Here is a 72,089-nt window from a genome sequence, read left to right as displayed (position 1 = left end):
CCTCTTTCTGCCCCCCCAGTTTTGTACACCTAGAAACGCCACTGCCTACCCCACCTTTAATACGCCAAAAATAGAAAATACAATGATTGTTCACGAGTCCCAAAACACGAGTCCAAGTCGAGTCCGAAGTCTTTTGAGCAGGAGTCCAAGTCAAGTCTGAAGTCTCTGTGTGTGCGACTTAAGTGCGACTCGAGTCCGAGTCACAGACTCGAGTCCCCATCTCTGGATAGTAGTATTTTAAAGTGTCAACAATATAATAATCAGACCCTATAGAATAGAATAAATCAAGTTTCACTTTAGTTTTTCAAGTAACTCAACTCAAACTCACTAAGTCACTCACTCAGCATCATCAGACAGGTTTTTAGGAATATGAGCATGTTCACATTTCCAGGTAGAAGCTGGGATGTTTGGGCGTTTACAATATCCCCTGCTGTGGAAAAAACTCTCGCTTGGTACTGATGTTGCTAGTTCAGACCCAACGGATAATAATGGATTATGACAGATATTTTACGATCCTGTCTGTCAAAATGACGAAAAAGTCTAACGCCACCTCAGTGGGACGGAGAGATATGCTTTGGCCATGGGTGACAGCAGTGGGTAAAACTGTGCATTGTCTCTCCACCACTTCAAAAACAATACAGTTTTTGCCAAGAAGGTGAGGCTTATTGACAGGGCGAGATATAAATATACTGTTGGTACTTGTCAATGTCTCTAGATATGTACATGTAGCCCTGTATATACGATGTCCTTTTGTGTTATCTGTTGTTTTATGTTCATGTTGTAACCTACTTTCTGCCATGTTGGACAGGTCTGCCTTGAAAAAGAGATTGATGATCTCAATGGGACCACCTGGTTAAATAAAGGTTTAAAAAAAATAAAAATGTTGCCGGCGCAACAGCCACTTTGCCCTGTGGTTCTCCATGGCTCTGATCGACGACCCGCCCTTAGGGGTGCACATGCCTACGGACAGGCGGGGAGAGCCTGCCCCGAGGGGGTCCGTGCACACTCTACACAGGCTGTGGCTGCGTCAACAGGCTTATTCAACGGTGTGAGTGTGGAGGATATATGCACGGCGGCGTCTTGGTCAACGCCAGGCCCCTTCATAAAGTTTTATCTCTTGGACATGTCTGGCTCTTTCTCCTCGTCTGTGCTTGCTGGGGCAACACAGGACTGGTGAGGAGGGGGGGGCTGTGGGTCAGTGGGTCCCTGGGCGTAATGCGCTTACGTTTTTTACGGGCCCCCGGAAGGGTCCCGGAGGACGTGGTGCGCACTGGGCCCTTACGGGGCTGGAGGGCTCTCCTTGCCTGCCTGCGGGCAGGAGGGGAGAGCCCTCCACATTATAGTCCACGCACACTCTGCACGGGGTCAATGTCTGAGTGTGGGGGACATGGGGCACTTGCGCTCTCCCCGGGCTCCTTACGGACTCGGGAGAGGTGGTGCATAGTGAGCCCATACGGGGCTGGGGACTCTCTCCGTCTGCCTATGGGCGGACGGGGAGGAGCCCTCAGCACTGTTTTCCGAGTACACTTTTCGCGAGGTAAGCGCGGCAGAGTGTGCAGAGTGTACATTAGCATAATTACTAGCTAGCTGCTAACTGCCGCCTCGTTAATATCAAATCCATCATAATAACAAATCATTACCATGCTGTCATGAACGTGCGGTGCTGTTACGTGTACGCAAATTGACGTGCTTGATGTGAACGAGCATTTTGGTTAAAGTTGCGCATGCGCTATGAGCGCACATACGGGTACTTCTCAGGCATGCCGGGTAATCTGTGACGTTTCACTCTCTCAAAAGTTGGGCCATTTTATCATGTGCTAATGAGCAACTCTCATAGGAATGAATGAGGCCCCGCCTCCCACGCTGTATCCAGTTCTTATTATACATCCATGGTCCTATACCGCTCACTGAAGAGAGGTGTAGGATGACAGTCAGGAGGCGAGGCCTCCTTTTATACGGTGAGATGCTTGCGCATTCAGGTAGGCCCGCCCCGGGGCCGCCTACGTCTATAGATGTCTCAGTAGGTGAATGCTTGCATTAAAAGGTAGTACCCATAGAGTCCAGTAGAGGGCTCCGCCTAAGCTTATATAACAAGGGTTACCATACGTAACCCCTCGTTTCATCCTATCATCATGTATCTACTCTGCTTCAGCTCCGGTCATCTCCTCCATTTCCTTTGTGCTTTACATTGTTTGACAGCAGTGTTATTCAACCGCACAAAAAAGCATGTGGTTTTTTATTTGTATTTCATACTGACTCATTTGATTCAAGCGTGAACACACATTAGTATGATATTCATATGCAGACATTTCACAACTATAGGAGGCCAGTTTCTCTGACAGGATGGCACATGGTTTGGAATAATCCAAAATGTTTGCAAAGGACGATAAGACTACTGATCAGTTTCGGTTTCATTCTGTATAGTATTCTGTTCTTTTCTCTGGTTCCACTGGTAAGTCTGTTTTTATGATATTTTATGATGCACTCCAGATTTTAAGAGCAACCTCAGGCCAATGCCATGTGCATATTCATGGTCTCACTAATGAGGGATTACGTGGTTGAAATTCACCCCGTTTTTGCATGACTATTTAGGTAAAACAGCCTAAATATGCTGGGAAACTATGTTTTTCCTTCTTAAATTGTGGAAATAATTCATATTTCATTGTGGGGAGGCTTATTGTGTAAAGCTTTAAAGAAAGCAGTGTAATTGTTTAATGTAATCTTCCTCTAAATGCAGATTTTTTCTTTTTTCTAAATGTTTCTATTTCTATTGAGGGATGAAAAAAAGGTTTATTCATTAAAAAACAATAAGTAATTTTTTTTAGTGCTGTCAATGGATTAAAACATTTTTTATTACATACAATCAGAGATGGGGTCGTTACTAAAAAAAAGTAATATATTACATATTACTTTTTAAAAAAGTAATATATTACACTACTTCGTTACTCTCTACATAAAGTAACTCGTTACTTTACTCGTTAGTTTACTCGCAGGGCCGGCCCGCCCCTCCCTACAGGCAGATCACGCAGACTGCGGCGCACCTACAGTGTGCGCGCCACAGTTTTGCCTCTGCGAGACTCCACTTGCACCCCCAATTACTATTGCTTTAAGGAAGACATAACACAAGTCTTTCTTTTTATATGCTCTAAAATAGGCTACCAGCTACATAACAAGCTAACAGTCTGTGAAACGTCAAGACACTAATTAATGAAACCAGTTCAAGACGCATTATTCTTATCATTCTTTATGAGCGCAGTAACGGTAAAGTATCTAATTACTTATGTATTTAGTATTCCATAACTTAGTAACAGAGATGGTCAAACTAAAGTGGTAGAGACAGAATTCCTACAATGAAGCGGGACACTGAACTGTTCACCCGTGAGAGGGCGATCAACAAAAGAGAGCGAGCGGCCCCGTTGAGGGAGTTTACAGATGAAAAGACTCATCCATGTTTATGCAGCACTGCACGTGGAGATGTGGTCTCGCAAATCGCGCAGATTACATAGGCCTACATGTATATAAACCTGTGGCGGAAACCCCTCTAGTCTGTCAGTGAGTGTGATTATTTTATAAAAGTAACGAAGTAACGCCTGTCGGGGCAATGTTAGTTAGATTACTAAATTATAAAAGTAACGCGTTACACTACTCCGTTACCGACAAACATAATATTATTACAGTAACGCGTTACACCCAACTCTGCATACAATACAGTCTGACATTTCCAGACATCAAGCTCAAGCATCAACAGAGATTCATGGTAAACGTCCGTGTGGAATTACAGGAAGAACTTTGGGTCAAGCTTGGTAATGTGATTATATTTGTTCATTATTTTTAATGCATTAAGGTTCCCAAATAACGCATAGACGTATTAACGTTAACTGCCCTTATATTGTTATATATATATTTCTTTTACATTTCTGTAAAAATTAATGAACTGAAATATTTACTGAGATCAATAAAATAATATATATTTTCAATGCTGTTAAAATAATTAATTAAACATATTGTAATATTGCATCCCTAACATCTGCAGCACCACTGCTAGCATTTGCTAATTTCTGTTGAATCACTGCCTATAGCAGCATTTTTATTTGACTCTGATGGTATCACGCAGGCCTTTTAATCACACATTGCACAAACAATAAATGCTGACTTAAGAAAACTGCAAGTTTTATTCCAACTACATAAATCAATTGATAAACAAAAAAGTTACTGCAGATCCAGCAGGGGTGTATTTCATCTGCTGTAACGTTCATGGAGTAATAGTATATATTGGTCCATGGCCATGGTTAAAATCACAAACGTTCTCCTGGTAGCAGCTGACTCTGGGCTCTTATCCATACTCATCCTCCTTGACATGACTGCAGCCTTTGACACCATCTCACAACAAATCCTCCTTGACAGATTATCTTCCATTGGTATCACTGGCACATCCCACAACTGGTTTAGATCTTTCCTCTCCGGCCGTACTCACTTTGTCCAACTCAAACACTTCAAATCACAGTCCCATCCAGTCTTCACTGGTGTTCCTCAGGGTTCTGTCTTGGGCCCCCTCCTATTTATCATATACCTTGTACCTCTCGGCCATATCTTCAGAAAATACGCAATCCAATTTCACTGCTACGCGGATGACACCCAGCTCTATTTCTCCACCAAACCCACTTCCACTCTCCCCCCACTGCCCTTTCCGACTGCTTACTGGAAATCAAATCCTGGTTCTCATCCAACTTTTTAAAACTAAACAGTGATAAAACTAATTTTCTCTTAGTTGGCTCCAAGTCCACTTTGGCCAAAACTGACAAATTCTTCCTCACTATTGACAATTCCACAGTCCCACCCTCCCCCCAAGTTAAGAGTCTGGGTGTCATCCTCGACAGCACCTTATCATTTGAAGCTCACATCAACAACATCACTCGATCTGCCTACTTCCACCTCAGCAATATTAACCGCCTCCGCCCGTCACTTACACCCAACAGCACCGCCATCCTCATCCACGCCCTCGTTACATCCCGTATTGATTATTGCAACTCCATCCTCTCTGGTCTTCCTCACAAATCCCTGCGTAAGCTCCAACTGGTCCAAAACTCAGCCGCCCGTATCATTACCAGAACTCCTTCCGTTAATCATATCACTCCGGTTCTCCAACAACTCCATTGGCTCCCCGTTAAATACCGCATAGATTTTAAAGTGTTGCTCCTCACCTTCAAGGCCCTTCACACTCTTGCACCTCCATATCTCTCTGAGCTCCTTCACATCTACACTCCCTCTCGTGCTCTCCGATCCTCCTCTGCCTTCCAACTCACTGTACCTTCTGCCCGCCTGACCACCATGGGGTCAAGAGCCTTCTGCCACTCTGCCCCCCGTCTCTGGAACTCTCTCCCACAAGACATCCGCAATATGGACTCACTCTCAACCTTCAAATCCAGCCTGAAAACACACCTTTTTAAACTGGCGTATTCAATACCTTAATTCTGCTAAACTGATTGTTGTTTTTAAGTCTTGTATTACTGTGTGATCTTCTTTGTTGCTTGTTTTTAATTATGCTCTGTAAGGTGTCCTTGAGAGCTTTGAAAGGCGCCCATAAATAAAATGCATTATTATTATTAGTATTATTATATTGTTGTTGAAAAAAAAGTAAATTGTTAGTGGACAGATGATGAAATTGTATTTCTCCTTATGTTACCAAATTGAATTTATCTGAAAAAACACTACATGATTGGCAAGATACCTATTTCAGCCATTTTTCATAAATAGAATCCAGGAATGAGTCCTAAAACCAAGATATAAGTTAACATTTTACCAGTTCCGGTTCATTTGCCTTAAAGTCAATGGTTTGGTGAGTTGGTTTTTAGTTGGATGAATACAATTAAATAAGTGAAGTCAACAATCGCTGAAGAGATCTTTATGTTTTGTGCTATGACATAAAACACGTCAGTAAATCCCACTGGTGAATGTCTGAGGCAGATGCTAACAAGTTGCTAACAACACGTCAAACACAAGTCCGCCATAGTTTAGCAGTGCTAATGGGCAGCCATGGACCGTGAAGTAGTTAGTGTTAGTTGTAAAATGTTAGCCATGTTCTTCTTCCGATTGCATTTACGCTTCAAAAATCATAAAAGTATTGTAAGGACTGTAAATGTTCTTTTGCCAAAGATTTGTATTGCAATAATCAAAATCCAATGGAAAGTGTTCATTGTTTTTTGTCGAGGGAGCCATTGCATTGCTAACTTCTGGGTAGTCCTACAAAAATATGTCATCACTGCACCACTATTGTTTGGCAAGTGGGTGTCAGTGTATGGGTTTTTTCTCACTTTAGTTGACTATATGTGAAAAATAAGTCCATACATTTTTGCATGTGTTAACTTATTCATCATGTCCTGTTTCTCTCTTGTCAGAACACAGTTCCTGTTTTGTTTTTTTAAATACACACATCCAAGGCCTACCTCCTGCTGTCTATCATTGGCTTTTGTTTATGAGCACAGTCATCTCTTATTTCCTCTAATGTGCCACACAAACGGCTGAAACAATGGTAAACGCTTCACTCTCTGCTTTCATGGCCCTCACTTGAATGAAGGATGCAGCAATAAACTGTGCCAAAACTTTGAAGGAGGGGAATTAGTGGGCCCCATACGGAGTTAGAACTGGGTCATGTTGCCTTGTCAGATTGTTTTACACGTCACCTTGTAAACAGAAGATGAAAAAGACTACCACCCAGGCATTAGTCATCTCCTTAAGCTGCTGTGTTGTGCATTTTCATTGTGTACAGATGAGGTTGACAAGGCAGGAAGTCTTCGTAAGTCTACGTGGGTGTGTTTTCATACCACTATATAAATGTTCCTAATGCACACGTGGACGTTTTGTGGTCAAAGACTGGGAACAATCAGGCCGTTATTAATTAAATGCCAAGATGCCTCAATATGTCCATAAGCAGTTCCAAATTAATGTCAGCAAGTACCCATCTAGACAAACTAACACTTTGTGTAGAAAGCCATACAGAACAACCATTAAATCACACAGCTTATCCATATTAGGTGCACAACTATGGAATGGTCTTAACCAAACTCTCTCAAGTCTTAACTGTCATCAACAATTAAAATCAAAGGTTCAGAAATATTGTATTAGAAGACTACTCTAACTAACCAACAATTGATATACCTAGTTGCTGTTTTGTTTTTTGGTCATTGTGCTTTTGGTTTAACTTTCAAAAATGATATGGATGTATGATAATAATAATAATAATAATAATAATAATAATAATAATAATAATAATAATAATAACTATTATCATCACTATCCTAATTATCAAAGTTTATACAAAAATAGGATGAGAAATGAATCTGTCTTATTATCTGAACATGGACTTGTAGGAATTTATTTGTTACCTTATTATTTTCTTTTCACCCTAGATATGGGTGTATGTGTGTACATACATGTATGTGTATGTATGTATGTATGTGTATTTATGTGTATGTGTATGTATATATACAATTTGGTTTATGTGTGCATATTTAATTACTGATTTATCTTTTTTTCTTTATCCTGCAACTGGATGACTAATGGGAGGGCTACCTCTGTATAAGCTATGCTTTCTGCAGTTGTTATTAATATCACTGCGTAGAGAAGGGCTGTCACTGTGTATGCAAAATTCAAACCTTTTTTCAAAATAGAGAAAAGCTAATGGGACATTTGTGAGGTTTTTCCTTCCACATATACATTTGTTACGGTTTTTTTTCCTGTAATGCCAACAGATAAGACGTAAACCTCGGCAGAGGAATAGAAGCCATGATGACAGCGGGACATATAAGCTGTTAAAATAAACAAATAAAAAGTAAATTGAATTTTGAATACATCATGACTCACGGGTGACAGATCTGCCTCCAAGTTGTCTTCAGTGTTTCATGTGTTTGTTCATTATCTGTTTGCATATAGTATCACATTATATATATAGTGTGGCCTTGGACATCCTTACATGTCCCTGCAGAGGGAAACGTCCCACACACATAACCTTGGAGCAAAAACAGCCTGCCTACCTACCTTTCCAAACTGCATATTTACCAGGAGCATTTGCCCAGGGCAGTGTGATTCGACCAATGTTCATGCATACATACATAATGCACATAAAACCAGGATATTATTCATTCCTCAGTGCAAATGCGAAACAAGGCTCCTGCTTTAGGAGGGTAGTTTGAGTAAAGGCCACAGCTTTAATACGTAATCACACCATGTAATCACAAAGGGCAGCGAATGCAGGCCAGTGTGAGCGAAAAGGCAATAAGTAGGTTATTATAGTCTGCTTGTTTTATTTTAGAGTAGGTTTCTTGGTAAACTTAATATAACTATAGACACTGCCATTGGTTGGGCACATATTTTTACCGATTTAATAACTGTTCTGTTAATCATTTAAATAAGCCCTCTGTAGAAATAGGGTCAAATGATTTTACTGTGAAAGGTCTTGGTCTACGATTAGCATTTGCCATTTAATGATGAGGAGTTATACAAATATGTTATTAACCACCTCCCACTGGTGGCAATTATCCAACCTAGATGGAGCTCAGGATGACTAGTCAGGTCAGAAATGGAAGCCTAAAAATAGAGCAGAATATGGGCAGAGGGTTGCTTCGGTGAGTGAGGGCACTATAGGACTGGCTCAATTGGAGAATGGCCGACATTAGCCGAATAAAGAGAAAAATAAAGGATTTATGTTTTTTTGTTAGAAGTCTGGTAAGTTCTTGGTGCGTTTAACTGCCAATATGGTGATTAATTGGGCTAAAACACTAACCTCAAGTGCCAGTGTCCATGTAGAGCCTTTCTCTGAGCTCCAGCGCCTTTTTTAAATTGTGTTTAAAGCTGCATGATACACAGTGCTGGAATTGGGCCGGTACTCACCGGTACGCAGTACCGGCACTTCTGGTTCTGACCCATGGAGTACCGGCACTTCTTGCTCAGTGCCGGCATGCTGGCGGTACTCCGGTACTCATGCACCGTGCCAGTACTCAACACTCTCCCGCCGTTCTTATTATACATCCATATATATATATACAGCCGCCCGGTACTCAGTAGATGCGTCATGAGGTGCCGAACGGACATTCTCATCGCTCTAACCGCTGGAGTTTCACAGCGGCTGTCAGCTGTTTACTCCTGTCATTCAAACAGAACGTGCTGGAGAGGGGGCGGGGCTTATCTTCTCCATGTAAATACTGTGGTGGAAACGACTATGTCAAAATTAACCTATTTGACCGTGATTTAATAGTAATACACGTTTCAAAATAATAATAATAATAATAATAATGCCGAAGTAACAACATACTGAAAACTGTTAGTAAAACCATGTTTTAATGCTTTATAATTTACATACCTAGATGCACGTGTGTTGTGTTTATGCAGTGCAACTCCCACCCAGTGGGTGGCTATGTAGAGTGATAGAACAGAGCAGGCACGCCCCCGAGAGAAGGAAAGCAAGTCACGTCACAAATTAGCATTTCTAAAATGTTAGCATGGATTAATAAAAGTGCAAAAAGACAGCGGTTGTCGCCGGAAGAAACTTCAAATACAGAGAATGCTGTGCCTGTGTTGGAAATTGTGTCTGATGGGGAGCTTTCTTTGGTTGATCCTCCTGCTCCAAGTTCTAGTGCATTAGCATTAGCACTAGCTCCGCCGCCTCCTCCAGAGCCTCTAACGTTAGCTGCTGCTGGCGCGACTGCCACCACCAACACCGGGCAAAGCGATGCACCTGACTGCTGGACAACGGACCAGGTGCAATATTTTTGCAAGACCAATGCATGGCTCCTTCTTAAAGATAAGAAGCTAGGATGTCGGATATGCAGAGATGTCAAATATTTGGGAATACACACTGGACAAGGACTGAAACTGTCAACTGAATGGGGTGAGTGTCTCATTTCGGTGTTGACAAGGGCAAACAACAAGCTAGCCTGAGAAAAAAAATCAAAGAACATAAAGAATCACAAGCCCATGTAAAAGCTGCTGACATCCTTACATCTGCTTCACGTGAAACTATTCAACATCAAGTGCAGTCTATGCATAAATCTGAATTAGACACCACTATCAGAGTTTTTCGAACGGCATATACAATTGGCAAACATAGCCGGCCATTCACAGACATGCCAATTGATTTGAATGTACAGAAACTGAATGGGCTGAACGTGGGCAGGGTTTTGCACTCCAATAAAACCTGTGGCTAAATCATCGACCACATAGCTCATGAGCTGAAGAAAAAAATGGCAAAAGACATTACAGAAAACCAAAGAAAACTCTGTGTTTTGGTCGATGAATCTACCACTATTAGTGGTGAAACGGTGCTTGTTGTGTGTCTACGCTCAGCATTAGCTGATGCTGAGCCCGAAACGTTTTTTTGGGAGCTGATCGAGTTGGATGGAACAACGGCTGATGACATCACAAAGGCGTTAATGGAGTGTCTTGGAAGAGATTTTAACGAGGACTTTTTAGGTCAGTGTTTCGTTTCTTTTGCATGTGATGGGGCTTCAGTCATGCTAGGGAAGAGAACAGGCGTTGCTACCCAGTTGTGTAGTAAATTCCCAAGCCTGTTTGTGTGGCACTGCTCCAATCATCGTCTAGAGCTGGCAGTTGGGGATGTGGTCAAGGAGGTCTCAGGGCTCAATCATTTCCAGATCTTTTTTGACAAACTCTATTCCTTGTTCCATGCCTCCCCCAAAAATCAGAGGCAGTTAGCGCAGTGTGCGCAAGCAGTCGGACAGCGTCTCCTGGTGATAGGGCGTGTTTTGTCCATCCGCTGGGTGGCTTCAAGTGAAAGGAGCATCAGAGCAGTCTGGGAAAACTACCGAGTGCTTCATGATCACTTCACAAATGCTGCAAACGACACGAGCAGGGATTCCAGAGACAGAGCAAAGTACAAGGGCCTGGATGATGTGCTCACATCTGCAACGTTTGTCAGCAATCTGGGACTGATGTACGATGCGCTCACAGAGCTCAGCGACCTCTCTCGGCAACTCCAAAAAAGAGAGATGACACTGCCTACAGCAGATAGGCTCTTAACTCGAGAAATACGAGTTTTTGAATCCATGGTCACCATGCCTGGCCCACACATGACTACAGTTCATACAGCTCTAGCTGAGAAGTCCTTCAAGGGTGTTGCCCTGCGTGAGAATGGCAGGCTTGTACAGATTCATGCAGGTCAGTTTTTCCGCAGTATGGTAGAGAATCTGAGACACAGAATGACTTCCACAACCTCCTCTCATGTCAGCACAAGAGAAATCCCATTACATGGCCGGGAGGCCCGGGACAATCAGCTAATCCAGGACATGAAAGTTATCCATCCTGGAAGTTGGCCTGAAGAGGAGTTAGACGTACAGTATGGGGACGTAGAGGTGCTACGTTTGTGCGAAGTGCTGAAAGTGGACAGAAGAGAGACTGTTCAGGGCTTTCGCGAATACAAGGAAACCAGGGCATCCCGTACACCTGCTGCCATGGAGCCTCTACTGAAAGCAGTCCGAACCATCGCTGTCTCCACTAGTGAGTGTGAGCGGGCATTCAGCTGCATGAACGATATCCTTACTGCAAAAAGGAATGCTCTCTCTGTCAGCCGACTGTCCAGCCTGGTTTTCATTAAATGTAATGGACCATCACTAGGACAGTTCAATCCGGAACAGTATGTGAGGTCCTGGCTGGCAAAGGGAAGGAGAAGTGCTGATGAAAGAGCCTGTCCAGCTCCAGCCCCTGATACTGATGTCCCCAAGGCCTTCTGGAGCCTTTTCTAACAATGTGAAGTATATTGCAAAGCAGCTCACCCAGTGAGAAGACTTTTGGCATAATGTGCCGATTTGTACAGATCCTGGAGATAGAAGGACTTCAGACCAACCAGGGAGTTATCTGATCAGCTTGGTGTTCAATGTAACTCTTTACCATGGCTCAGACTTTGTTACTTGCAGTTACAGTTTCTCATTTTAGATTGTGCAAATTTTGCATTTGTTTTTACATGTTCTTTGTTCATGCTCTTTATCATTTTTCTGAGTTGGAAAGTTAGATTGCATCATAGTTTACTTTATACATATTTGTATTCTTCAGTGGTGAAGTATATTGCAAAGCAGCTCAGCCATGTGAGAAGACTTTTGGCACTTTTTCGTTTTTCGTTTTCTGAGTTGGAAAGTTAGATTGCATTCAAAATGTACAGAAATACTTAATTTTGTTAAAGCTTTTTATAAAAAATGCTTCTGACCAGAGCTTTGTTTCCTTGTCATTAATGTTGAACACCACCAGAGGGGCTCTCACCTGAAAGGTCTCTGCTTCATGTGTCTTCAGCAGAAGATCTAGACTTTGATTGCTATATTTTCAGTTAATATTGACCTTACTGAGCTTTAGCCATATCCGCTGCCTATCATAAAAAATGTTAAGTACAGTGAACCTTTCTAAAATATACAGTAGTAAAGAGACAAACCCACCAGCATTATAGTAGCCAAATTCTTGTTTGTGGGCTGTATATATAAAATTGACTTGAAAAAGTTGCTGATTTTAGAGTACTGGCACCTTTTTCATTCCAATTCAAGCACTGATGATACATGATTTGCTGTTCGCCCAACGTGAGGTTGGGTACAGAGCTTTGTGGTGAAAAAGCTTTGTGTCTGAACGCTTTGAGCCAAAACGTTTTCTGAACTCTCCAGAAAAGCATCGGGGCGTTTCTATAGAAATTAGAGGAGAAGTTTGTTTTTGGTTGTGTCTTTCAGACGGCCACTATCATACAAACTGACACAAAATCTCGATGTTTGAGCAGATCAGTCAGGCGTATACCGCCTGTTCCTGCCGGTCCAATGGGACAATGCTAGTTTGTTAATTAAACAAGAGCAGTTACAGGAGCGGCTAAGTTATATACAGGTTTAACCAAGTTTATAACTGATCCAAACTCCCTTACAAATACTAGTTGCATTCAAGTTCATGACTACTGTATACCTAAAATGGGCATGATGAAAGCCTCTTCATCATATTCTGCAGATTTTGGTTGTGGAAAAAAAAGAATTTCATCTGAAGGTAAATAAAGTCTCTCTTTTTTCCTAGAATGTGTATTTCCTGTTATCCTTCAGGCTTCCACACATCCTTTCTAGATCATTAAATATTGTTTACCAACTCAGGTAATTGACAAGTCAAGCTACTGTGAAGCGTGCATGTCATTTCACTTTGAATATTCACCCTAAATCAGTAATTTACGTGCATGCAGATGTGCCAACACAACAGGAGCACACTTCCAAAGCTTTAAACAGGGACTTTTTCAGAAAAAGAAAAACAGGAAACACCCACACTAACAAGACACTAATTCATGTGATGAAACACAATCAGGAGTTAGTAAAAAAAGAAGAAAAAGAGCAGGTCCACTCCAGTGTCATACTTTGGAAATGTTGCAAAGGAGCAATAAGATACATGAAACTATTACGTTTTACTAAATGCGGTTAATGGTGTTCAACGGCTTGGACAACAGTGATTGGACTCTTTGAGATTCCCAGACAAACAGACGGATGGGGGAACAGATTGAGGCTGAGCGCTCGCTCCGCTCCTGCAAGATAAATAGAAAGCCCTAACAGCTCTGCTTCAGAGCACAGTTTAGATGAACAATTCATAATTGAATTGCTTATTATTTACTTCTTTCAGCTTTTTAATCTTTTTCTCTGTTTTGTACCAACGTGAATGTAATATCTTTCAGTTTTGGACTATGAAGCGATTCTCCGCATATATAAAGTTTTGAGGATGATGATGTTCGTGTGTGGGTTTCCAAAGCAAAACACAATAGCAAATAAGTAAGGAAAGATTCAAACATAATTATTTCTTTTTTTTCTAACCTAAATGTCAAGTTGTTATATTAAAAGTTGTAAAGTGAAAAGTTAAATTGTCTTTCTCTGGCAGAGTACAAATAATTATAATCTGGCTACACTGACATTGCCAACGTTTTTTTTTTACTTTTGCTCATTTCAATAAAGATTAGGACTAAATAAATTATTAGATTCATTGCTTTGTTGATTTATGTGTAAAATGTAGCTTCTCTACAATGAAACAAGCAAAAGGACCATGTTTAAATCTTATGTTTATCAGAGACATGCTCATACGTTTCTTGGATATAAGACTGCGTTAAAACACGACTAAAAGTTTAAGTATGCCCACTGCAATGTAGTTGCTTACAGCTGCTGGTAGGATTGATTTGTCCCTGAGTTAATTAAATACACTACAAAAATGGTGAAATCTTGCCAAGTATATTTGTCTAATATCTAGTCAGAATATTTCTTTACACCTGATATAAGACATAATAACTTCAGATGTAACACTGCAGAGAGATATCGGGTCTTGTTTTTAGACAATGCATCATCTTGTTAAATCAAATAATCTTATTTTGAGTTGTATCTCAGATTAAACACATATTTTTTACACATTTATTATCACCAGCTAACATCAGAAAACGTTTTAGCGCGGCTTATGTTTGTAGCACAACGTTCTGGTAAAAATATATTTCAAAATTAGTTCTCCCAGCTAATTACAATATCTGATTCATCTAAATATCCCTTCTTATTTCAATAAATCTTACCAAGCAAATGTTCACTTGTTCTATTGGCAGATCTTTGTACTTATTTCAAGTAAAAAACACCTTGTTTTCATTATTCTTTTGTTATGGAGCAGCATTTTTTCCAGTGTATGTTAATATCAAGCGGCAAACTCTGGGGAACAGCCGGGACGCCAATACGGAAGTGCCACACACTGCAGTTCATACATGGGCCGCTAGGGACTGGCTGCAGAAAGGAGCAATTTCCATAGACCCCCATGTTAAAATGCCCAACTTTACAGCAGAAAAAAACATGTTTCTACCCATGGATGCAATAAATATTATTATCAATATAGTTAGATTCCACCTTCATGATTATGAATCTGTGAGTGAATTGTTTTCTAACAGGACCCTTTTATTTATTTATTAAAGTTTTTGCATAAATTAGGGCGTGGTCACTTTGATGGACACGTACATGCCTCACTGTCAGCTAACAGCAACTTGTCCACTCTGCTAGGCTACAACCATAGAGGCTACAACGTTAGTTAGTCATAGTACTGTACTTGACGCTTTAGCCGTGTTCGTGGTGATTGTGCCTTTTAGGGAATATTGTTACAAATACCAGACAATTAAAATGTCGTGCTGTGCGCTTGAATGTACTAACAGAACTTCCAAGAAGTCTAAAATGATAATATTATACATGTTAACCCCGTTCGCAGGTGTGTGTGTGTGTGTGCTTGGTAGCTTAGCTTGTTACTTATTAGCCAGCTAAGGACGTAACCCTTTATGCATACATATACATTTTAGTTTATGATTCAGCCTTGGGTAAGACTTTTATAGGCTATGGCTATGACGCCCATAATGCTAAACGGGAGCAAATGTTAATAGTGGACCAATTTATCCCAGTGGTGGCCGCCGGAGCTAACGGAGCCGCAGGGGGCTAGCTCCAGCCGGCGTCCCGGAGCTAGCCCACTGCGGCTCCGTTCGGTCCGGGCGGTGGAGTCCGTCGTTATAACTGGAGATCAAGGAATGCAGCGAAACGCAGACTTGGTTCGCCTGCTGTAGTATTAGCTAAATAAATTATGTTGAACAAGGTTTATTAAGCTGAACATCGCCACAATTGTTCTGCTATGTATCGGTACTTATTTTCTTAACGTGTGAATGACAAGCATTAAGAATAACAAAATATAGCGAATTCTCTTGCAGATTGTCTCATTTGATTATGAATGTAACGTTTATATAGGGGAACTACACTGTTAGCAGTAACTTGGTATGCATGTATTGCATGTTAGCTTAGCTTCTTAGCCTGAGCTAGCTCTGTAAGTGCAGCCTTTACATGTTCATAATTTAACTGTAATGTGTATTTTCTAAGTGTACTAATTATTATTGTTGTAATGTTTCATGCGTGCAATATTTAGTCTTTTATTTTGAAGTCCAAGCTCACGTCTCGTTATGCTGTTCTCGCGTGAGTTAGAGAGCGAGAACATGAGAAGCACCCTCAGAGTAAAATGCACGGATACTTACAGCTCCGTTAGTTTTGTATTCTTATACATATAAGTTGTGAAGAGAACTGAAGAATACTTCCCTCTGTTTACAGAGCATGCAGCCCAACGAGGTATGTTGTTATGCTTGTATCACTTTTATGTTTATTACCTTGCTAGTTATCTCACATGCTGTGCATGTTATTGTGTGTCTAACACGAAACTATGTTTGTCATTTATACTGTTTGTTTGTGTAGTTTTCACGGTGGATTCGGAGGAATCAACCCGTAATGAGAAAGCCACTTGTGTCTGCCTGTGCTTCGAGGGAATTACAGCCCCTACACACGGCGGCGTGCGTTGCCGCTTCAACGCTTCTGCCCATTCACTTTGAATGGGGTGACGTCACGATTCGCCGAACTGCATTGTGGGAGCAAAGCGGAGCTTCTCTCGCGGTGCTCGCTGCAAAAGTAGAGCAATGTTCTACTTTTGCCGCCTCGACGGAGGCGTCAGCCAATCAAATCCTGCGTATGCAAATCTGACATTACAAGCGCTAGCCAATCAAACTGCGTGTATGTTGGGAGAGCCAGACCGCAGTTATTTCCCATATGTCAAAAAATGGAGGAGAAAATTATCGTGGCGGTACTATATGACCACCAGTCCCTCTTTACATACAGGGATACAAACCGGAGGAGCCAGGCATGGGGGGAGGTGGCAGAGACAGTGGGTGAAACTGGTCGGTTTTCGCCTGTTTGGGGAGTTTATATCCAGTGTACTTCATTTGAATGGACAGCTAGCAAGCATAGACAGTATATTTAGCCAGCATGGATGTAGCATGAATGCTTTGCTTTGTATGTCCGGGGCGGGACATTCATGTGATTGGTTGTTGGTCGCGTTGTTCGTAAAAAATCCCCAAGCTTCAGACACGCCCACCGCTAAGCGGTAACGCACGCCGCCGTGTGTAGGGGCCGTTACAAGCTCTGTTTACTTCCAGTTCGGAGGCAGCAGGTCCCGCCTCGGCTCCGCCTCTTTGCCCTTATTTGGAGCAGGCGGGATTAGACTCTGACGTTGCTGTCAAGCCGTTAGTGGCCGACTCCGCCTACTAAGGGCTTCTCGGCAACTCTGCAGAATCCTATGGGTGACGTCACGGACACGACGTCCATTTATATATACAGTCTATGGTTAATATGTGTTTCTCCAAACGCCTTAGAGGTGCTGTAACCTAAAACAATGTAGATCTTAAAGCAATAGGTAGCTAGAAAGCTGAAAAGATCTCATACTTAAGCTACCATAAGCCAGCATGTATTTTTAGACATGAAAAGCGACTGCCCAGTGGAATATTAATCCTTCCTGTGAGTCCCTGTTTGTACTAAAACCTGATCCCCCAACAGGGGATGACGCTCACTAATTATTTATAAGTAATATCATGGATAAGCTTCCCGTGAATCATCCTCACATAACACCCATCTCTATCTCACTGGGTCTGCAGCGCAAAAACCATCTGCCGTGACTAACAGCCAGGCCCGGACTGGCCATCGGGAGGACCGGGAGGTTTCCCGATGGCCTGGCCTGCTAAGTGGCCTGCTGGCTTGAGGATTTGTTATGTATGTATTGTGAACGCAACGCTGCGCAAATGTGGGTCTGACTCTGCCTCACAGAGGGTGACTGGCTGTCCACATACATAATGTGGCCTGCCGACATAGCCACTTTCATACAGATCATACTAATGCCCTTGATTGGTCTGTGTGTCATTCAAGCTCGGGAGGGTGTGTGTTAGTGTATGTGTGGCGCGAGCGAGTGAGAAAAAGCGCGCGCACCGGTTACGTGTATTGTTGTTGTTAGCGTCTGGTGCTAGCTAGCTGCGCTAACGTATATAAGGAGCTGTTTCAACAACAAGGTGGAGGGAGAGTCCTCTCCTGTCAGACTGATAATTACAGCTCAGGTGAGGTAAAGGACTCTTTGAGTGTTTAGATAGTTAACTTAGTCTAACCCCTAGTTTCCACCGGGTCCGTCTGCGGCGTGTTACGGGCGCGTTGCGGCTGCGCCGCGGCGTCCGCAAGAATCGCGGCCACTCTAGTCAATGGGTGCTATTCCACCAGACGCGCCGCGTTACGGCTCAGAAGCGTCCCAGAAGCGTCTCGCTGCTGGGCTCCGCTCGAAATAGGATTGAAGTCTATTTTTCGACGCGACGCAGCCGTAAGGTAATGTCGGGCAGGAAGTGGAACGGTGACAGCATCCGGCCCATCCCCCAAATAAACAAATTTGCAGACCCCCCTTCACATCACTACATCGTCTCCACAACGACACGCACAATGGACGACGAAGTTTTTATATTGGAAGTGGAAAAACACTTGATTTTATATGACACAACGAATCTTTTTACAAGGACAACACCAGCGTTCTCCTTCGGTTTACAGGCACTGTGTGTAAATTATATAGAATAATTATGATGATGAATGCATTTTTTTTACCACTAAAATACAGCAAGCCATCTTTGATTCATGTTGTTTTTAACTGGACTATTACAATTATTATTAATTATGTCTGTAGTCTACAACACAACAAAATAGGAAATAACAACAATAAACACAATTTAAACAGACACAAAAATAAACCATTTAACTACGTAGCTACTTACTTTCTTGTAGAAGTACAAATGTCCAGGAAATGTGCCCAATTCAACAAGAACTGCGAGCCGGCATGCACGACGCTCCGCTTCCGTAATGCTTCTGAAACGCTTGTGAAACGCGCCCGGTAGGGTATGACGCCGGAGGAGGCCGGACCAAAACCGCGGCGCAGCCGTAACGCGCCGCAGACGGTCCCGGTGGAAACTAGGGGTTAGTTATCTCAGTGGGTCTCAAACGGTTTGGTCACCATTTATGTAAACACATATTTCCATTTGAGGGGGGAGTGATTAGTAAAATATGCATGAATAATAATTAAAAAAACGTTAACTAGGTGAAAAAGGGTAAGATAAACTATTAAAACTTGTTGAGAGCTAAAACGAGTCTTTGCTGCTGCCTCAAAGAGGAGAAGGGAGGAGAGGAGGGAGACAGGTGAGGCTGGTTCAGGAGCACAGACACACTCACAACTATAAATGAACCAAAAACAAATAAATAAACAAGTTTCAATGTTTTTTCATATTGGATATGGTATTTTATTGGTTATGGCCATGTTCTTATGATTTTATGATTATTTAAATGTATACAGTTATGTTTCATATGGGTGTAGTCTCTTTATTTCCCCCTTAAAATGCACCAGATTGATGCATTTAAGTCCAACATTTAAAAAAAAATCTTACCGGGGACATGCCCCCGGACCCCCCTATAGGATTTGAGGGGTCCACCCCCACTTAAAATATGTTCACATAGGTTCCTAAATAAATTTGCAAATTTTTTAAAATAGTAACCCATGTCCATATGTTTATTTTTGGGTAGTAGATTTAGAGGGCCATCACTATGGGCAGGAACGCTGTAAAAATTGACAAATAAATCCAGCAAAATGGCACAAAAAACTGGTAGTGGCCTGGCTGGGTGTATAATTCCCAGCCTGACTTATTGTCCCAGTCCGGCCCTGCTAACAGCTACACCTCTTGTGTTCAACTTTGTAATTGGACTTTTTGTCAACGTGTAAATAAATATAAATTCTCACATCTTCAAGTTGTTCAGGGTTTGATTTGGCACAAGGGGGTATGTACATGTGTGAGTGTGTTCTAGGAAGAGGATGAAGAAACAAATCCTATGAAGCCAGAATCGTACACATGATGCCAGCAGACATTCTTCTACTTGCGATAATCATAGTAACACTGACAGGGAATTATGCATGTGAGAGGATACTCAGAGGATCACAGCTTGGTGTCAGTGCTGTCTCTACATCTCAAACATCTCACCACGGACTGGGCAGAGACTCCCGGTGCCCTCAGCCCCTTCTGCTGATATTGGCACAGGGCAGCAGTCGCCAAACGGACTTCACAGGAAAGTCCAATATTTAAACTCTTCACTCTGCTGGCTGAGAGCGGAGCAGACTACCAGACAGAAGAAATACAGACACTAGACTGTCAATGTTGTACAACTGTGGGAAACAAGACTTAAAAAGTACTAAAACAACAGTGATTCTTTCCACTGTATTTGGCATCACACCTCTGGAAGAATATCTACATCAAATACTTTTCATATTGCCTTTTCAACATAGCATAAAGTAGAGGGATGAAAGGAAATAAAGGTTGGAAGGGGGTGATATGAAAACACATCTTACTAAAAAAAAAAAATACATTTTCAATAAGGTTAAAAAAAAGAATGCGAAAAACTGAATAATATAACTTTAATAAAAAATAAAATAAAAACAGTAATATTTTCAGAATAAAAAAGGTGTAATATTTTTGGACTAAAGTTGTAATATTTTCAGAATAAAAAGGTATTATATTATCAAAATAAAGTTGTAATATTTTCAGAATAAAAGCAGTCATATTATCAAAATTACATTTATTTGTTCGAATTTCAGATTAAAGTTGTAATATTTTCAGAATACAATTTTAAAACTTTCAGAAAAAAGTTGTAATATGTTCAGAATAAAGCTGCACAATACATTTCAAGAAAATAGGCCTTGTTATATTTTGAGAACCCAGTTTTAATCAATATTTCGAGAAGTAATTATACTATTTAGAGAGTAAAGTCTAAAGACTTATTCAAATTAAGTTGTGTGAGTGCTTTATATATTTTAGTTGGAAAATAGTTCTTAAACTTAACATTGGGAACAGACATCTGTTTATTGTCATTCTGTTGACAGTCTGGTGAATTTATAACGATGAGCAAATCAAATATTCTGCACAAAAACTAAAAGTGTTGAATTTACATAATGCAGGTAATTCAGTTAAGCCGTTTCATATTTCAGAAGTAAGAGTATATCTGGCTGCTCACTGTTTGAAAGACAGACCTTTACATCACTGCAGCCATCTGAAGGTAGCAGGACACAAACAGTACAATGACACATTTAACACATGAAGCTCCACTGTATTTACCTTTATTCAATCGTTTGCAAACACACCAGACTCGTCAGATATTACCGGAGGACAATACAAAATCACATAAAGAGATTCAAGGGGAATAAAGCTGCGGTGTCACATTGGATGTAACCAAACAATTCACACAAACGTTATTTTAATTTACTATTTACTTCCATCTTTGCATTGAACCTTTTTAAATCCACTTTACACAGTCTGTATCTGGCTGCAGATCTGTGGTTCTGTCAACATGATTTTATGGAACAGCTGCCTACATTTGCCCAGCTGTTTCAGAGCAAGGACACCAGCGATGTGACTGTCCAAGAGTGTATATATATTCATCACCAAACCCACTGATCACTTGATCCAGCTCGTTTGGCTATTACGGTTCAGGGAGCAAGCAGCAGGGGAAAGACCCAAAAGCCAATAAACAAGTGAGGACGCAGCAGGAAGAACTCAATGATTTATTGGACAATGGCTTACCAGCTTGGAAGACTAGTAGGTAGCAGGCAACAAGTAAATTAATAACAGAATCCAACCAGGAACACTAGGGAAAAGGCTTCCACGCTTTACACCGTGGTTCAAAGACAGACTGGCTCAGACTGAAAAAAAACACTAAATTGTGTTGAGAAGGCGAGGATATGGAGAACAAGGTGAAAACAATCATGGAAAACACAGAAAGGCAAGAAGGGAAGTGGTCTGAAACAAGAATGGTGAGGCACTCAACAGGATTGAATGACATGAAACAAAGAAAACATGACCTAAGACCAGGAAATTCCAAAGGCAGCCAATGGGGAAGTGCCATTTGAAAAATTGCCACAAGAGGGAGACTCCACTGGTTACACATTAAGTCAGTCATAGTATATAGAAGACTATGAGAAAATAACCCTACTATTCAGTTGATTTATTACTCCAGTAAACATATTCTCAATCAAATAAGTTTTAAGTTTACTTTTTGAGGCCCATTTTGTAAAATATGGTGCCATTAAGAGTAAAATAAGGCATACCTTGGGATTCATAGGTCTCTACCACACAGTGTGATCGCTTTGACGCTATCACAGTGGTTTTTCAGTTACATTTGTGTGCCTCAAACATTTGTTGGAGCTTACAAACGTACTTTGGCCTTCACTTACAAAATTAGGAAAACACCCAGATGGCGACAGCTAAAATGCATCACCTTCAAACGTTAGTTCATGAGTCAATGGCTGACCTTACTGTGGTTTTCTATGTAGCTATGGGCAGAACTGCTGCATAAAGGGCCATTGATATTCTAAGTGATCGTAAAATGATACAAGTACAAATCTGTAAAGTTCTGAAAGAACAGGCTCTTTCTTTAATCTTTTTTAGAAAAAGTAAGAATACTTTTAGAATAAAATCGTAATAAGTTTAAAAAATATATATATATACAGTATATATAATATACTAGATGCAAGAATGCAATTAGCCCATATCTGTCCAAAGGTATAAATCCCTATCAATTGTCTCATCTAACTAAAGTGTTTTAACCAAAGTGCATGTTTAAATCTTCCTTATCTTCTTAGATTTAGGTCCTATTTTCTTTTTTTTCAAGGAAAGCTAGAGAAGATTATCTACAATTTATTGTCGCCAATTAGTCTGTCCAACAAAACCCAGTGGATAATTTCACTGTATGAACAACACTGCATGTTCAGAAGCTACAAAGACTTTGGGTTAATTCGCCCTGATTTGTCTGATGAAGCGCTGTGGAGCGTTTTTGTTTAACTTTATCCCTCTTAAGCTCCGCTGATTGAGGCTCAAGAATTGTTGTTTGAGAAATTGCCCAAACAAAATGAAATGCCTTTTGATTTGCATGCTTAAATTCATTATTACCTTTGATTCAACATCAAGAGCATTTTTCATGAGACAGCTGTTACGCAACAGTGTCAGACTAATCCCTGCTTGGAGCTGCTTCCCACTGACAATCCATTTTAATCACATAATGATCATCCGTCCTCAATAACGCTAAAGGGAGAAGATGCTCTCCAAGGTATCGCCAGCTCTCTACTGCTGTGGCGAATTTCTGACTCATGTTGTCTTGTAAATGGAAATTAACCTGATTTTGGATACAGCTTGAAAAGAAACGTACACACACAGTAGAGTTTCCAATACGTTGAAGGACATTACATGACTAACAAATCATAACGGCTTCTTGCCTTAAAGGTAGGGTAGGTAATTCACTTCAGAAACACTTTTTGTTATATTCCATGGAATGCTCTTAACATCCCGATAACAATGAATATATTAAATTCTTTGACAATTGTTGCGACCTGGCTCAAAAGGCCACAACAAAAAGGAGACACAACATGTCAACGGGTAGGTAAAGGTGTTTATTTGCACCACACTGTTCAAGTCAACTCATGGTTTATACTCATCAGAGCCGGGTGCCTGCAGGAAAAAGCAGAGAGAGAGCAGACAGGAGCAGAGAAGCTTTAAAATAGCTGCAGAGCACCAGACCCAGGTGCCCTGAGTTACTGCAATCAGTGCGATCAATGCAGCCAAGACAGGACAGCCACACCCTCTCCACTGATGAACCCACAGAGGCATCACACAATAAATCCTTTTTTTTTTAAAAATCGGTGGCACTGTAAAAAGCACGACCAATCATCTGAGCCGGCCCGGCTAAAATAACTGGATGGCCTACCTGCCTGTCAGCCTTCCATCTCATGCACAAACTTATCTCGTGCCCTCATTGGTTCATGTGTGTTGGAGGAGGGGCTCTGTAAGGAAGGGGCAGATTTTTTCCGGCTGCGTACTTTCAAGCGCACTCGAGCTGGTTTCTCCATTCTTACCTACCCAACCTTTAACATAACCCTAAGCCAAGTCTTCCCCATATAATTGAATGATTTATTTGAATGGGGCCTTGCACTGTCCCCAAAAGGAAGGGGAGTTTTGAAGTAAATTATTTTGTATATTGATTGTTGTGCTTTTATTTATGTCTTTAATGTGTGCATATGTACACATGTGTCTGTTGATTGTGTATATATTAGGGATGTGCATCTCCATCACTGAGGCCGATGCGATGCGCATCTCGATACGTTGTCAACGATACGATACATTAACGATACATTTGAAGCACCGGGGATGTAATACAATACGATACACCCAAGCGGCAAACTCTGGGGAACAGCCGGGACGCCAATACGAAAGTGCCACACACTGCAGTTCATACATTGGCCAATAGGGACTGGCTGCAGAAAGGAGCAATTTCCATAGACCCCCATGTTAAAATGCCCAACTTTACAGCAGAAAAAAACATGTTTCTACCCATCGATGCAATAAATATTATTAGCGATATAGTTAGATTCCACCTTCATGATTATGAATCTGTGAGTGAATTGTTTTCTAACACGACCCTTTTATTTATATTAGGTCTTAAAGTTTTTGCATAAATTAGGGCGTGGTCACGTTGATGGACACGTACATGCCTCACTGTCAGCTAACAGCAACTTGTCCACTCTGCTAGGCTACAACCATAGAGGCTACAACGTTAGTTAGTCATAGTACTGTACTTGACGCTTTAGCCGTGTTCGTGGTGATTGTGCCTTTTAGGGAATATTGTTACAAATACCAGACAATTCAAATGTCGTGCTGTGCGTTTGAATGTACTAACAGAACTTCCAAGAAGTCTAAAATGATCATATTATACATGTTAACCCTGTTCGCAGGTGTTTGTGTGCTTGGTAGCTTAGCTTGTTACTTATTAGCCAGCTAAGGACGTAACCCTTTATGCATACATATACATTTTAGTTTATGATTCAGCCTTGGGTAAGACTTTTATAGTCTATGGCTATGACACCCATAATGCTAAACGGGAGCAAATGTTAATAGGGGACCCAATTATCCCAGTGGTGGCCGCCGGAGCTAACGGAGCCGCAGAGGGCTAGCTCCAGCCGGCGTCCCGGAGATAGCCCACTGCGGCTCCGTTAGGTCCGGGCGGTGGAGTCCGTCGTTATAACTGGAGATCAAGGAATGCAGCGAAACACAGACTTGGTTCGCCTGCTGTAGTATTAGCTAAATAAATTATGTTGAACAAGGTTTATTAAGCTGAACATCGCCACAATTGTTCTGCTATGTATCGGTACTTATTTTCTTAACGTGTGAATGACAAGCATTAAGAATAACAAAATATAGCTAATTCTCTTGCAGATTGTCTCATTTGATTATGAATGTAACGTTTATATAGGGGAACTACACTGTTAGCAGTAACTTGGTATGCATGTATTTCATGTTAGCTTAGCTTCTTAGCCTGAGCTAGCTCTGTTTACTTCCAGTTCGGAGGCAGCAGGTCCCGCCTCGGCTCCGCCTCTTTGCCCTTATTTGGAGCAGGCGGGATTAGACTCTGACGTCACAGTCGAGCCGTTAGTGGCCGACTCCGCCTACTAAGGGCTTCACGGCAACTCTGCAGAATCCTATGGGTGACGTCACGGACACTACGTCCATTTATATATACAGTCTATGGATACACCCCTGTTGCGATACAGTTCGATACAATTTGATTAAACATTAAGCGATTTGGGGCGATACGATGCGATTCAAGACAATGCAAAATAATTGATATAATTCAATATGGTGCGACAGAGGATTTAGTTGTATTCCTCTATGCAGCAAATCATAAATTAACTATTTTTAATTCAAAGTGCTTCACATATTTGGTTCTCTCTACTAGTACTGCACATCCCATTATGCTGTTTCTTTTTTACCTTAAAAAAAACAAACACTTGGACCTTTCATAAACAGGCCTTTTCACAAGTCCTTTGTAATAGTGTTCTCTGTCTCCAGAGTACAGTACAATTGTATAACTAACAAGTCCTCCAACTCATACGACCAAATAGGTAGATTGTTCAGCAGCTTATTATGACCTATAGTCACGTTTTAAAGTTTAGCACCTCTAGTGGTCATGTAAGAAACAACAATTTGCGGCAATTGCAAACGCTCCGGAGGGTCGTATATCCACAAATAACCCTCTCTGGAAAATCCTAAATTGTAGAATAGTTTGGCCATTAAAATGCTTTTTGATTTGATTTCTAGCGAGAAGTGTATATTGTACTTTTAGAATCCACGTCCAGTGGATGTGTAGGATCTATAGTTTGATAGATATTACGAAGATGATTTGAGGTCTCGCCAGGAGAACGTGTATGTCTTTCCCCCTATGTAAAGTTAGCGTCAACCCTCACCGGGTGAAAAGAGTATTTCCGGTCTCGAAGTTTTCATAATAAAACCGTATTCCCCTCACTGTCAAATGATTTCACAGTGATATCTGTCATACTCATCCACTAAAATACATCAGTTAAACCTTGTTAATTACACAACATTAATTGGTTTAAATTGTGTACATTGCTTTTGTGTTTTTCCCATAGATTTTCCCTTTCGATTCTGAGAGACACATTTCTTTTTTCAGAGGTTTTGATAGGCTAAAACATCGAACTACCCAGAATCCTCAGCTATCGTTGAAGCACGGTGATCGGATGTTTTAGCCGCAATGCACGTTTGGATATGGTGTTTATGCGATGTGAAATCCGAAAATATAAAAAAAAAATAATAATAATACTTATATTATATATTCCGAGTGTGCTTCATTTAATTTAATTTCAAGCCTTTATTTATCCAGGTGTATCCCTTGAGATCATTGATCTCTTTTTCAAGGGAGACCTGCTCAAGTAGGTTCCACATGAAACATAAAAACATAAAACAACAGCATTTTTCTCTTTGGAAGTCATCACATAACGGCATTGTAATACACGGTTCGGCTGCATTAAATATTACATATCTGCCGTAGTTTTCTATTTATAGAGCCCTGATCAGAAGACCTTTGGACAAACTGGAAGAAATGCCGCCGAAACTGAATATGTGACGTGGATCATAAATATATCAGCAATTAAACAACATCTTCAATTTCTCTTTGCACAATACGTCTCCTTGCAGTATCAATAGTAATTCGGCTGACTTTTATATTTGATCCAATTGGTAGATAGGTTATATTTACACCATAAAGGTGCACAGCTTATACAAAAGGACGTGTAGTTTACTGTGTAGATTACTGATTTTCTTTGAATTAAAGAATGTAAATACTGAGTTCAGAGAATAGTCAGGGGTTTTGGGTGATGGGAGACACATCTATGGAATCGGAATTTCAATAGCTTACCATTAAAAGATGGATATACCTCAACATACCAATACCAATTGCACGCTCCCTCAAAACTTGCGACATCTGTGGCATTGTGCCGTGTGATAAAACTGAACATTTCAGAGTGGCCTTTTATTGTGGCCAGCCTAAGGCACACCTGTGCAATAATCATGCTGTCTAATCAGCATCTTGATATGCCACACCTGTGAGGTGGGATGGATTATCTCGGCAAAGGAGAAGTGCTCACTATCACAGATCTTTTCAGATTTGTGAACAATATTTGAGATAAATGGTTATTTTGTGTATATAGAAAATGTTTTAGATCTTTGAGTTCATCTCGTGAAAAATGGGAGCAAAAACAAAAGTGTTGCATTTATATTTTTGTTCAGTGTACATACAGTTGCAAGAAAAAGTATGTGAACCCTTTGGATTCTCCACACATAGCGTTGTGTGTTCCTTCCAAACAACTCAACTTTGGTTTCATCTGTCCACAGAATATTTTGCCAGTAGTGCTGTGGAACATCCAGGTGCTCTTTTGCAAACTTCAAACGTGCAGCAATGTTTTTTCTGGACAGCAGTGGCTTCCTCCGTGGTGTCCTCCCATGAACTCCATTCTTGTTCAGTGTTTTACGTATCGTAGATTCGTCAACAGAGATGTTAGCATGTGCCAGAGATTTCTTTAAGTCTCTAGCTGACACTCTAGGATTCTTCTTCACCTCATTGAGCATTCTGCGCTGTGCTCTTGCAGTCATCTTTACAGGACGGCCACTCCTAGGGAGAGTAGCAACAGTGCTGAACTTTCTCCATTTATAGACAACTTGTCTTACTGTGGACTGATGAACATCAAGGCTTTTAGAGATACTTTTGTAACCCTTTCCAGCTTTATGCAAGTCAACAATTCTTAATCGTAGGTCTTCTGAGAGCTCTTTGGTGCGAGGCATGGTTCACATCTGGCAATGCTTCTTAAGAATAGCAAATTCGAAACTGGTGTGTATTTTTTATAGGGCAGCTTTAACCAACACCTCCAATCTCATCTCATTGATTGGACTCTAGTTTGGCTGACTCCTGACTCCAATTAGCTCTTGAAGAAGTCTTTAGCCTAGGGGTTCACATACTTTTTCCACCCTGCACTGTGAATGTTTACATGGTGTGTTCAATAAAAACATGAAAACATATAATTGTTTGTGTGGTATTAGTTTAAGCAGACTGTGTTTGTCTATTGTTGTGACTTAGATGAAGATCAGAACATATTTTATGACCAATTTATGCAGAAATCCAGGTAATTCCAAAGGGTTTTTCTTGCAACTGTATCTGTATACATATTTTTATATATATATATTTGTATTTTGTCTGTAACGGTCTCTTTTTAGGTTCACTTGGTTTTAATATCTGGAGGGTAAATTAATGTGCTTAATGAAAACATGGCTGAACCAGGATATATCTGACTACAACGTTTGAAGTGGCCAAACGGTGGAATGACAACTTCCATGTGGGTCACGTGATGCCACAAAGGCTTGTTTTCCCCTGACTTACATTGAAATTGTCATTGAGAAAAAACCTTTTAGTGCAATGTAGAATACGCTAATAGCTATATCCAGAGTTATTTGATTCATTTGACTCAGCTGAGACGTGATTTAGCGGCTGGGAGGCGGGGCTTTAGGAAATGAAGTGCACATGCACTATTGGTCCGACGGATGTGTTAAATCGCCAGAAGATCCTGATAATTTTGTACCTGAAAGTCAAGCCTTTTTGGATTCATGCGCCATAGAGTGGTGCAGTAATGACGTATTTGTGTAGGCCGACCCGGAAGTAAGGTGCGCAAGGGTTCCCTCTACTAAAAAGGAATGCGATTTCTCCATAGGATTTTGGAATATTGTAAAAAATAAGATCTGCGGAAAACAAACCTGTTCGATAAATGCACGTTTTATTCAGCCGGATAATATCCACATGTCTACCCTACTTTTATAATTTTCGAATCATAAATGTATTCGCCAGAAGCAAAATGCTAACGTTATGCTATAAACGAACTACAGCAGGGTCGCACGACTTCAACGTCACGCCAACTTAAGATCGATATTCAAAAACAGACACGTATACTCTTCAAAAATCACCAGTGGGGTCACTGCTGATGTATTTAATGTTGTAGAACAAAACGTGATCCGTCTCTTAAATTTGTGTGAACCACAGACCTTATTTCGAGCTATTCTCCAAAAACTAGTTAAAAAAACCCATTGACTCTGAGACGAGGGAACCGGAAGTGGTAAAATGCTAACTCACTTCCGGGTTTTAGGACTCGTTCCTGCACCACTCTATACCAAACAACTTTAACAGAAAGGAACAGAGACGGCCTCCAACACTGTGCCCATTACGGCTTATACAGAACTCATTCATGGATTAATATTCAACAAATCTGACACATTGACCATGTGAACAGCCAATAATACTATGCAGACTGATCCCAGGATTAATGTCCCCTGCCACCGCCTCCGCTCAAACCCTCTAACAATGTTTTGATCACGCAATCCTGTGTTGCATATTGTGTGTACAGGTTTAGAAGCCAATGTTTGCTTTTCTTTAATCCTGAAGTGGAAAAAACAGAACATTTCCTCTCTAAGTTTCCTGTCGATAGACATAGACATAGACATAGACATACTTTATTGTCATTTCAACAAGACACAGAGTGTACTATTAAAACGAAATTTCGTTGTACTGGCTTACAGGAACAGGACAATATAAAAACTTGCTAAAATTGTACATATAAATAAATAATAGTGACGTGGTGCTGATAAAATTAAAGATAAAGTGTGTGTTTAAAATATAAAGACTTACTATACATATAAATAAAATAGACATACTATATAAAAAAGATGTGCTCTTTACACAGCGTAATGTAATCTTTATGTTACTGGTCTACTTGCTGTTCAGCAGTCTGATGGCATGGGGGAAATAGCTATTGCAAAATATGTCTGTTTTGCTCTTAATGCTGCGGAACCTCTTGCCGGAGGGCAGCAGGGAGAACAGAGCATGGTGAGGATGAGTGGGGTCTTTAAAAATGTTCTGGGCTTTTGTCAGGGAGCGTTTCTGAGCGGTGTCAGTTTCAGTTCCTATATCTTTGATTAGTGAATAATGAGCCTGATTTAGTTTTCGCTGGAACTGCAGATGCTGTCTAGACGTCATTATTCAAATCATTTTATCTCATCAAAACAAGTCACAAAAATGAAACTATGACAGCAGCTCTGCCATCATGTCAAACTCAGAGTGACTGTTTCAGATCAGGATGCGTCTCTGACTTGATTAGATGTTTTCTACAGGGACGCCTCACATGCCATTGTTTCAACAATGGCATTGTTTTAGCAAAATTAAAAATGACTTACACCAGTAGAGAATTTAAATAAATATATAAAGTTCCTGCACCTGAAAAGAACACACATTTATTTAACTGGAGTGTTTCTGTCAAGATAGTATCCAATATTGTTTGTTTGAAGCACTATTGTAAGATGTAGGCATTTCACAGGGCCTAGATACATCATGCATATTCTTATATCAAGGTTCAAGGTTCAAGGCTTTTATTAGTCATACGTGCATAGCTACAGTGTAGTTGTGACGATGAAAATCTGTGCCTGTGTCTCCCATTGTCTCTAAACGTAGCACCTTAAGTATAGCACATTTGAGGAACTTGCAGTAGTTTCATGCACTATTCGAGGTTGTACTTACATGGATTGGATAAAGGTGTCAATGTAAATGTAACTCAAAAAGTGGCTTGGAGAATACAACTGTTTCCATAATATTGATTAGAGTATGAACAATGCATAATTCCATCCTAACACAGACAGAAACATATATTTTGTTGGATGAACAGATACAGATAAGGACATCTCTGTACATCTTGAGCCTTTAGCGAAAGAGCAAAAATATGTCTCGCTTGTTGTGACCAAAAATGGAGCTTAATAGACAACGAGTTCTGGACCTAAATTAAACACAAATCAAACTCTAAATAGCTTGTTTCCTGTTAATTCACTAACACACAGTCTACTCTATATTAAATAACCACATGGCCTTTGTTTTGTCTATTGGGTAATACTGAGTATTTTATCATTACGTTAAGAACTTGTGTTAACCTGTTTCGATAAAGAGTTTAGCAAATGACATACTACTTTTAATATTTTTAAGATACACCTCTTGGTCTCAATCAACCGCATGTAAGGGAAGGCCTCACTGATTATTATATAATTGGTTATACTGTATACGTGAGGTAAGCTGTTGTACTGGTTTTAGGCCTGCTTTGTGTTAGGGACATATTCTTGTACATATTCTACTATCTCTGGCATCTAGGGATTTGCATGGCTTCTCCACAGAAAGAAAATTAAATTGTTTGATGATCAGTTTTTTCTTTCTTGTTCGTCATACAAAAGAGATATTGTTCCTGCATGAGGGGCCCCAAACAAGAGATTTCTGTTAACTGTAGGCTACCTGTTTAGAATGAAGAAGAAAAAAGGTGCCTTCTACATACAGCAGATAGCCCAAACTCTAAATATGCCTGTAACGAGTTATAGTTATTTTAAATAACTATAGGCCAATCTCTAAATTATCAGTTCTGGCGAAGATGCTCGAACGCCTAGTGAGTGAACAAGTAAAGGAGTTGTTATGTAAAAATGATATCCTGTCTAAACATTAGTCAGGTTTCAGAAAGAAACACAGCACTATCACTGCGACAATGAAAGTGGTGAATGACATTACGAGTATCTTAGACAATAAGCAGAGTTGTGCAGCTCTGTTTATTGATCATTCCAAAGCGTTTGACACCGTTGATCATCGCATCAACGGTCCGCAAAGCAGAGGCTAGCCAGTATAGGCATATCCAGCCATGCAGTGGGGTGGTTTGTGAACTACCTCTCTGAAAGGTCCCAATGTGTTCACTTTGATGGGCTGTCTTGAGTGGTTGAACATTACAAATGGTGTTCCCCAAGGTTCTGTTTTAGGTCCACTTTTATTCTCTATATCAGGGCTTCTCAAACTCCGGACCAAGGTCCGGATCCGGACCGAACTGCAAATCAATCCGGACCGAACCCTGTGTTCCATTATTAAAGAAATAATAATAAATTATTAAAAAAAAATATATAAAAAATAAATAAATCTGATTCTGATGTAAATTAAAGTGGACCTATTATGCTATATTGGAAAAAATATATTGTAGGGCCATATCTATACAAATATAGGTCTGTGAAGTTTTTTGCTTAAAATACCAAACAGTTCACCCATTGTAGCCATGCCTCATACTGCTCATAGCCCTCTGTTAGCCCTGTTAGAGAAACGCGGATTTTTTCGTCCTTAGCTTGAAAAAAAAAGAGGAGGCGGAGCTAATGCCTGATCAGAATTCTACCGGAGATAAAGTTAAATTCTGTTGTAATAAAACGCCATCCTGTTCTTATCCACATCAAGGATTATTTCTGAAACAGTATGGATCTCAAATGCTTTGTCTCTTGCGGGTTTATCACAAGGTGAGTTCCTTTTTTGATTTCCTGCTTTTTAAACACATGTGCTCTCCAGTACAGGTTAGCTCTGAGTGTTAGCGAGGCTTGCTAATGTAAACAAAGATGAGATTACGTCCAAAACACGTTCAAAACGCGTCAGGCATTGTTTCTGATAGCAATTTTCTGTGGGTCCGCTGCCGATTTGACGTCAGATTGGCAGCAAATCTGTATCCGCTCGTTGTAGCCTACCCCTGTTTTTTAAAAGATTTGGGTACGGAGGAAAAGAGAGCGGGTTGTATTTTCTGACGCTGCGTGAGTTCCCAGACGCACCGGGGACACATATTTATGTATAAAAGACATCACAAAGTGCATTTTGCATGATAGGTCCCCTTTAATGTATATTGTCTTGTGTCTGACGCGTTCTGAGAATGAACGTGCATATATTTACTTGTGTGCGCGAGTGTCACACGCATTTAAGTTAACCACAAGTTTATCTTGACTTTCTAATACTTCTAATGCCATTTTTGCTGAGGTTCAAGGCATTGGCTACAGACAAACAGTGCCATTTCTCCCACTAGTTCAAGCCATGATACTGTATGTATGTATGTATGTATGTATGTATGTATGTATGTATGTATGTATGTATGTATGTATGTATGTATGTATGTATTGAATGTCTGTGCGTATACAGGGGCGCCGTTTACTGACAGGCAAGTGTTTGGACCAGAAGGGGGCCCCCAAATAAGGTAGATTAATCCTATCCAATCCAACTTTATTTACATAGCACTTTAAAACCTCCTGACCAATAGCGCGCCAAAACTGCTTCTTAATTTCAGTTTCGTTGCTCCGCTCCGGGGGTGTGGGGGGGGGACTTTACTGGCATTGATCCGGACCATTGACCTTGTATAAAATTCACAAGTGGACCTTTAACAAAAAAGTGTGAGTACCCCTGCTCTATATCAACAGTTTAGGTGAAAATGTCGATGAAGCTACTTTACATTTTTATGCGGACGATACCGTGATGTATTGTGCAGGTCCCCTTAAGGAGGCTGTTGTTAAACTGCAGGCTGTTTTTAATATTATTCAGACTCAGCTCGCTGAACTAAAGCTTCTTTTAAATGTTGATAAAACTAAGGTAATGCTCTTTTCAAAAGCTAAAAAGACACCAGAGCCTGTTTTGGATATTGTTACTGCGCAAGGAATAATACTCAAAGTGGTTGCCTGTTATAAATACCTTGGTATCTGGCTTGATGATTGTCTCACTTTTAAACTTCAGGTCAATAACCTGCTTAAAAAGCTGAGGGTTAGGCTAGGTTTCTTCTACAGAAACAAGTCCTGTTTCTCACTTGAGGCCAGGAAAAGGCTAGTCACTGTGACATTTTTACCTGTGCTGGACTATGGTGATCTGGTCTATGCAGTGTTGTAGTCAAGTCACCAATTCACGAGTCCAAGTCATTCACGAGTCCAAGTCACTCTCCAGTCCCCACTCTTCGAGTCCGAGTCCAAGTCCGAGTCACCTAGGGAGAGTCGTAATCGAGTCCGAGTCCAAGTCCGAGTCACCCAAGGAGTGTCCGAGTCGAGTCCGAGTCATCATTACCTGTGTTCGAGTCCGAGTCCAAGTCCGAGTCACCCAAGGAGTGTTCGAGTCGAGTCCGAGTCATCATTACCTGTGTTCGAGTCCGAGTCCAAGTCCGAGTCACCCAAGAAGAGTCCAAGTCAAGTCCGAGTCACAAGTCTTCATGTATTAATCTTAGTGGATATATGTGTTGAAATGTAGCTGTAGCTCCTCTACATTGCTTTTATCCTGTCATGGTATACTAATGTGTCTATTGAACTGCTGTGAAGCGAGTGTGGCTACAACGTTCATTGTAGGCTAGGGGCGGGCTAGGCTACTCATCATCTGCAGTATCACCAAGGACATGTATCAAGGGCACCGGAAGCGGGGGGGCCAGGGGGCCATTGCCCCCCCCCACTTTACGGCCCTGCCCCACATTTTCGCAGCAGCGGATGCCGCAGAACCCTGTACACATCCCGTTTCAATAATTCCCCTCTACTCTAAAGTCGCATCTAAAAAGAACGCCATCTGATCTAGCTGTGTATATTTTGTTATTGTTGATTGTTATATTCAATCTCATTAGCTACAGGCATTTTTTAAGCTTGTAAAGGGAAGAAAACAGCTCGCCTCTCACTCGCCACTCTGCTCTTCTACAGCGCCGCTTCCCCTCCCTCCGCTGACATTATGAATGTAAGGCATAGTAATCATAGATAACACCGCAGGGTCCGTTACAGTTTGTTTTCATCTGATTTCAAATAAACAAAGTCTTGGCTTTCAGAATATTAAACTTGTTTCGGCAAATTCAGATGATAAATCGTAGCAACATCGGGCCATTCGTGAGGGCATCTTAAGCCATCGTATGACCGCCGGTGGAGTTTCTCAGGCTCCGGCAGCAACTTCGTGAGCGGTGGCAAAATCTTTGGCATGCCAAAAAATTGCCGAAGGACCTTGCGAAGGTTCATTTTCGTGTTGAATTCATGTGTCAATTGTGCCCTTCGTAAGGCCATCGTTAGGGCATCTTGTTATCATCGGTGCCATCGGGCATTCGCCCCGATCAGAGTGAGGGTGAATGCACTGATGATAACACGATTTGACAAGATGCCCTCACGAGTGCCTTACGAAGTTGCCGCTCACAAAGTCGCTGCCAGAGCCTGAGAAACTCCACCGGCGGTCATACGATGGCTTAAGATGCCCTCACGAATGGCCCGATGTTGCTACGATGACAGCCGAATTTGAACATTTCCTTTATCGTGTGTCCATCGGGTTGTTTTATTGCACAACAAAATCATGTAACTATATTATGTTACTAACCCAATTTGTGTTCTGTGAAACTAAAAAGGATATAATATATTATTTTGAAGGACAGTTGACAGGAAGTTGTTGTTGTTATGGAAACAACATTACGGAGAAAACGTAATATTTTCTACATATAACGACGGATAAAGTAAAGAACAAAGTCTGAAGATATCAGTACAGTATCATAGTACTGTAACATAATTGTTTTTGGTACTTTCATTGCAGTTGTATGTCTTAAATGTAATGTAAATGTGGCCTTCGTGTGTGGTTCGGGGCCATCTTCGTGCGAAATTCACAATTCCATATTTGTGTGTCCATCGGGAGTCAATTTCGGGACAGTGTGACAGGGCCTTAAAGGATGGAGTGATTGTGATGAAGCTTTCAAGGTAATGCACCTTTTGTCCCAGCATGTGAGAAAAATACACAAAAAGAGAATAATTATAGTTTCATGATCAAATGTTGCTTATTCTACGCCTGATGATTTGTGCATATTGTCAACACATATTATTGGTTTTATTTTCTTTCAAATAATGATAGTATTCATTTTCAATTGAAAACATATATTTTGAGTTAATTTACTTAGAGTGGAATGCATTTCAATTGCTCTGAACTTAACAAATGTGTAGCTTTTATTCATTTTAATTTCTGCATAGTAAATTCAACTGATTTGATCTGATTTATACCTTAAATATAATACATACATTACATTACATTGCATTTAGCTGACGCTTTTATCCAAAGCAACTTACAATAAGTACATTCGACCAGGAAGACACAACCTTGAGGAAAACAGAATCATATAAGTACATCAGGTTTCATAGAGCCAAACATTTCAAGTGCTACTCAACTGGCTTAAGCCAATTATAAGCCAGTCCTTTATTAGTATATAAGTGCTTTGATAAGTGCTTTGTTAATAAATCTATCGCTCGAAGTACATACAAAACATTTTCCAGACTATTTCATTGCGCAGCACCAATATAAACCCCTGAATCATCATGAATAAGAGGAACGCTGAAGTAAACAAAACCACATCAGACGTCTACTCAGCCAAAGCAACCCAAAGTAATGGGACAGTTTTGTACAAAACAACTAAATATAAGTAGAGAAAATGTCGAAAGAAAAGAGCAAAAAAGCCAAATATTGTTGACAGTGAAACTTAATGTCCTGGGAAAACGGCATGCAAAAGTGCAGAATGGACAGTTTCTCTAGTCTAAAGTGAAAAAGCCAAATCTGATTTACAAGGCATATACACGATATGTCAGGAAATAAATGGAAATACAACTCAAATAAGCTGTGACAACCATTAAGATGCTTATACTGTACATGCTCTAAAATAAAAAATACAAAGAAAAAAGGTCCCAAAGCACAACAAGTTATGGTGCCAGGATTCAGCATTTTGACACTTCAGAACTAATAATTATTTCATTGAGGAATTATTTGAAGCTGCTATTTCCCAAGCGTGTTTAGAAATGACATGATGCCTTGGGCATGCATTTTTTGGACAGCTGAGAGAGAAACTACTGGTGACATGTAAATGAAGCTGAAAAGCTATTTACCCTTCTTATCCTCGAGCCTGGCTGTCACCCTCTGCTAAACATTAACGTTTTCCTTGTAAAAGAAACCAACACAAAAGAGCTGCTTGCAGAAAATTGTGGACACATTGAGCTGAAAGTATTCATCTAAACTTTAAGCCAGTGTGTCTTTCAAAATAAACTCATTTTATGCTATGATTTTTCTTTCTTCTCTTTGGTTTGCTCTTAGAAAGTCTTCTTTCACAGTCCTCATGCGATGTATGTGAAACTCTTCCTTCTGCAAACCCCAGAGGATTGCAGGAATGCAGATAGATGGTTGCCTATGAAGGCTGAATATTTAGCTAAGAGGGTATGTGTGGGAATCTGCAACAAGAACTTCCGTCTCAATAAACAAAGGCATCCAGAAAGATTCAGCAGTCTCTCCCGATTACAAAGATTACCATCTTTGAATGGTGACATACAGACTCGTGTTTTGTATAGTCAAATCACGACCATGGCCAACACCTCGTCATTGCTTAGTTAAATGTTGCCTTTCAAATAGAAACTCCATCCTGTAAAAACAATCTCATCAAAACCGTCACCTCTTATCCAGAGTGCTATTACAATTTAAGTGGATTAAAGTCCTTTTGTTTTACTGTGGATGATGGACTAAATACTCACAGTAAATCTAAATGACAATCATCAAGGTGAAGCAGCCGTCTGAACACTGATGTTAACCTCCTTCAAACAAATGAAACTTCACTTTCATAACTGTTGATGACTCACTTCTGATTATCACATGCACATCACCCTTCTACATTTTGAAAGGATGCAAATTGTTTCTAGATTTAAAGAATCTATTTAGATTTCAACAATACAAGTAATTTGATTTGATTAAATTGTACTTTTTGTAGTCTGACCATTATCATTTCAGCAATTATCCAGACAGATTTCTTTTAATCAAATCCCTAGTTGCTGGCTCGCACTGATTAATTTCGCAATGGGTCAAATAACATCTTCACTTTTTCGGTTGGATCAATACCCACCCTTTATTTATGGATGGCTCTTTTCTACTTTTGCCCTTTACCATTTGTAAAGTGCCCTCCACCAGCAGTCACTGAAGCGCAGCAGCAAGGGCAGGACTGCTGGTGGAGTCAGATACAAATCCCAAATTGCCTAATGCCCCTTCAAGGAGTCATCCTGTGTGAGAGTTCTGGTGAGGGTGGATTTAAATCCAGATTCACTTCACAATTGAGTCATCGACCTGAATTGGAGGTGATGCACGGCCAGCTTCTTTCAAAATCGATTCCAGGTTACTGCCCAAGTTGATTAAGGGTATTTGTCATTGATCTGCCCCACAGCTTAATGCTAAGTCATTATTGAGTAATTATTAATATCTCCGCCTGGTGTGTGTACTATACTTTAAAGTTGTCATGGCATTTAAACGACCGGCACACACATAGCAACATTAACATTAATCTAAAGTCATGTAAAATATTCATTGTCCCTTTAGTTCTGTTTCGGTCTCTACACCTTAAAGGTCTCCTATTATGCTATTTTTAGGCATCTATTATGGGTCTCAGATATATACAAATATTTAAAAAACAGATCATGCATGTTAGACATCCCTCATATCCCTCTATTTTAAGCTCTGTTAGAGAATGGCTGATGGGTCCTTACAGTAGCTTGAAAAACATAAAAGAGGAGGCGGAGCTAATGCCTGCTCAGAATTCTACCAGCAGATACAGCTAAATGCTGCTGGGATTAAATGCCATATCATGTTCCAAACCACATCAAGGATTATTTCTGAAACAGTATGGAGCTCAAACGCTTTTTCTCTTGCGAGTTTATCACAAGGTGAGTTCTTTTTTTAATTTCCTGCTTTTTTTAAACATACTCTCTCCAGTACAGGTTAGCTCTGAGTGTTAGTGATGCTTGCTAATGTAAACAAAGACCATATTACGTCCAAAACACGTCGTGCAATGTTTCTGATAGTGCCGTGGGTCCACATTTCCGATATCACATCATATCGGACGCAAATCTGGATCAGCTCCGATGTACCCCCAGAGAGGGTTTTGTATTCTGACACTTTGTGAGTCTCCTTAAACACTGGGGACACATTTATGTATAAAGGACAGTAATAAGTGAATTTTGCATGATAGGTCCCCTTTAAATAAAATCTCCCTTTAGCTGCTAGTTGCTCCAATATGTCACATTTTAAATCTGCCATTTGGTGGTGGACTGATTTTGTAGGGTTGTACAGTTGCATTGAACTGCTGAAAGGACGTAAATGGGAGCCGCGCTAATAATAATAATGAATAAATGTTACGGTGTGCAGGAAGCAGGACCCAAATGCAGATTTAGGTGACAAAATAATTCCTTTATTTCAAGGCTACAATATTCAGAGACAGAACAGAACACTCACCGCAGTTTACTCGTAACACAAGACGAACCGACACTGAACACAGGAAGAGACAAGACTAAATACAGGAAGGGGTAATCACAAGACGAGCCACAGCCGGGCAGGGGAGGAGAAACACAAGGGCCACAGGTGAAAACAATCAGACAACTAGACACACCAGGGAAACTAACGACGGGAGGAAAAACACAGGAAGAAGGACCAGACAATATACAAGGATGAAAATATCCATAACCAGACATACAAAACTACAACACAGACAGATCCTAACAGTACCCCCCCTGTGAAGCTGACCGTTGAGCGGCCCAGACCAAGCAAGGAGGCAGAACGTCCACAAATATAACCCGACGTGGGCATTTATTAAAATCTTGAGCACAGGACACAGCCTCAATCTTGCTGTTCCTGTGCACACAGCCACCAGCCTCAAGGATCTCACACACCCTACCAGCCTCCCAACAGATAGGGAAACAGAGCCTAAATACACACACTAATCAGCACAACAAGACACAGGTGCGGGGGGGAGGAGACAACACAGGACACCAGGTGCACACAATTACCCGGCCTGAAGCAGTCAGTCCATAGTGACGAAGTTACCTTCGTCACATTTCCTTCCCCCTCTCCCCAGGAAGCACAGTGTCTTTTGCAACCTTCTTTTCGCTCCAATCCTTGGGTTTCTCCTCGGCTGGGACCCGTTTCTCTTCGTCACGATGGCGTTCCCGCTCCTCGATCTCCTGTTGACGAGCGCGCTGCTTTCGTTCCTGCTCCTCGAGTTTGCGCAGACGCTCCTGGTACTCCAGATCCTCCTCCTCTCGCTGCTCATGTTCCATGCGTTCATCCCTCTCAAAGTAGTCCATCTTTTTCTCCTGGTTCTTCAGGCGCTCCTGGAGTTCCCTCTTCTCCAGCTGCTCCACCTGCTTGTCTCTCGTCTCCTGCTGCCTCAACAGCCGTGGCCCCCTGGTCCGTTCCAGGCATAGCCACCCCCAGCCGCGGTTCCTCTCTTTAGTCCCTCTTCTTTCCTCTCATAATTTTCACTTCCTTACTTGGTCAAATCCCACTTCTGACACCAATTGTGAAGCTGACCGTTGAGCGGCCCAGACCAAGCAAGGAGGCAGAGGCAGAACGTCCAAAAATATAACCCGACGTGGGCATTTATTAAAATCTTGAGCACAGGACACAGCCTCAATCTTGCTGTTCCTGTGCACACAGCCACCAGCCTCAAGGATCTCACACACCCTACCAGCAGACAGGGAAACAGAGCCTAAATACACACACTAATCAGCACAACAAGACACAGGTGAGGGGGGGAGGAGACAACACAGGACACCAGGTGCACACAATTACCCGGCCTGAAGCAGTCAGTCCATAGTGACGAAGTTACCTTCGTCACACCCCCCCTCAAGGGACGGATCCCAGCCGTCCCAAAACAAAACCACAAAAAGTCCAAAACCACAAGCAGGGTGGGTGGTGGGGGTCCGGAGGAGGGACACAAAACTAGGGCCAACAGGGTGGGTGGAGGGGGTCTAGAGGACGGGCTTGGGCTGACAGCCCAGGGGCAAGGCAGAGCTTGTCGGGACAGGACACAGGATTGGCAGGACCCCCGGCAGGAGAGCAGTCGGCGGAACCTCCAACAGGACAGGACACAGGGTTGACAGGACCCCCGGCAGAAGGGCAGTCGGCGGGACCCCCAACGGGACAGTACACAGGGTTGGCAGGACCCCCGGCAAAAGGGCAGTTCGCGGGACCCCCAACGGGACAGTACACAGGGTTGGCAGGATCCCCGGCAGAAGGGCAGTTCGCGGGACCTCCAACAGGACAGGACACAGGGTTGGCAGGACCCCCGGCAGAAGGGCAGTCGGCGGGACCCCCAACGGGACAGCACACAGGGCTGGCAGGACCCCCGGCAGGAGAGTAGTTCGCGGGACCTCCAACGGGACTGGACATGGAGCCGGAAGGACCCCCAGCGGAACCTCCATCGGCATAGGACATGGGATTGGCAGGACCCCCGGCAGGAGAGTAGACGGCGGGACCCCCAACGGGACAGGACATGGGATTGGCAGGACCCCCGGCAGGAGAGTAGACGGCGGGACCTCCAACGAGACAGACATGGAGTTGGCAGGACCCCCAGCGGAACCTCCAACGGACCATGACATAGGGTAGGGACTTGAGACGTGACTCGAGAGGAGACTCGAGAGGGGAACCAAAGGGGAACTCGAGAGGGGACTCGAGAGGAGACTCGAGAGGAGACTCGAGAGGAGACTCGAGAGGAGAACTAGAGAGGGGACTCCAGAGGGGACTAGAGGAGAGACTAGAGGAGGAACTAGAGGAGGGAACTCCAGAGGGGACTCCAGAGGGGACTAGAGGAGAGACTAGAGAAGGGACTCGAGAGGGGACTCGAGGGGGAACTGGAGAGGGGACTGTGGCAGCTGGGGCCGGGACCATGGCTGCTCGGGCCAGAACTGGGGCTGAAACCATGGCTGCTGGGGACTGTACTAGGTCTGGAACCATGGCCGGAAATATGGCTGTATGATCCAGTTCTGAAGCCGGAAACATGGCTGTATGGGCCGGCTCTGGAGCCAGAATCATGGCTGTAAGGTCCGGTTCTGAAGCCGGAAACATGGCTGTAAGGTCCGGTTCTGAAGCCGGAAACATGGCTGTAAGGTCCGGTTCTGAAGCCGGAAACATGGCTGTAAGGTCCGGTTCTGGAGCCGGAAACATGGCTGTAAGATCCCGTTCTGAATTCGGAAACATGGCTGTATGGGCCGGCTCTGGAGCCGGAACCATGGCTGCTAGGACCGGTACCTGAGTACGAGCTGGCTTCCTAACCTTGCGTCTTTTAGAAGTCTTTTGGAGGCTCCGTGGACCTCCAAACGCCAGGCAGGATCCCAAGAAAGGGTCAGAGAATGGAGACTGGCACTCAGGGCTGCGTGAGAAAACTCTGAGAAACTCAGGCAATGAGCCTCTCAACCATGGCATATTGTCCACCTCCATTTGTGCCTTTTTGAGGACAGCCTCTTTGTCCCTTTTAGCCAAGGTTCTACTCCATTCAGCATAATGACACTGAAGAGTGTACTCTAGGGATAACAAGTCCAAATCAAAATTAAAATCCGCTGGGTCCATTGTTGGTCGGTTCGTAATGTTACGGTGTGCAGGAAGCAGGACCCAAATGCAGATTTAAGTGACAAAAATAATTCCTTTATTTCAAGGCTACAATATTCAGAGACAGAACAGAACATTCACCGCAGTTTACTCACAACACAAGACGAACCGACACTGAACACAGGAAGAGACAAGACTAAATACAGGAAGGGGTAATCACAAGACGAGACACAGCCGGGCAGGGGAGGAGAAACACAAGGGCCACAGGTGAAAACAATCAGACAACTAGACACACCAGGGAAACTAACGACGGGAGGAAAAACACAGGAAGAAGGACCAGACAATATACAAGGATGAAAATACCCATAACCAGACATACAAAACTACAACACAAACAGATCCTAACAATAAAGATCCATAAAATCAAAACAACAAACTGAAATCATTACAAAAGCGCTTTGATGAGCAAGTATGGAGCAACTTACTAAGGGGATGATTGTTTCGTTTGACTTTATGTATACATGAAATGAGTGCAGCTTTGATTCCTTTTCCAAATTCTCTTTGTGCAGATTGCGGTTTGAAGAAAGTTTATTTGTACAGCATATTTGCTACACAAATCCAAATCAATATAATTTACATTACAAAAAGAATAGAGAATCACAAGCATATAGAACAAATAATCACAACAAAGTTATTACGCTGCATTTATAAGCAACTTTTAGGATGTAGTATAGCATCCATGGTGCTGCCAGCCCAACAATCTAGAGCATTTATGGGTTCAACGCCATGCTCAAAAGCACTTCAATATGCAGACTGGGAATCGTAACACCAACACTGGGATTAATGGACCTGCAGTGCAGAGACACAGCAGCCATCTGCCCTGGGACTACAAAATAAAGCGTAGCCTTGGCTCGCAGTACAGGGACCTTTGGGGCAGTATTGTAAGCAGACTACAATGTAAAACGATATCAAAAGCCCAGATGGTGCAGCCGCAGAGAAAATGTTATCAGAAGCTGAAAGGCTGAGCCAACAGGCTGAGATCGTCTCTTTCCACAATCCAGCCACCTGCTTCGGCGGCCGCATCGCTTTCAGATGTTGAATTCCTCCTGAGCACATCATGTTCAAATGGTTGAATACAGAGACGAGTTGAATGCTGTACATTCGGCAGGCCTCCACGGTTAGTCACTGCTTTCCTCGAAAATGCTCTCTTTGTACTCTTTAGGGTGAGACTTCGAAGCGAAACATGACTTTCTTTTGCAGTTCACTTTTCACATATTGCACTTAATTCATCGACAAAAATGATTTTCAACATTTCAAAATCATATTCAGTCTAAAAAAGTGCTGGTTGAGCAAATAAAATCAGTTTCAGAGACGATAATCTCCACTTGACATTGTTGAAATAAATGTGTTTATTTTTTAAATGTTCAATAAGCTTAGTTTGAAAAATGTTCTTGACCTTGGGAAACAGAGATTACATTTTTTTTAAATGGACTGCACTCAAATCACTCTATGACTAACACAAGCATTCACCTATTCACACACTGCATGGCAAGGCTACCATACAAGACATGTGTGTACTGTAGACAGACAAGGAAGTAATCATCCCAAGGACTCCATCGACAAAACTCATAGGATTTTTCTTTTGTAACATTGCAGAAAAGAAGAACTGTGGCAAATACATTCCTATGATAATGACAATCTTTGTTCAGCAGGATATCTTCCACATACTAACATCACTTTTATAATTGTGGATGCATAAATACAAACAAAACAAATATATAATGATTTTAATGCTATAAATAACACATATGTATGTTATGTTAAGAACAAAACTTGAAAATCCCAAAAGCTTGTGTTAAGCAGGGCATCTCCTAAAAAAAGTATTCACAAAACCATTGACTTTGAAACAAGGGCTAAAGTGCTAAAAACTGATTTCCAGTTCAGTCATTCCTGAACCACTCTATGATCAAGATCTTCTTGAAAGGGGTCATTTAATCTCTTCATGCTGCAGTCCGTAACTTTACTGTTTTTGTAATGTTCGCACATTTCATTGGGTCATTTTTGAAAAAGAGATATTTTGCAACAGACTGTACAGTATAGTACCTGCTCGAAAAGCCAGATGTTTCCATCAGGAGTAGACCCGTAAATAGAGCTAAAAGAATGTGAATATTGGACTGACAGTACAGGAATAGAGTTTCCAATTTGTTTTCAACTTCTACAGCTGACTAAATTCCATCAAGGCCCTTTAGTTGATCTAAACATTGCCAGAGATTGATAAGCGCTTTCTTCGCAGTTGAAATGCTAACAAATCAAGGAAGATTGAAGTTTCCATTGAAGTTTTTAATCTCAGACTGCCCAAAATTGCAATGTGAATGGGCCATTCGTTAGCAAGTAAGGCATTAAGAAGCTCTGCTAATGATGTTTAAAATGCAGTTGGCAGGAACAAGTTGTAGTACACACTTTAAAATGTATATTTCTTGCTTCGTTGCACTTGGATTTCTCTTCACACGTTATGTGAAGACAGTTTCAGGATGCATGTGATGAAACAACAATAATGCAAAGTTAAACATTCAGTGGGTGTACTTTCCACCATCGTTATGTGTTCATTATCCAACAAATTCCAGAGTATATCCTTGCAACAACATATGGATAAACCCACATAATCACCTGAGAGAAGAAATTGCCTGCCATAAGTTATTGAGGCGGTGAGGCAGTGAGAAGCAAAAGTGAAGAAAAAAAACATAATTACACATGGCCAGGAGCTGTATAGCAGAAAATAAATGCTGCTAACGACGACATACAATCTATTATTCAGGTGTAATGATGGTACAATTTAAAACATAGTACATTCAGGCAGCTGACATTTTAATTGGTCAATCATGGCAACAAACATCACAGCTGGTTTCACCTGAGCACAGCTGGCTTGTTCTTAGCACTTAGCTCGATATATTTCACCAGCAACAGCAACCATTATTGAGGGAATTCCCATGAGATTTGCTCTACTTTCCGGACAAAGTAAATCAAATGCATTATTATTATTATTATTATCATTATTAAGTGGGGGCCTATAATGCTTTTTGAGGGTTGTCCCTTTCCTGTAGTGTGTTATATAGGTTTATGTGCATATCAATGGTCTGCAAAGGCTACATGTCTAAAGTTCCCTCCAGAGGGAGCTTGAAAACGCCTCCATTGGACACCTTTGTTTACTGGGCCTGGGCTCTTGTTTCAGATAGAAAATCACTTTTTTAACATTGAGATGTGATAATATTGGTGCTGGATGAAACCAGTAAGAATATAGATTACCTCTGTTAATTCCCATAATCATACAGATATTAAACACCCCCCGCCCCCGTTTTCTCCTCTCCCTCTGCCAAAAGTCATACCCTTCAGACTTAATTATCTGATGGACTCCTACACATGGCAGCCTCACCCAACCGAGTTAATGGGCTGCATGTGGGCGGCTTTCACACAAGCTGAAGATTGGCATTTGGCGCTGTATGAAACTTAAATTGTATTAATACTCTAATACCTGTCAATCTGAGCACCACAGAGGCTCCGTGGCCAGCAGAATCACTGATTATAATTGTCTTCACCTAATGCCATTTACTGCATTTTATAACAATTTTACTTCTAATTAAAATGAATTGCTGTGTTATTTATATAATAAACTTAATGAGACCTCAAGCCTTTTTGATTCATAATGTATTAGTCCAGCAGCAAGTCCTCAAAAAAGGTTTTAGTTTTCGAGATACCCCTACCCGAGTTAGAACAAATGACAACAATGATTTTCCTTATCTTTAGGGTCTTATCTTTTATTTTGGGGGAAAATGTGTTTTTTTGGTTGTTCTTTAGAACTACACTAATCCCTGAAAAAGAGCCAAATTAGACCAGGCCGAATGGGGGAATGGTGACAAAAAAGCCCATAACTTGAGAATGATCACTCTTTTCCTCTTCAGATTTACTGAGGTATGAACCAGGTAGATGTGCTACTTCACCAAATAGTCAGACAATTATTTACCTAAAGAAATACTGAATTATAGTCCTGTAAACTTAGCTTTAGTTTAGACGGAAATTGTACTTTTTGGTGCAACACGTTCTCACTCCCAACCCGTCACATATTGACGGACGGTCAGGACCCCTCCCCGTCACTCTATTACGTACAGGGTACCCCTTGGAAGTCAGTTTTCAACGGGCAGGGCGTCCCATTGACTTGCATAGAGCTCCGTGAACGTTGGTAATAGAGGAGTTGGGATCGCGGAGAAATGCTCTCCGCAGATCCATTCTCACAGCGTTTATCAACCTTTTTCTTACTCAATATCAAGCCACACTTATTGTTTTTACTTCTTTATTTTAATTGAATAATGTAGGACTTTTGTTGCCATCAGTTATGGGGAGAGTAGGGACTCAGAATACTGAAATCTGTATTGTTTCATAGTTTTTTCCTTCTAATTTTGTATTCTTTTCTAAACCACACACTGTTATTTACTCAACAATAACATATAATTATCCTTGTGTTTATTTGTTTGATTAATAAACACAAGTTGGAGTCCATCAGGACCGAGGGTCGGAGCAGCTCATAGTAGTTGCTTTACAGAATATTACACCCGGAAGTAAGTATTCTCTCCGCTTCGCTTGACAAACCCTGTGATAGTCCTCAAGCTCTGTGATTGGATGTTTGAGTGTGCGCCGAGGGTTACGCCGAGCGTTGAACAGCACTTTGAAATGGGATGGAACCACGACAGACTGTCCAAAACTGGATTTGAACGGGTCCCCCCCTCCCCCACCCCGTCCCCAGAACTACACATGCTGGCTATTGTGTGTTTCGCAACATGTTCTATGGCACGTCTCTACTGGGAATTGTAGTTTTAAAAGACGTTTTCGTATTTCCCATAATAAGAAGTTGCCAGTATTAAACTGTGTACATCCCTGGAGGTTTAGGGGATAGGAAACACTCAAATGTAAAACATATAATTAATAAATGGGTGAAAATTGCTTGTGCCCATAATGGGCAGCATTAATATATACCCACATGACAGCTAAGGTCAGAAGAGCTTTATATAACAGCTGGTCTTATGTCTGTGACCCCTCCTGTTGTTAATTGATAAGCCTGAAACATGCACTTGTCAAGGTTCAGAGGCAAATATGGCAGTAGCCATCGATCATCTTACATTACATTACATTGCATTTAGCTGACGCTTTTATCCAAAGCGACTTACAATAAGTACATTCGACCAACAAAATACAAACTTGAAGAAAACAGAATCATATAAGTCAGGTTTCATAGAGCTAAAACATTTCAAGTGCTACTCAACTGGATTTAGATAAGCCAGTCCTTTATTAGTATATAAGTGCTTTGTTAGTAATTATATCGCTCGAAGTGGAGTCGAAAGAGATAAGATATACTTTATTGATCCCAAGTTCGAAACATTTGCGTTACATCAGCATGTGTAACAGTTGTAAATATGCAGTGGTGTTTATTTGTAAATCATTTAGTATAATCAAACAAATTCTGTGTTTTATATTTAATAATTCTGTGTTCTTTATTTATTGATTGTTCAATACTTGACAAGGATGGAGATGAAAAACCTGGGTCGCAGGTTCCTCAACAGTGCATTACAATACATCTATCAATATGTGTGTATACTCCACCATAAACTGTCATTCTGCACATTTCTTATACTATCTACATACATCTTATAAGAGTATAATACATATGTATAATATCAGTTAAAATAAGTGCTTAAACATAAAGTAGTTAGCATTGCAGGAAAGCAATATATTAGTACTTTGTCAGGCTTAATATGTATACCCCCAAAGGTTTTTTCTTATTGAAAATAAGACCTTAACCTAAAGTATTCTTTAATGTTTAAATAAAGCCTTATTAGTTTGTCTGTCTGTGTCTCCTATTCATATCTAATCTAATACATTTCAATAACGTGCGTTAACCACCAGGTGTCCCTTTCTATCAGCTGTGCCGTTATGGTGTAAATATACCAATATACCGATTGGATCAAATATAAAAGTCAGCCGAATTAGTATTGATACTGCAAGGAGACTTATATTGTGAAGAGAAATTGAAGATTTAGTTTGATTGCTGATATATTTATGATCCACGTCACATATTCAGTTTCGGCGGCAGTTATTCCTGTTTATCAGGGCTCTATAAATAGGGAACTATGTAATATTTAATGCAGCCGAACCATGTATTACAATGCCGTTATGTGATGACCTTCAAATAGAAAAGCAAGCACACACGGAATAAAGTATTATTTTATTTAAAAAATTTTTTTCCGGATTTCACATCAACAGGAAGTCCGGTTAACTATAATGTCCGTGCGCAACAATATCCGCGGGTGAATAATAATCACCACATTACACACATCCCTTCACATTTAAGTTTACATTTAAGTATTTCGTGAGGCCTTCTAAAATGTTTTTAAATATAATTAGGGTTGTAGTTGAAGAGTTTGTAAATGATTGCGTTGCGCAATCGCACAACGGTACGTCCATTAATTCCACAACCACACACATGGATTAACATCGATTTAATACATTAATGTAGCAAAATGTCTTTGTTTCTGCTAAAAGAGGTGTTGACCAGCTGGGGCAACAAGAACATCGGCGAAATCGAGTGTGACTATTAAAAAATAAATAATTATTATATTAATATTGACAATAACAACCGACCGTCGGGGTAGCATTTGCCGGGGAGCGTTCTCATGGCGTCTATTATCAACGCTATGGGAGGTCTATGAAGGTCTATGGGATGCCCCAGAGCGCTTACGAATTATACGGCTCTGGGATGCCCATAGATGAGAGTAACAAATGCGTCACTTCCGGGCAAAAATAACGGCTCCGCCCACTTTTGGGGGAAAACAACGCTGTCAGTTGAACGGCGGTCAATACAAATTCTGAAGTTTTTGCCAATCCGATCAGAAATTCTAGAAAACCGGAGATGTTTGGATCTTCAAAGAGCCCGATTACAATGGCCAGACAGGCAAACTATTACATTAAATCATTGGAAAACGACGATCGGGCTGGTTAAATTAAAAGCTGGTTAAATTAAAAGCAGCAGGCGGGGCTGTCATTTCGCCAGCTGTTGTGCGAGGCGGAAAATAATTGTTTTATGATGCCAAAAAGCTGCTGTGTCGTGTATTGCACCTCAAACATAAAAAAAAAGAAAAGAACAGTAAAAGAAGAGCTCTGTGGCTTCAGGCTATTCACAGAGAGGACGAAAATCACAATCAATGGGACCCGGCCAGTCAATACGTGCACGTCTGTGGTAAACACTCAGGGTCGGCGTCATGGGGGGTCATTCGCGGGCCATGCCCCCCCAAATGAGTCACTGTGCCCCCCCAACGCAGGGTGGGCAAGCCTTGTCACTTTGCCGATTTTTTCTTTTTTTTATCATATAGTAAAAAGTGAAAACGTTTCCACTAAAGGTTTTTTGTGTGAAATACATCAGAAATAAAGAATACAAATATAAAACACAGCCTGAGGTGTGCTCACTGCTGCTCTCTGATTGGTGTGTTGCTTGACCAATGACCCCCGACCTTTTTTTTGTTATCATTACGTGGCTGAGTGTTTAGATGAAAGCCCAGTGGCGATCTGTTAATCTGTTACACTGATTATACAGTAAAGCCATCAAAAATAATATGATATACAGTACAGTACAAGTACATGGGTCTCTGTGTTTCATTCAAGCTCTGTGTGTGTGTGGCACGAGCGCATTTTGTGAGTGCGCGAGCGGTAACGTGGAATGTTGTGGTTAGCATCTGGTTAGCTAGCTATGCTAACGGATATAAAGGGCTGTTTCTACACCAAGGTGGAGGACAGTCCTCTCCTGTCAGACTGAGAGGATCTTATAACGTCAGCTCAGTGAGGTAAGGACTCTCTCAGTGTTTAGATAGTTCACTTTAGTGTAAGTTATCTCAGTGGGTCTCAAACGGTTTTGGTCACCATTTATGTAAGTATTTTCGAGGAATACCTTTATATGATCATTATAGTTATTAAAGAGAGAATAAATGAAAAACGGGTATGAAATACTATAGGACAGTAACACAAGAATACAGTTTAAAAGGGGAATGATTAGTGAAATATCCATAAAGAAAAAGTAAATCTGTGTACAGTTCTGTTTCATATGGATGCTGAGAGATGTAGGCTATCCATAGATCTCTTCACTTTGCTCTCAAAGTGCACCAGATTGATGCATTTAACTTCAATATTTTAAAAATAATCTTCCCGGGGGAGCATGCCCCCAGACCCTCCTAGAGGAGGTTAGGTCCACCCCCACCTAAAACATGTTCACATGGATAGGATACTAAATACATTTGCACACTTTTTATATGATGGCCAGTCCATATCAAATCAGATCAAGTTTTATTTATATAGCACATTTTTCAACGATTTTTGGTCGAGCCAAAGTGCTGTATATACAGTATAATACAAAAATAACCTACAGTAAAGACACTTTAAAGCAAATACAACAGCACAGTTTGTGCAGAATATCAGTATGAGAAAACGACACCCTCTGTCCTTATATGTTTCTGTTTTGGTGGTCGTGCCACAACCGTGCATGTATGCACAAGTCATAGGTGCACTATACAATAGCACTACACCCCTGCAATGTGTGTGAAAGACAATAGACTTTACAGCATGTTTTTTTAAATTGAAGTTGGTGTTTGTGTGTTGGTTGTTGACGGCAGTGTGTGCCCCCCCTTGGTAAATGATTGCCCCCCCATTCAAGTTGTTCTAGAGCCGACCCTGTAAACACTTCATCACAGGTAAATGATGATGCTAACGAGGCTAATATCAATCGTTGAAGTAAATAGATGTCATGTTAAAAGTTTAAGAAGTGGAAGTAGATGCTGTATTGAAATATAAAAAACGGACAAACCAAGGAAATTAGCCTGCTGCCTGTACACACAGGGTGACATTAGAGAACAGCCCATTTGGCTCAAACTGAAGCAAATTGATCAATTCATTTAAAAGTTCAAATTGGTGAATATTGAGCGAAATGGGGGGGGGGGGGGGGGGGTTATTATCAAAACAGTCATTATGGTAATTATTTTATGATCTACATATTTTATAGGCGCAGTGAACTTAACCAAAAAACTGTCAAGTTTGTCTCTGTATTTGGCTAACACCTACCTTCATGGTTTAAGGATACCATGTGAATGACGGCGAGCATCCAGATTATGTTCCATCCATATTCCCACAACGACCATCGTCAGAAGGCTCTAAGAGGCTAAAGCGATACCAAAGGAGAGATGCTGTTTCTCAGCATGAGGTCCTGCCAGCAAAAAGGCAGCGAATAAAGCCACCTACAGAGGCTTCTCCTACTGAAACCCCTGAAGATTTTGATATAGCTTATCCTGAAGCCCCTTTCACTGAGGATTCACTTCCTCAGCCCTCTGATGATTATGAACTGAGTGACACGCCAGCATTACATAGGCAGCAGGTTTCCATTGCCATAGAGGTTGCCAATCTCAGGAGAGAAAGAGATGAGGCAAGAAGAGAAAGAGATGAGGCAAGAAGAGAACTCCAGAACTGGTCTAAGGAGCGTTTGTCTGTTCATGCTATTAAAGGAAACGACAGTGCATGCAGGGCCATGGCTGGGCTCAGCTGGTCAGTTTTTGACTGTCTTCACCGATATTTAGTTCAGTTCATCAAATCATCACCAAAAGGTTTTAGATTGTCTACCCAGGACCAGCTCTTCCTTTGCTTGCTCAAGCTACGCCAAAATCCATCGATTGCTTTGCTGAGCCAAATACTACACAGACCAGAACCCACCGTCCGCCACATATTCCAACGTTGGCTGAATCTTTTGTATGCGAAAATCACTTTCCTCATTCACTGGCCTGACAGGGAGTGCATCACCCAAACCATACCACCAGTGATGAAGGCCAACTTTCCGCGCCTCACATCAATTATAGATTGCTTCGAGATCAGAATTGAACATCCAAAAGCCCTTAAAGCCAGGTAAAGGTGCCAATATTTATGGGTTAGCCAGGTAGCTTTGACAGTGTTCGTACACAGGTCTGAATAAGTAATACGAATGAGTTTGATAATTTACAGGTCTTGTTTTTTAAATGTATGCTCAGATAGAGGGATGCTCATTGTACCCAGCCGCTGCATGCATCATATCAAATATTAAATGTATTATTGAAAACAAATAAAGGTCCATTAAAGGTTTGAAATCTTAAACTTGAAAATGAGTCCTGTTCATCTAACCGTGTTTTTGTTTCTTCTTTTCAACAGGGCAAAATCATACTCTAATTATAAGAAGTGGACTACAGTCAAATATTTCATAGTGTGTAGTCCTGCAGGAAACATCACCTTCTTGTCCAAAGGTTGGGGAGGAAGAGCATCAGATGTCAAGATAGTTAGGGAATCTGGCTTTATTTCACCCCTCTACCACCATCCTGGGGACCAGGTAATGTTTCATCTTACATAAAGTGCACATATTCTACACTAACAGTTCATCACATGCATTTTCTTGGTAATCATTATGGACAAGTGTTGTTATTTACTGTTTGACTGCAAACATTAAAAGCAAAAGGCCTACATATCTTATGCATTACTTGTTTTAGATCTTGGCTGATCGGGGTTTTACTCGAAAGATGAGTTTGCCTTACTTGGTGCCAGTCTCGAAACCCCAGCCTTCACTCTAGGCAGGAAACAACTCCCAGGCAAAGACGTTGAAGAGTCAAGAATGAAATCAAAATTTCTGATTCATATTGGTAAGTATACATTCATTATCCACAGACTGGTAAACTATTGCACATATCAATATGATGGAAAATAAATTAACTCTTTTACTAAATTAAGTTATATAAAAAACAGCACTAACGGACTGTAGCAAATTGAATAACAGTGCAAACAAAGTACTTAACAAACAATTACTGAGAACAATGGTAAAATGTGAAGTTTTATACTTGAAAATATTTTAAAACAACTGATGGGTGAACAGAACGGGTGATCGGTGTGCTGAAGCGAAGATTCCACATCCTGGATGGGCCGCTCCCTGTTTGCTTCGTAAAGACCCTGCGGGACGAGATGGAGAACAGGGATGTAGCCACCATTGACAAGATAGTACATACCTGTGCCGCCTTGGTCAACATGTCAGGTAGCATTGTGTTCAATAAAAACAGACAGGGGGATGTATAGGTCAAATCAGTCCTGCTGTCTTTTCTCTTTGAGTCACTTAGTTTTGGCCATGGCAGCAAAAGAACAACTCTTCAATGACTATCCTTCAGCTTTTTAAATCTACCTTACTGCTCTGCTCTCCTTCCAGGAATGACAGTTGACACCACGTAATTATTCTGTAAATGTAAATAAACTATGTATTAGGAATTGTCTTAGCTAGTATTAACCTAACAGCCACCTAACAACAAATGCTCGCAAATGTTAATGAACTATAATTATAAATAATTGTTTAGGTTTTGTGTTTTACCTGAAGCTCCTGTTCTGTGTCTGACTGTGTCTGTTGACTCCTGAAATTGTTATACATAATTTGTGATTATTTGTATTGTTTCATAATATTTGTGTGCCATGTATTACATAGTATAAAGATATAACAGACAGTGTATTTGCAGTCTCTAAGGAAAATGTTTTATACCTGAAGCTCCAGCTCTGTATCTGGGATTGTGGTTCCCGCCAGCTGTGGGTAGATGTGCCTGGCCCAAAAACGGCTAATGGTGTCCACTGCCTGACACTGAAAATCTTCATCTTGTTGGACACGGAAGATAACGGTTTGCTTTGGCGTCCAGGTGATGAAGTCTGCATAGGTTGTTTTGCACACAAACATCTGCATCTACACCTGTAAAAAAAAAGAGAAAGAAAAAGTACAGCATAGACTCCGACTACTTACCTGCAATTAACAAAACACAGATAATACAATTCCTTATGAGTTGTTATTTATTGTATTACCTGGGTGTAGTAGCTGTGGTTGGTCCTCAGCGACAACAAAGTGTCCAGATGTCCTCTCTTGTCTGCTGGCAAATCACTATTCCACTTCAAGGGGCACTTTACCTCAACCACCCCCTTTCCACAGCAAACGCAGTGTACATAAGCATCACAGCTTACACCAATGTAGGGCTTCTCTCTGCTAACTCGGAAGCCTGCCCGTTGAATACTGATGCTTGTGTGGGGTTTATATATGTCACTGGAGATGTTAATTAAAGTGGGTGCTGTATATGCAGTTGTAAGGCCCAGTGCATACTTGTATGTCTCAATTGCATCTTTTTCGTGTTCCCTACCCCAAATGATGCCTGGTGTTTTCAGCGGATTTTTGCGTGATTCTTTCTGCACAATATCCCTCAGCAGTGATTTTGATGGTTTCTCAAGAGATGTGTGGATAACTCTGTGTGCTGATGTACCTGTCACCCTCCCAACCCTCTGCTGGTGCCAAGATGAACATTCTGCCTGGTCTTTTGTCTCTTCCTCTATTGCCTGTACCTGATCATCTGAACAATCTGACAGATGTTGGTACCAAGGCTTTGGTTTGAAAGGGTCTGCAAAAGCCTTGAAAGTGCTCAGACCAACAGGCAGTTCTCCTGAGGCAGACAGCATTTCCAAGAACTGTTGTTTATTTTCTTCATTCGCCATTGGAATGACCCTGCAGTTTGTTCCTGTGTCCCTTTTTTTGGCTTTGTCTCCATAGAAGTCTATATTGATGACCATGTCTGCCTCAACTTTTTTCGTGCAGACTTTATTCCAGGCACAGGCGATGCTGGTTGGTGCCACACTTGTATATCCAAGGCGAACTGATGCCTCCAACTTAAAAAGCAGGGCTCCGACATGGGAACAGCTTTCTCCTAGTCTAGAGTAAAAAATATATTTTTTAAATAAATACTTTTTCACCAAATAACAAAAGCATTTCTTCCCTTCTGAAGGATAACATAGGTGGCATTGTGACTGTACTATTAGTGTTATGCAGTCAGCTTACCCTGCCATGCAATCACAGTGAGCAGCTGTGACCTCTCCAGTCTTGTTAACAGCAACCCAGGTGTTGTGGAGTTTACAGTATCTGTAACTCTCCATGATGGCTTTACATGGGTCTTGAAGACTGTTGTGTCAGCACAGGGTTTGTGGTGAAGAACCACATCCACCCAGCCACTGGTAAAAAAGGTATGTGCTTCCAGAGACCTGAAGTTCTTCATTGAACTTGCTGTGTAAATCCCTAGAGGACAAGTTAGCAGACACAAATCTCTAAACCTGCTCTGTCACATCTAAAAACATTTAAAAAAACATTAGTAGTACAACCATGGGCAATCCAGAAAGTTAATTAATAAAGACTGAATTTTGCTATTGTGATGAACTGTGTATGTTAAAAATATTGTCGTAGGCTACTGTGTTGTGGTATATTTACTGAGATTATAAAGATAGGCTATAACATAAAATCGTCAATTATCAACCCTACCTATAACTAGATGCTATCATTAATTAGCTTGGTAAACCCCCTATTTAACACGTTATTGTATAACACATATTTATAGTTTAAACAGTAACGCAAATTGGACAGACTATTAAAACGGATAAATAATGTGTCTTGATGACGTCCTATACAAACTACCTGGAGATTCAATGAGGTAGTTATAGATGTCAGGATATGACACCTCAGGCCATTGAGTCGGATCATTTGTCCACTCGTCCACCGGCAGACAGAATGGACATTGATCGCCTACTGCTTTTAATTTAATCATATATCGAGCCCGATCGTCGTTTTCCAATGATTTAATGTAATAGTTTGCCTGTCTGGCCATTGTAATCGGGCTCTTTGAAGATCCAAAAATCTCAGGTTTTCTTAATTTTCTGATCGGATTGGCAAACACTTCAGAATTTGTATTAACCGCCGTTCAACTGACAGCTTTGTTTTCCCCCAAAGTGGGCGGAGCCGTAATTTTCGCCCGGAAGTGACGTAGGTGTTACTCTCATCTATCCCGTTGACAACTGGGTTGCGTTCCGATAATCCAAAAATCAGCTCCTAAATTCTAACCCTATCTCCTATTCCTTGACCTCTGAGTGAAATGTCACGGGGTTAAGGGATAGTGGATAGGAGAATTCAAAAGGACTTAGGATAAGAGACTGCGGTACTTTAGAGAATCCGAATGCACTTTCACTATCCGACGTGTTTATGATGCGCCAGCGGACGTCATTGTGTGCGTCTGCTGCTGTGGGGAAACTATGGAAACTACAGTTTTCTATACAGCGGACTACAACATGGATGTTTAATAAGAAGGAGGCACTACTGTAAACTCATCTAGAGACTCTGCACCGTGCTCTGATGCTGTTGTTTTATGCTTTATGAACGTGGACAACAGAGAAACATATTCTTCATGACCAAAGTTGGAATTGAAATAAAAAAGGAAAGTGAAACTTATGCTCGTCACCCTCTCCCTCCGGTCCACATTAATACAAATGATCCCAATACGTATGATTGTATGAACTATGAAAATATCTTAAAATCAATACAGATGTATTTATTATAAACGTTAGTCCTTAACATCTATCACTGTGTATATCACCATTCAAACATCTTTTAAAAGTTGAACAAACCCCACACAGCTCAGTAAACACTGTGAGATGTTGACTTTATTTGATCATTTCAGTAAAAACTAACGTTCATATTTCTCTTTTTGATTATAATACTGATGAAGGTTCAGAAAAAAGCACTTTGGCAACTTACCACATACGTTTTAAAAAGCTTAATAAGCACCGTAACTTTCATGATATCATTTCTCGGTCATAATCGGTTGTTTCCATGAACGGCCGACTGTTGTGATGGCAAATGCTGCGGCTGCATTGCATTGTGGGGCAGCATTTTCTCCTCTCCTTTCGGTTAGGGAGGTCCAGTGGTTCCTAAGCTAAAGGAGGTTATAAAGGAAGTTTGAAACCTCCTTTCCTTTCATTTGGAGAATTGGAACGGCACTTATCATGGCTGCCAGCAGGGCCGCCTTAATGCACGGGCTGACCTGGGCTGAAGCCCAGGGGCCTACGGAGATCAGGGGCCTATCATGAGCCAATAAATTAAAAAAAAAAAACATTTAAATAAAAAAAAAAAAAAGTTTTTTATTTCGGATGTTTTTAAAAAACATTTAAATAAACAAAGTCTTGACTTCAGAATATGAAACTTTTATTTCCAAAATCACACGATAACTACATTTTTGAAGCTTGTATAGGGAAGATGACAGCTCTCACTCGCCACTCACTCCCCCTCCCTCCGGCTGAAATTATGAATGTAAGGCGTATAGTAATCATAGATAACACGGCAGGGTCCATTACAGTTTGTTTTCATCTGGTTTCAAATAAACAAAGTCTTGGCTTTCAGAATATTAAACTTGTTTCGGCAAATTCAGATGATAAATACAACGTTGAAGCTTGTAACGGCATAATTACAAGCGGAGAACAGAGTAACTTGACGTCACAGCAGGCATAACAACAGCCGGTGTTTCTCGTGAGTGTTTTCCCCGGGAAACAAACACAATACACACAAACGCAAAAATACACAAACACACACGTATACACACACACACACGTGAGCTTCCCCCAGACCAGTAATCCAAACGAAAATATCTTCCCTCCTTAGTATTTTGATCATTTGCTCCGCTAATCAATCAGATCGATGGATTCCAGAGATTTTTCTCAAAAATGATGACTCCGTAACAGTCAGTGGGCACCACTTCACAGCGAATCAGAATGAGAATATGTTTCACATGTGACTTATTCAAATTGCGAGTGATTGAGTGACAGATGAAGGTTGTTTAGGAGAAAAAGTTTGAGAAGAAAACGTTTGAGAGTGGCGCTCGGGAAAGGAAATTGTTGAGGGAAAAGGAGTTTCGCGACAAGCAGCTATTACAAAAAATGCCGAAGCTTACAGGTTGTTTTAAACCTGTAGGCCAGGATGAGGAGGAAGGAGGACAGATGAGTTCTGTACCGAGCAGTAGCGGTGCCGGCCGTGGGGCCTCGGAGCCAAGTAGGCCGTCTGGTTCTGATAGCGATGGAGTAGCGGGAGAGGAAAAACAGACAGGAGGGATGTTGGAGGAGATGGAGAGGACGACGAGGACTTGCTACGTGGAGGGGAGCCAACGGCAACCAGACAAATACACGAGGGAGGTCCGATACGTCACTCATCTGGAGGAGAGGACCAGGCGCGCGTAGAGCAGAGTGGAGAAGTGCGATCACAGAGCCTGCATAAATGACTTTGATTTGTTGTTTACATAGGGGGCCTACAAAACCTATCAGCCCCAGGGCCTGATGGCAGGTTAAGGCGGGCCTGGCTGCCAGTGACGTACTTCCGGGTCATTTCACTCCGTTAGGAAGGTTCCTAAGCTAAATGGACTATTGGAATGCAACCCTGACTTCCAAGGGGTAATAGAGTGACGGGGAGGGGCCCTGACCATCCGTCAATATGTGACGGGTTGGGAGTGAGAACGTGTTGTTTGGTGAGGAACACAGGACTCAATCACTTTTCTCTCATTTATCAGAAAACCAGAAATCCCTAAAACATATACCATTACTGAATTGTTTAGGGTGCTATTGAACACTAACCAGTAGTTGTATGGAAATATCTGGTACAGTTCTATTGCAAATGAGATTTATTTAGACATACAGTAGGCCTACCTCTTCTCTGAGACAGTCACATTCCGAATGGGGGATAAGTGGCATAATAACCTATAAATTAAGAATGCTCCCTCTGATGGTCATCATATTTGGAGAGGGAAATACCAGGTGGCTGAACTACATCACCAACTAGTCAGAATAAGAGTAACCCAATAAAAGGAAGTGTATTAGTTCTAAATTGCAAGCCTCTAAAAAGGTACATAGTACAGGTTTTATTCAAACAGAAACAGAATCAAATAATTCTGTGAGAGGTCAAGTATATAGATACTAGAATATAATGTTAATTGTCAGGTTCCTCAGAAACGTTAGGGGACACATTTTGACATTCTGCACAGCAGGTGCAGAACTCCGTGCAGGGAAGGCCAACAGAGAGGCACTGGCACTTTCCACTCCCTCTTTGCATCTTTGCAATACAAGTGAGTAATGTCTCTCACTTCTGTAGGTGCTGGGGGTTTTATAAATAGCACTGGTTGAATGGCCCCATCTCTGACAGTCCACCCCTTGCCAACAGGACTCCATAACAAGTGTTTGGGTTCGGGCTGTGACACCATCGCTGTCTGAAACATTGCTCTTTACATGTTGTTGAAATGCATCCTCTGTTGGCGGCAGATTTGCAGAGGCTGCATCTGTTGTTGATGCAATTACGAACCTCAGTTCATCCAAGTTTGTGCACATCAGTCCATTTTCCTTTTTTCCATATAGCAGAAGCGCAAATTCTCTTGCGACTGGCAAAGACTCTTCCAAGCTGGCAGAGAGTCCAAAATGGGCCAGATCTTTGAGCTCGCTGAGATGGGTCTTGAGTTTGTTGAATGCTGTTGTCTTTCCTATTCTGTACAAACTACTTGTTGTGTCACAGCCAGTGAGTGCATGACATGCTGGTAGACAGTTAGGCATGTATTTTCCAATTTTTACAAACATGGAGAAGCATACTGACAGCGCAGCGTCATACTTCCTGAATGAAAAGTGAACTATAATATTACACAAATATAAAGAAGTTAAACTTTAAACATCCATGACTTAAACACTTTATCTAGGATAAAAGCCACATAGCTGCACCTGCAAGGTGAATAGCCTACAGCTGGTAAAAGAAAAAGTGTTTGAATGCGTACATTAACAGGTTTATGATATCACTGCCTCGTCTAAGACCAACCCAGTCTCATGGCATTTCGTGTTCACCAACACGATTTTTAATCTATTGATTCGTGTTCACCAACACGATTAACCCCTTTTTTTCGTGTTGCACAGCACGATTTTAAAAGGAATGTATTTCTACTGGTAATGTGTTTCGTGCCTGCAGCACGTCTTTTTCTCCGGTCGGGTCTTGGAAGACCGGAAGCTGTGTGGTTCATAAAAACATGTTCTTACTCAATATCAAGCCACAATTATTGCTTTTATTTTAAATCGTATAATTTCGGACTTTTGTTGCCGTCTGTGAGGAAAATAAATGGGGCTCAGAGCCTCAGGATACTGAAATCTGTATTTTTTCAATCTTTTTTTCCTTCTAATTTGTTATTCTTTTCAAAATAACACACTATTATTTACTCACCAATAACATACAATTATCCTTGCTTTTATTTATTGGTTTAATTCCATAATCTCGGGCTTTTTTGGCGTCCATCAGGAACTGAATTTCAAAATAAAAATAACCGGAAACAGATGTAGGCCTATAAGGGACATTTCGAGCATCATTGCGATTGTCAACATTTCTGAGTTTAGGATGGCCGAAAACACTACACTACCCATAATCCCCAGCTATCGTTTAGGACTACAGTCCCCGTGATTAATCTTCAAGCTCTGGGATTGGATGTTGGAGTGGCAGTGCGCCAAGGTTACACCGAGCGTCAAACAGCTATTTGAAATGGAACGAAACCACGCCAGACTATCCAAAACTGGAATCGAATGCCCCCTCAGAACTACACATGTTGGCTATTGTCTTTCGCAAAATGTTCTATGGGACGTCTACTGAACGTTTTTGTTTTTCTCACAATTAGAAGTTGCCAGTATTAAACACATTGGTGTTATCAAATGTAAAACATATAATTAATAAATGGGTGAAAATCGCTTGTGTCCATAATGCGCAGCATTAATATATAGCATTAATATATACCCACATGACAGCTCATTGTTACTTTGTAATTCTACTCCACTACAATTCAGAGGTTAACCTGGTATTTTTACTCCACTACACTTATTTGAGTTACTTTGCAGATTCTGATTAATGATGTGAAATATAAACAACCCTTAAATCAGACTTTAGTTACACCTGAGTAAAATTCAGGTAAGGTGATTGTCAAGTGCCAACAATCAGGAGAGATATTTGATAGTTGGTGCTTGAGAAGACTAAACATGTATCTGCAATTGACATGAATGGAAACGAGTAATAAAGTATATTCATTACTCGTTATTCTCTACTAATAGTTCATTAAAGACTGTATATTATGGCTATTTTGCACATCCCTTTCAAGATTTTCAAAGGTTTATTGACATATCATATACACAACTACGGTGTAGTTATGCAATGAATGAAAAACTTGGGTCACAGGTTCCTCAACAGTGCATTACAAGACATCTATCAATATGTGTGTACCTCCACCATTAAACTGTCATATTCTGCACATTTCTTATTCTATCTACATACATAAGAGTATAATTCATATGTATAATATCAGTTAAAATAAGTGCTTCAACATAGTTAACATTGCAGGAAAGCAAAATATTGGACGTTAAGTACTTTGTCAGGCTTAATATTTATCTGTAGATAGATACCCCCAAAGTTTTTTTCTTATTTAAAAGAAGACCTTAATCTGTTATTTAATGTTTAAATAAAGGTTAATTCGTTTTTCTGTTTTGCACCTCCTCCTATTAATATCTTTGTACATCCTGCACTAAACTGTTTTATTGTAGAGATCACTTATAGTATCTTCTTGATTTTTTATATTCTATATTTCTATCACAGACCTTCTACTTTCCCCCTATGAAAGTATGTAATATTTTTTTAATCAAATATAACACATAAAAACAATAATTCAATAACGTGCTTAACCACTAGGCGGTGCACACAAGGTACACACAGCCATAATAACTTTGTATTATTAGTGTAGGACACACTTATGTATGTACAACATCTGAAGATGTGTAGTTTTATTCATGCTTTCACATAATTTTACAGCATATTGCTATATTATTTCAGACTCAGTATTTACATTCTTATATTCAAAGAAAATCAGTAATATCTTTAAAAACTACAATTCCTTTTATATCAGCTGTGCACCGTTATGGTGTATAGTAAATATAACCTATCTACGAATTAGATCAAATGTAAAAGTCAGCCGAATTAGTGTTGATACTGCAAGGAGACGTGTTGTGTGAAGAGAAATTGAAGATGTTGTTTAATTGTTGATATATTTATGATCCACGTCAAGTATTCAGTTTCGGCGGCATTTCTTCCAGTTTTTCCAAAGGTCTTCATCAGGGCTCTATAAATAAAGAACTATGGCAGATCTGTAATATGTAATGCAGCCGAACCGTGTATTACAATGCCGTTATGTGATGACTTTCAAACAGAAAAGCAAGAACACTCGGAATTAAGTATTTTTTAAAAATGTTTTTCTGATTTCATATCATATAAAAACCAAATCCCAGCATGCATTGCGGCTAAAACATCCAATCAGCGAGCTTAAACCATAGCTGAGGATCTTGGGTAATCGCTTGAAATGCCTACGTCTGTTTCCGGTTATTTTGAAATTCAGTTCCTGACGGACGCCAAAAAAGCCCGAGATTATAGAATGAAACAAAATAAATAAAAACAAGGATAATTGTGTGTTATTGGTGAGTAAATAACAGTGTGTTATTTAGAAAAGAATAACAAATTAGAAGGAAAAAAATATTTTAAAAAATACAGATTTCAGTATTCTGAGGCTCTGAGCCCCATTTATTTTCCTCACAGACGACAAAAAAAGTCCGACGTTATACGATTTAAAATAAAAACAATAATCGTGGCTTGATATTAAGTAAAAACATGTTTGTATGAACCCCACAGCTTCCAGGGGAAAATCGTGATGGTGAACACGAATCAATAGATTAGATGTCGTGACTATAACACGAAATGCCATGAGACTGGGTTGTACATAACGTTAACATAGGCCGAGTTGGGAGTGAGAATGTGTTGATTGTGTGTATGAACTAGAAAATATTGATCTGAGTACTTCTCCCACCTCTGCACCCAGCCATACTGTGACCACTACACTTAGCTGCATATTATTACCATCTGTAGGTGAACTTTTCCACCTTTGGTAAGTTTACACATCATTTATTTTCCGATTTTCTTTTCATTTCAACTCAGGCTCCATTATATGCAAAGCGATTGGGCATGAAAAAGTGGATGGAAACACTGATAACCAATTAGGATTGAGTGATATAGCGGAGTGGAAATAACTTGTGTTTGCCTGTTAAAATGTGCTAAAGTAAAACTCTCAATAGGACTGGATGGAAAAACTTTAGAAAATGTCAACTTCATTAATCCTCATTATCATTAGATACAAATAAACTAAATGTCCAGTATAAATCAACTTTGATTGATTGACTGTCTGAATTCATTATGAAATTAACAGAATAAAGGAAGTCTGTGATCAATCAGAACTTCAGACAACATGACAGATCAACTCCTTCACAAAAATGGGGGATAATAGGAAACTAATTCAACAGCTTTTGGCACAATGAGAGTATGATTCAGTGCTGGAGCAGAGTCTACCACTCCTTGTCTCTTTTCAAGGCTGTGCTCAGGGATTGTGTGGGCTGACTCCTCAAACAATATGTCTGTCTCACTTTAACACTTAAGTTTGATACTCTAAATATTTCATTTTCAGGTATATGTCAGTTATTTCATCTAAAAGTTGGGCAACAGCTGGCTTATTTCCCCAGACCTTATTGATCCTGCAAAGCACCTGCCATCTTACATTCAGTCGTCATCAATTCTGAGACACATAAGTGCTGTCAGAACAATTGATCACAGGCTGCATGGGGACTACTTCGGATTGGAAGATTATTCAAGTGTGAGACAAGAAAAATTAGCTAAGGGTCAAACTAGCTACAGATGCAATTGATTTAAACTTAATAGAAAGACAATTCAGCATGGGTACTGAACCCATGGACTGTAAATAAAGATGGACGACTTGACAGCTCCCCAACAGGAAAGCCAGGTTGAGTCTTTGTTAAAGAACATGCTTGGATTTCATTAATTGTATAAATGTTATGCTTAGTTATTGATTATTTTTAAGCCAAACAGCTACCATGGTCATGACACAACTCAGTACAACAGTTAGGCAGCTCTCATGCTAAGAAGCTAGGCAGTGGCTTCGGGCACGACCTCCATACGGGGGCTCAAATCAAATTAACGCTCATTTTCAGGGTATTTTGGCTTCACTTTTGTTTAATTCATTCACAATTGCAAGATTTTTTACAAGTCTGTGTTGGTTTAAACTCAGACCTCAAAAAATGTTGTACATGTTAAAGTTAAATGCATGAATTTGGAACAAAGCTAATTTTTAAACAGATTATCATGGTGAATTATTCGTGACTGTTCTATGATGTGCAGTGTGTGGGAACACTTTAAGGCGGGTTTCTTTTTCTCCGAGGCCATTATGAAGAGACAGTTTAAAGATGTTACAAAATCTGTTTGTTTATTGATGCAAATTAGCTCTCATTTTGCTGTCAGTGTGAAGAACTCAAGCTCCGAGGAGAGGCTCGTCTGATGGAAACAATGTAATGGAAATTCACTGCGAAAAAAGGAGCTAGGTTCATTCTTGGGTGTTGACAAGATGACATAAAGGGTTGGCAAGGTAATGGAGGTAGATACCACAAGACAGTTAGAATAACCCAGCTCTCCCTTAACCCTCCTGTTGTGTTTGTTTCCCCCCCTTACTTTGATATTCACGGTCAAATTTGACCGGTCCTGTTTGAACTGCTATTACATTAACACAAAAAACATAAATCATCACCAAATTTCATTTAACACCCTTTCAAACTGTAAATATTGTATCAGACTACTGGTATACATGAAAAACTGCAGTAAATATACAAAGAATAGACACTGAACATGTATTGCAAGTGCCAGGTGTGATTCACATGGGGGATGGGCACATAAGGGGGGAAAACACATCTAGTGTATGTATGTGTGTGTGTGTGTGTGTGTGTGTGTGTGTGTGTGTGTGTGTGTGTGTGTGTGTGTGTGTGTGTGTGTGTGTGTGTGTGTGTGTGTGTGTGTGTGTGTGTGTGTGTGCGTGCGTGTGTGTGCGTTTGTGTGTGTGTGTTTTATCTGATCCGGATGGTTACTAATTCCTTTTCTTTATGGCGGTCATTTTTGACCGGGAACATCATGGGTGTTACAAAGTTGACTAAATCATCCAAAATTCAATGAAAGTGGTGATCAGCAATTGTATATGTTCAAATGTCTACTGTGAAGGATATCATAAAGCCATAATGTAATCGAATGTAAAACAAAAAAGTTATGATTGATAAAAGTAGTAAATCGGTGTCAGATTTGACCCGAACACAACAGGAGGGTTAAACGTAAGAAATCTGAGGAAACACAATACAAATCATTGCAATGGGGAAATTAACAGATGAATTGGGGAAGATTGAGGATAACTTGAATACATTTAAGAGATACAAGAACATTCATGAAAGCTTAAGTCCTGCAGCCCACAGAGACCCAGGGTGAACTTGTGCGGCCTTGCACCAGGGGTCCTTGCTGTCCTCATCCTACAACAACACACTGGTCACAAATTCTGAACCGGTCCGACAGCTCAGACTAAGAAGAGACCCGAGTTATACATCTCGCATCGCTAAAACTTCTATTTGCTCTGATGGAGCACAATCCATCCACTGATACAATCAGCTCTGGTAGACCATCGAGACCACCTCAAAACAAGAACTGCTGGCCTAACAAATAAAGATTAAGCTCCATGGTTACATAAACATATGACCAGGATGTTATAGGATGCTCTGGTGTAGAGTCAAGAGTTCAGTACCGTATGTCTTTATTTCTCCAGCTCATGAAGAGCATCCCTGAGGAAAAAGGTGAGACACTGAGGCAGTTGAAGAACAGTGAGAGGCTGATAACAGAAAAGCTTAGAGGCAAGAGAGAGAAAGATAAAGAAAAGGATGAAGAAGCGCATGCAGATCTCTGCAGGACACCAAGAAAACCAGTGGGATAAAGCTCATGCCCGAACGCATCCCTGTTGAGCAGAAGATCAAAGTCAGCGATGAGGACAACATTCCTGCCGAAGATGAAGGACGAGGAGTAAAAAAGGAATCACCAAAGCATGCTGTTTGTATTGAGGATAATGTTAAGTCTTCCGTCGAACAAAAGCAATCACATTACCGACTGATAGTGTTGATGATTTATTCCAGAAAACGCTTAAGTGCATAATTAAGTCAAGATAGTTTTTTCACCAATTTGCAATAGAGTTTTGATGAAAAGATGAAATAAAGCCAGGCAGCGCATGCCCTCGTATACGAGCCTGCAAGTTGGAAAATTACAGCAATTATACTAATTTAGGGTTTTCTCAGATGCCTTCCCTTTTTAAAGCAGCACAATAAACATTATGCTGACGGCTTCTTGTCTATTTGTATTTACACGTTTGCACCTCCTTTCAGGGATTTCGGTGCTGGAAGTTCAGAGGATCATGGATATATTTCAGAATCCTCTCCAGCTACCATCAGTCTGCTGTTCCTGCTGCTTGTCCCCAGGGACTGATGGGAAACTGAAGAGGGGAAGAGTGCTTGTGACACTTCAGGAAAACAACCAGTACTCACACGTAAGGACTGGATTTCAGTATAAGCAGAAAGATGATGTAAATCCTTGTAAAGGTATTAAGTCATTATCTTAAAGAAGTAGGATTCCTTCCATCCAATTCCTGAAAACATGGCAGTCTTTAACCCCGAGAGGGTTTCTGTGAAATGTCTTGACAACTATTGAATAGATTGCTTTCAAAATGTGTCCACGCTTTCCTCAGGAAGTACCAATGTCAGTGTTCTTTCAGTTTTTCATTTGGTAAGACATTATCAGGATTTGCTTAGATTTTTGTCAAATACATATACCTACAAGAATCTCCATAATTTAAAGGTCCCATGTCATGGCCATTTCTAATGAGACCTACTGAATTCCATTCTTGAGGTCTACTAAAATAGATTTATATTGTGCAATTTTCCAAACTCACATTGGTTTCTCATACAGCATCTCTGTATAGTATGTGTATTCACTCTCTGTCCTAAACGGCTTGTTGGAGCTCCTGCCCCCCCGCCCCCCCCCCCCCCCCCCCCCTGTGAGCCCAGTGTGCTCTGATTGGTCGGGACGTTGCGAGGCTCGCTGCTCAGTGAGCTGGCTTACTGGTGTGGTTTCCGGGTAAAGCGGGACAGCGCAAAACTCATCCTGAGCACACACAAACACTCACAGCTGAAGTAAAAACAATAAGTGTGGCTTGATATTGAGTAAGAAAAAGGTTTATAACGCTGTGAGAATGGGTCTGCAGAGCATTTCTCCGCGATCCCAACTCATCTATTACCAGCGTTCAGGTAGCTCTATGCAAGTCAATGGGACTCCCTGTTAGTTGGAAATGTACACTAAAGGTCCTGGTGTGTGAGGAGCTCCGCGGATTGGTCCATTTTGGTTCCCGGAAGAAACAAATGGAAAAAGAGAAATGTCCAACGAGGCGTTCTGGGGCAGCATCGACAGGTATTTTCTGTGTTAGAGTTTTACTCGCTACAGGGTGTACTTTGAGGGTTTGTGACTCTGCAGACCGTTTACATGCAGAAAGACCTTCATAACACACAAGGGGACGGGTAATAACCGGAAAAGCACGACATGGGACCTTTAAGATGTTTATCAAGGCAAACATCATACCTGCTAAACATTAGCATTTTAGAATTCAGTCAAAACAAACCTCTACCGAAATAAAGGTTGATATTTGCTATGAAACACTTTTAAATCGTTTTTTTTCCTTTTAATAAATACATTCAAATAATAGGTTGTCACATAATATAATAACTCTTTTAAGATCGATTGAGTGTGACCCTACTCAGCTGGCTGTTTGACAAACCCGTGAACATGTTATTATATCACGAGTCGGTGAACATGTGATTATATCACGAGTGACACCGTGAGTCACTGCACGGGAGGCTCATACATCTCTTTGTATGATCTCCTGCTCTCAGTCACAATAACATAGCAGCGGCAGAAGGTGAGTGAGGGTCAGGACAAACACTGAGATAATTACAGTTATTAAGAATAGGTGTCTAATTATGCAGTGTGTCATTCAGTTTTAATGTTGGAGGTCTCTAATGTTGTTTGGACATGTGGAAAAGCTATTATATTGGGGGAAAATAATGGGGACAATTTTATTTGTATTACATAAAACATTTTACTAGGCAAAGAAGTAAATCGAAGTCCTTCAAAACCTGTTTTATGCTCTTTTGTTTATTGGGCCTACTCAATTTTAGCATGTATTAATATTACCTGAACCACAGGCATGTTACATTTAAAAAATCAGATACAGGAAACCATACCCAGAGGTCCTGTATTATTTCAATGTTTTATGTGTATCTTACTTATAATAAACAAGTCAATAGTAACTAAAGCGCTCAGGAAATTGGAAAGAAGTAAAAAGCATATGCATACAGAAGCAATAAAAGGAAGTATCCAAGTATTTGAGTAAATGTACCCAATTACATTCCACCACTGCTTTGAGCTTGAAAAGGACTCGGCACTGCAAAGAAAAATGAGCTTTTCCTCGATCATGCGTTAAACTGATAGTGAACCCCGGAATCCTAAGGGAGACAAAGCCTTTTCCCGCTCTTCCTTTTAAGTTGTGCAAGAGTTAGCATCGATCGAGCCCGTTTCCCACCTTCAATGTGGACGGGTTGAATCAACTAATAATAGAGAGCACCTGGCTCTTTCAGATCACCATCATGAGTCATTAGGAAGGAAAAATTCCATGAATCAGTTTGTGGAAACCTGCATCTGCCGCTTGGAGAATGTGATGATGCAGAACAAAAAGCGACAGAGGAATAGCACAAATCGCAACTGGCACCTGACTTTTTCCAGCTGACATCTCTGGCACTCAGACAAGGATTAACATCCAATTTGCCCCTCTCTTCCTTGGCTCAAGTCTATCCCAACAGCTCGGCACTTCAAAGAGAGAGATACAAAAAAAAAGAGGGGCCGATGGATGGTCATTCTTCAGGGGGAATTGGCTTAGTCAAGCTCTGTTTAAAATGGCAGTAATACAAAAAGGAAAGCTGTTTTGATGTGCTGCAGAGTGTGAGGGGTCCGGCCAGATGTACAGTACGTCAGCCGGTCTTCTGCCCTCCAGTGTCTGAGCAGCACCATACATCCCTGATACCATAAACACAGCCTACAGCCATGATACTATTATATTCAGCCCTGATGCCATAGAATACAGCCATGATTCCATTAAATGCAGTCACGATGCTATGAAATACAGCTATGATGTTGTTAGATACAGCCATAAGGTCATGATGTAAAGTATGAATCTGACAGTAAACAGGTGTGTAAACGTTTTAAACTTTAATTAAAATGATGTTCTTCTCCCATATCTTTTTCATAAGAAATCACATATTCTTGTGTGTATTTTGATGCAAGAATATTTGCTTGTTTCCATTGTAGTCATAGACTGTATCTAAGAAGACCATAGTCACCATGATGTCACCCATTGTTTTGTGGATTTCACTTTTGAACTGGAAGTAATTAGAGAAGGTGGAGCTACTTACAACTAAATGCTGGACAAGACACATTTAGGTGACCAAAAAAGTTAGGATTAATTTTCAAGAACTGAAAAACACCCTCAATTGGTGGTAAAGTTGTAAACACAACCATAACACAACACAACTACAAAGCATTCCTTATATCTATCTTAATCTAAATGGCAAGACAGTTTATAAAATGACCATCATACTTTAACTTAAGTTTTACTCAGCAGGAAAATGTTGGTAATAAATCAAGCTCTGTCCTGGGGAGTCCTCTGGACACTGTGGAGGTGGTGGGAGACAGGAGAATGGCAGCTAAGCTGTCCTCCCTGCTGGACAATGTGTCCCACCCCCTCCAGGACACCCTGTCCTCACTGTGCAGCTCCTTCAGCGATAGGCTGCTGCACCCCAGCTGTCACACGGAGAGATACCGCAGGTCCTTCCTTCCTGCTGTGGTCAGACTATACAACCAGCACAGCCCCTAGTAGACCCCTCCCCCACACACACAGACACAACAACACAGACTATATCACCCCTTGCTGCTAAATACCAACAAACTATGTGCAATATATAAATGCCGTTAATAACTGTGTAATATATACCTGGCTGCTAAATCCTTAGAACTGTTACAAGGTGTGTATTTTGTAAATTGTGTAACTTGCTGCTGTTAAATACCAACCACCTATGTGCAATATGTGCTCGATGTGCAATATGCCGTTAATAACTGTGTAATATATACCTGGCTGCTAAATCCTAAGAACTGTTACAGGATGTGTATTTTTTTAAATTATGTAACTTTTTATTTTTTATTATATTTTGTATTATATCATAACTTAGTACTTTTTTTTTAATGCATGTCACATATTTAACATATACAACATTAAGCTGTCTGTGGCTCTTTTTCCAGCTGTAACCACGCACATTTCCCCTCTGTGGGACTAATAAAGGTATTCTGATTCTGAAGGATGACATAGGAACATTTTCTCTTAGACTTCTATAAAATCAGTATTAAACAAGGTTTTTTGCCTTAATATCCCTAACACAAACATCCAAATCCATGATATTACTCTGCAATCCTCTGTAGCCTGTAGGGATGACAGAGTTTGTTCAAAAGTATAGTGTACAACACTAAACAAACAAAAGAAACTGAGGTTACCTGTAACCCAGCTTCTATGAGTATTGGCGCAGCCCTCTAAGGCTATCGCTATTGGGTTTACCCTTCTGCGCCCCCACGCAGTACTGAAACACTTGTAGTCCACGCCCACCCGCTAGGTGGGCCCCACCCTCGGGTCACCTTCCGGTATAAATAGGGAGGTTGCCCGGTGATCTGCTCCCATACAATATAACTTTTCTTCAGCTATTCGTAGAGCCAGTGGGGCCCGACGCTTAGAGGGCTGCGCCAATACTCATAGAAGCTGGGTTACAGTTAGGTAACCTCAGTTCTATTTCGTATATGGCTTCGCCCTCTAAGGCTATCGCTATTGGGTTAATGGCGAAGCATGATGTAGTCTGCGCCCCACTGGGTCCGTCCAGCACTAGAAGCACAGACACACCTGCTCAATAACACCCCCCTGCCTGTTGTGCCATGCGTAATGGCACCTCCCCGTCCCTGGAACATAGCAAACATACCTGTTTTCCTGACGGGGTGAAGGCTGGGAACAATATATACCGACCGCTGTGAGAAATAGAGACGAAGGTCCCACCTTATCCTGCGATATTTAGAGGGGGAACAGCCACTCTCTCCGTGCCAGCCAGGTAGGAGAGCGCTCAGCTGGATCCCTGACGTTACTCACTCTAATCACACACTTCGTACGAAGTGTATTAGAGGAAGGGGAACATCCCTCTCCTACGAGCGGAAAAAGGCCGCTCTCTGTGTGCCGAGAGGCAGGAGAGAGGCGCTCAGCTGGCTCCCTGACGTCACTCACTCTGACAGGACACCCAGTACAGGGTGCGTCATAGAGGAAAGGGAAACATCCCTCAAATAAAATTGAATAAATGAACAGGGGGAAGACCAAGATGCAGCCGTGCAAATATCTTCCACTGACATTCCTCCGCTCAACGCCGTGGAGGAGGAAATTCCTCTGGTTGAGTGCGCTTTGATATTCTCCGGGGGCTCCACCCCCGATGAGACATACGCCTGTGACACCGCCTCACACAGCCAGTGTGACAGCCGTTGTGTATACAGAGGTTGCCCGATCGAGCGCTCTCTGTAATGCACAAACA

General features: G+C 41.0%; 2 protein-coding genes across 2 annotated transcripts; one reads left to right on the top strand and one right to left on the bottom strand.

Moving 5' to 3' along the window:
• The first annotated feature begins 49,230 nt into the window (after window positions 1–49,230).
• On the top strand, window positions 49,231–53,683 carry LOC117546431. The gene is made up of 4 exons (XM_034216662.1): window positions 49,231–49,297; window positions 51,644–52,460; window positions 52,740–52,914; window positions 53,072–53,683. Exons 1-4 carry the CDS (start codon window positions 49,231–49,233, stop codon window positions 53,150–53,152), a joined length of 1,140 nt encoding a protein of 379 aa, XP_034072553.1. The 3' UTR covers window positions 53,153–53,683.
• A 584-nt stretch (window positions 53,684–54,267) lies between these two features.
• Window positions 54,268–56,139, bottom strand: LOC117546463. Its single transcript, XM_034216703.1, has 3 exons — window positions 55,429–56,139; window positions 54,411–55,302; window positions 54,268–54,300 (listed from the first exon to the last, which is right to left on the bottom strand). The coding sequence occupies exons 1-3, from the start codon at window positions 55,521–55,523 to the stop codon at window positions 54,295–54,297; spliced, it is 993 nt and encodes a 330-aa protein (XP_034072594.1). The 5' UTR covers window positions 55,524–56,139; the 3' UTR covers window positions 54,268–54,294.
• Between the last annotated feature and the right edge of the window lie 15,950 nt (window positions 56,140–72,089).

The sequence above is a fragment of the Gymnodraco acuticeps genome, unplaced genomic scaffold (genome assembly GCF_902827175.1).
Source record: "Gymnodraco acuticeps unplaced genomic scaffold, fGymAcu1.1, whole genome shotgun sequence".
Classification (NCBI taxonomy): Eukaryota; Metazoa; Chordata; class Actinopteri; order Perciformes; family Bathydraconidae; genus Gymnodraco; species Gymnodraco acuticeps.
This window is presented reverse-complemented; position numbering and strand designations above follow the sequence as displayed.

What these genes read in the sequence shown, in the direction of transcription:
- LOC117546463 (XM_034216703.1), bottom strand. Translation starts at nt 55,523, where the DNA reads ATGGAGAGTTACAGATACTGTAAACTCCACAACACCTGGGTTGCTGTT. An exon ending in CACTGTGATTGCATGGCAGG is followed by an intron (nt 55,303 to 55,428) that starts GTAAGCTGACTG and finishes TTTTTACTCTAG; the next exon opens with ACTAGGAGAAAGCTGTTCCC.
- LOC117546431 (XM_034216662.1), top strand. Translation starts at nt 49,231, where the DNA reads ATGAAGGTCTATGGGATGCCCCAGAGCGCTTACGAATTATACGGCTCT. An exon ending in TGGGATGCCCATAGATGAGA is followed by an intron (nt 49,298 to 51,643) that starts GTAACAAATGCG and finishes TCATGGTTTAAG; the next exon opens with GATACCATGTGAATGACGGC. An exon ending in ACCACCATCCTGGGGACCAG is followed by an intron (nt 52,915 to 53,071) that starts GTAATGTTTCAT and finishes TACTTGTTTTAG; the next exon opens with ATCTTGGCTGATCGGGGTTT.